Source organism: Oncorhynchus keta, unplaced genomic scaffold (assembly GCF_023373465.1).
Source record: "Oncorhynchus keta strain PuntledgeMale-10-30-2019 unplaced genomic scaffold, Oket_V2 Un_contig_11514_pilon_pilon, whole genome shotgun sequence".
NCBI lineage: Eukaryota > Metazoa > Chordata > Actinopteri > Salmoniformes > Salmonidae > Oncorhynchus > Oncorhynchus keta.
The window spans coordinates 15,430-87,518 of record NW_026277526.1 but is presented as its reverse complement, the minus strand read 5'-3'; the positions used below and the strand labels follow the sequence as shown (position 1 = coordinate 87,518).

The 72,089-nt window shown below is 46.6% G+C and overlaps 1 protein-coding gene and 1 long non-coding RNA gene across 54 annotated transcripts in view; one reads left to right on the top strand and one right to left on the bottom strand.

The window, feature by feature from the left end:
• Positions 1–11,167, bottom strand: part of LOC127917466 (somatotropin-2-like) — an 11,409-nt gene extending 242 nt beyond the window's left edge. The window contains exons 1-3 of one of the 5 annotated variants that reach the window (XM_052500602.1): positions 2,159–3,057; positions 1,476–1,631; positions 1–560 (exon numbers count right to left, since the gene is read on the bottom strand). The exon at positions 1–560 is cut by the window's left edge and continues 242 nt beyond it. In XM_052500602.1, the coding sequence (XP_052356562.1) occupies positions 450–560; positions 1,476–1,631; positions 2,159–2,227 (336 nt within the window). In that variant the 5' untranslated portion in view covers positions 2,228–3,057 and the 3' untranslated portion in view covers positions 1–449. Of the gene's footprint in view, positions 561–1,475; positions 1,632–2,158; positions 3,058–4,248; positions 9,037–9,321 lie in introns of those variants that run through there. The other 4 variants (XM_052500601.1, XR_008097450.1, XR_008097449.1 and 1 more) reach the window with 4 other exon arrangements.
• A 3,544-nt stretch (positions 11,168–14,711) lies between these two features.
• Positions 14,712–56,414, top strand: LOC127917464 (uncharacterized). 49 transcript variants are annotated; one of them, XR_008097433.1, is made up of 20 exons: positions 15,124–15,287; positions 15,513–15,622; positions 16,170–16,346; positions 17,688–17,895; positions 18,006–18,132; positions 19,531–19,628; positions 21,336–21,390; positions 21,616–21,730; positions 22,066–22,297; positions 22,463–22,517; positions 22,897–23,054; positions 23,445–23,674; positions 25,279–25,503; positions 26,858–27,482; positions 27,877–28,101; positions 30,936–31,050; positions 33,841–34,229; positions 34,398–34,519; positions 40,743–40,857; positions 56,318–56,414. It is a non-coding gene; the product is annotated as an uncharacterized LOC127917464 (long non-coding RNA). The 49 variants fall into 49 exon arrangements; XR_008097422.1 differs by lacking the exons at positions 18,006–18,132; positions 19,531–19,628 and adding exons at positions 17,363–17,460; positions 18,347–18,461; positions 18,625–18,801 and having other exon boundaries at positions 17,786–17,895; positions 21,348–21,730; XR_008097405.1 differs by adding an exon at positions 17,363–17,460 and having other exon boundaries at positions 17,786–17,895; positions 19,531–19,695; positions 21,348–21,730.
• Positions 56,415–72,089: the final 15,675 nt, after the last annotated feature.

The window sequence follows — 72,089 nt, the reverse complement described above, 5'->3', positions numbered from 1 at the left end:
TCTAAAATGCCCATGGATCAATGGTAGCTCTGAGGAACAGAGTGAATATTATAGAAAGGGCTGTTGTTGATTTCAGAGAAGAAAATGCAAATGCTTGAAAACCCCTGGAGTCAGGCTCTACCAGATCCAAAGTAAATCTACTATAGACTAAAAGGCATGCCTAATGGAGAATCTCAATTGAAAATGCTCTTCAGTGCAGAGCAAGGTGTAATCTGTATCTGGGAAACCGAACCCTGGAGACAGGCTCTTGCTGGCTGCCACTCCAGCGCACGTTTACGTTGGCCTTCAGCGACATCCTGCACATAGCGAAGGTCAGGTAGATCTCAACCTTGGGGGAAAAAAAGAAGAATAGGTTATAGTTGACACATTTTAATGTGAATGTTCTAAGTCACTAGGACTTTCTCGAGACCAGTCTTGATCAATGAACAATAATAGTAATCATATATGGATTAAAGACCCAAAGATACGTCCAGGTTCCCCCAGGTTCTGGTATTAGTTCCCGCAGGGGGCAGATGCTGAGAGTCATTGTCATCCAGGCTCAGTATCCCATCCTGGCTCCCCTGTGGGAGACAGAGAGAGATGCATGGTGGGGTGGATGTGTGCATATCAATACATATCCCCGACTCATACTTCTTCTTCCTCCAAACACGGCAAGTGGAGTTTAGACCAAAAAGCTCTATTTTTGTCTCATCAGACCACATGACCTTCTCCCATTCCTCCTCTGGATCATCCAGATGGTCATTGGAAAACTTCAGACGGGCCTGGACATGGCTGGCTTGAGCAGGGGGACCTTGCGTGCACTGCAGGATTTTAATCCATGACGGCGTAGTGTTTTACTAATGGTTTTCTTTGAGACTGTGGTCCCAGCTCTCTTCAGGTCATTGACCAGGTCCTGCCATGTAGTTCTGGGCTGATCCCTCACCTTCCACATGATCATTGATGCCCCACGAGGTGAGATCATGCATGGAGCCCCAGACTGAGGGTGATTGACCGTCATCTTGAACTTCTTCCATTTTCTAATAATTGTGCCAACAGTTGTTGCCTTCTCACCAAGCTGCTTGCCTATTTTCCTGTAGCCCATCCCAGCCTTGTACAGGTCTACATTTGTATCCCTGATGCCCTTACACAGCCCTCTGGCCTTGGCCATTGTGGAGAGGTTGGAGTCTGTTTGATTGTGTGTGTGGACAGGTGTCTTGTATACAGGTAACGAGTTCAAACAGGTGTACATGTAAAAACACAGATATTAAAAACAATTCAAAAAATCTACCTGTAGTAGAGCATGCTGGGTAAAAAGTTAATTTGTTCTAACTTTAAAAACTTGCATTGATGTGACTCATTTAGATGTGAGCCAGTAGCACATAGACATTTTAATAATGACTTTTCATTGACTGAGTTCAACTTACTAGAAGTATTTGAGTTATAAATGCACAAAGTGCGGCACCACGAATGGTCATTGTTCTCCCTCCTTTCTTTACCTTGATGAGCAGGTTGATGCCCACTTTGTGGTCACGAAGCTTCGCCAAGATCTGGTTGGAGTTTCTGACCATTAGGCTGTTTGAGATGGTCAGGGTCTGGCTAGAGTACTCCCAGGATACATTCAGGTGGAAAGAGATATGACGCAGCTTCAGGACCTGTGTGTAGAGATTATTAGAAAATGAATTTGCATTGTATTGTACAGCTTGAGATGACATATCATTTACATGATACCTGGCTGGAGAATGTAGACGTAGAGAAACCGCCGATTAGAGAGTGATGAGTTTTACTTACAAGGACTATGGTGTGTGGTTGTTTTAACTACCTTAATTGAAGGCACTGAGGTATAACAACATTTTACTGCCAATTTAAGTGTACAATTTAAAACTCCCTATCATGGCTAGATTTAATTTCCACCATGCATGATGCTGGTTCTGCTTTTCTACAGTATATATTTACCCATGGAGTTGAAAAAAAAAAAAAAAAAATATTATTTTTTGTTATATTTAAAATTATAAAATATTAAAAATCTAAATAGGAAAATATCCTAAATCCTAAAATCACACAGACGGGAGAGAGAATTTTTGCCGCTAGGTTTGTGTGAAGAGGACACTGTTTTCAAGAAGAGGAACCACCTGTGAAACATGATCTGCTATGTCAAAAGAAGATTCAAAAGATGTCTTACAAAAGCGTTGGACATTTTCTGAGCCAATAGGTGGAACCGTTGACCAATGTGGAGTTGTTGGTTTTCCATCACTTCAACTTGACCCAGAAAAAAACTGAACTATATCAGCAGAAACATTAAGACAGATGTTATAAATTAAAATAATCAATGTATAAAAACCTGCAAGTCAAATTATGTTGCAACATGTTAGTAAGATATTCTCCGCCATTTGTACATCAATAGCCTAGCGATTAAGACCTGATGTGTACTGGTTTGAATCCCTGAGCTGACTAGGTGAGAAATCTGTTGATGTGCCCTTGCGCAAGGCACTTAACCCTAATTGCTCCTGTAAGTCACTCTGGATAAGACTGTCTGCTAAATAACTAAAATGTAAATCTAATAGATCACATAGTAAGGTTGTTAAATTTAAATGGTATTAAATGGTACACTGACTTCTCACTTAAAAAATAAAATAAAAGCTGGTTTACCATGTCCCAGTTCTTCTCTTAATTGCCAAGGATCAATACTTACCCCAACAGGATTGGTTTTGGATTGGTTTGGTTTTCTGTCCTGCATAAGCGGCCACTGCTTTTATAGACGGGAAACACATGTTTTAATGTATCAACAGGAGTAAACATGAGATTTTCGCCACCTGTCGCTGATGTAACCTGCCATCATGGATAATAATACGTCAATCCAATCATCAGGCATTATTTGACAAATATATTATATTGCTTCTTTATTAGCACCAATATTTTATTGTTTAATGTCAATTAAATGTCCTATGGTGTTAGCACAGACCTCAAAGTAGACACACAGAGAAGGAACTATCAAGGACTTGAGACCTGACGAAGACCAATAAAGGTATCTGTTGGAGCAAGTGTGTAGGCCATACTTCATTGATTGATTGATTTTGGGGTAAAAATTTGCCTGGGAAAACATGTGAATCTGTTAACCTTGCAGTTAGGAGCATGCGCTTGACTACACAATGCTACCTTGTTGAAGCCTTCTTGACTTGGTGTACTGTGTCTTGACAAAAGTTATTTTTCAAATGAAATCAAATGAGTTCAATTATTAACAGACAGATTATTTAACTTATAATTCCAGTGGGTTAGAAGTTTACATACACCAAATTGAAACTGTGCCTTTAAACAGCTTTTGAAAAATGCCAGAAAATTATGTCATGGTTTTAAAAGCTTCTGAAAGGCTAATTGACATCATTTCAGTATTTTTCCATTTATCTCAAAGTGCTTCAGAAACCCAGGCAGAAACCCACGGTGGCTAAAAACTGCCACAAATGATTTATCATCGAATAGATATGTGAAAAACACCTTGAGGATTGATTCTAAACAACGTTTGCCATGTTTCTGTCGGTAGGACATGTTTCTGTGCAACTGGTGATTGAAAATAGGCACCTGGGAACCCAAAAATTAAAACACGGTCCTAAATGCATGGTTTTACCGGGCACCCTACTACGGCCCTCTATCCATGGGCGCCCCTCATACATCTGTGCATCTGGTGATTGAAAATAGGCACCTGGGAACCCAAAAATTAAAATACTCTCCAAAATGCACTTTTCGGTCATTCTGATATTAATTCAGAGTTCAGAGCTTCTGCTCTTTTCTATAACTTATAGGGAACATAATATATGACCTATACTTGGCATGTAGGGTCCTCACTTGTCACAAATTGGGATATGGGGAGGGGAATGGGTAGGGTAATTGCAAATGAAATACTGTAGTATTTTTAAAGTAAACAATTAACAAGTCAATAACACAGTAGGAAAAAAATAAAAGGGGAGTCTATATACATTGTGTGCAAAAGGCATGAGGAGGTAGGCGAATAATTACAATTTTGCAGATTAACACTGGAGTGATAAATGATCAGATGGTCATGTACAGGTAGAGATATTTTTTTCTACTGTGTTATTGACTTGTTAATTGTTTACTCCATGTGTAACTCTGTGTTATTGACTTGTTAATTGTTTACTCCATGTGTAACTCTTGTGTTGTCTGTTCACACTGCTGTGCTTTATCTTGGCCAGGTCGCAGTTGCAAATTAGAACTTGTTCTCAACTAGCCTACCTGGTTAAATAAAGGTGAAATAAAAATATATATATTTTTTTTATCACCAAGCGATCCAAAAATTATGACAACATAATCCTGCCCACCATCTCTGCACATCTGATAATGTTGCCATATCGTAACATAAAGAACATATTCTCAGAAGGCCTGGAGCGTTCTGCATTGACACTTGCTCCTGAAAAGACACTCTCCTCTCTGTGTGTGTGTGTGTGTGTGTGTGTGTGTGTGTGTGTGTGTGTGTGTGTGTGTGTGTGTGTGTGTGTGTGTGTGTGTGTGTGTGTGTGTGCGCTGACTCTCTGCCTCTCTCTGATTGAACAAAGCTGCTGCGGGCATCATGTTCCGAAGAGTAACCATCTGGCGTCGTGTTGGATACATGTCCAGGACCCCAGGAGCCAAACAGAGGCTGAGTCTCAAATAGGCACACTATTCCCTACATAGTGAACCAAAAGTAGTGCACTATATAGGGAATAGGGTGCCATTTGGGACTCACAGAGAGCGTAAACTTGTTCACCCCAACCCTGCAACCCGGATAAACAGATGGCTGAATGTCTCACACTCCATCAAACAACCTTTAAAGAGAGCAGAGAGCGGAGATTGGCTTTGTCCCAACATCATGCAATGAGATGAAATCATTTATGAATATTGGCAGAATGGGCCACGAATGGAACAAATTCCATATTGAGTGTAGTACCCCTTGCGACTGCAATTGTTTTCAAAGATAACCAAGCAAACGAACAAATAAACACAGCCAGCTGTATTTCATAGACTTACATTGATCAGATACACCCCAGACTGGTCACATTTTGCCTCCTCCACCTCTTTTACCAACACGTTTTTATATAGGCCTGGTCTGTGGCCATATATGGATGTAAAGTAGGCACACAGGTACCCATAAAACCGGTACTGATTACTCTGTGTCCTTGTTTCTTCCAATGTTTCTGTGAACATGAAAATAAAAAAGGCAGTTTCATAATCCCACTCCATAATGCAGCTTCATAATCCCACTCCATAATGCATTTTAAATGGCCCCTATGATCAGACCAAGTGAGCTACATGAGATTACTTTTTTGCACGGTCCTGTGGTCAGACCGGTCTGAGTGAGCTACATGACACTACTTTTTTGCATGGTCCCTGCGGACCGGTGACCGAGTGAGCTACATGAGATTACTTTTACGCAGACAAAGCCTGCTACATGAGACTACTTTTTGCATGGTCACTGTGGTCAGACCGAGCGAGCTACGGTCAAGCGGGAGATCTTGTTGAAAGGCCTAGAGTTTGTGTTTATGCCATTAACTGCTCTCTGTGTCTTTCAGCACTGCACCTTTTCACACCATTCTTGCTGTGTGTGTGTGAGAGAGCTTTTCTTTGACATCTGTTGGGAAAAATGACTGACTTACAGTTTATGGGGGTTGCCTAATTAACCTGTTCTTACTGATTTTCACTCCATACCACCCTGAACAGGGTATGGGACGGGAAGGAAAGTTCAGAGGTCACTTCAACACTCTGCCTCTGCTCCGTTCCGTCAATCACCCTGGTCAGGTGAGGGAAGGTTAGGAGGGTTTGCGTTTCCCAAAAGGAGTCCGTTCCTATGTCAACTTTGTGAGGGTATGACCGGGTCTCTGGCTCCCCTGGTATGGTTGGGGTGGGCTGCTTTCTTGGGGGGTTTTCTTGTCTTTGGTTCTAGTAGGTCTTGGGTTGGTGAGCTCGGGTTGTCCTATGTGGTCGGAGTGGGTGGGGGCCTATTATGCCATTCGTAGAAGCCTAAAAAAGGGGACTCTGTGTGAGGTGAAGTCGGCGTTCCTATGATGAGACTAGGCTACCGGTCAAAACTTTTTCTGCTGGCCCCTCTGTGCATGTCTTCTTTAAAATGATTTGAGAGGTTTGGTGTCTAGGGGTCCCGGAAACCCATGGGGTGGGATTAGCTGTGGGTATAGTTGCCAGCTGAGGGGATTCATCCAGTGGTCCTGTTCAGCAATCCTATGTTAGGTGGTGTTGGCTGGGAAGAGTATGTGGAGATAGATGGTTGTGGAGTTGTAACCTGTTCCTGCTGGTTTTCATTCCATCCCACCCAGGTCTGGGTATGGGATGGAGATAAAAAATCAGAGGCCACCTTAACACTCTGCCTCTGTTACGTTCCCTCAATCACCCTGGTAAGGGTATGATGTGGGGAAGTTTAGGAGGCTTTGCGTTGTCCAAAAGGAGCCCGTTCCTATGTCAACCTTATGAGGGTATGACCAGGTCTCTGGGTCCCCTGGTATGGTGGGGGTAAGCTGTTTTCTTTGAGGGGTTTCTTTGTCTTTGGTTCTTAGTTGATCTTGGGTTGGTGAGACCGGGTTGTCCTGTGTGGTCGGAGTAGGTAGGAGCCTGTTGTGCCATTCGATGAAGCCTGAAAAACAGAGAGTCTTATGTAAGGTGAATGCGACGATCCTATGATGAGACAAGGTTGCCGGTTTAAACTCTTTTTCGGCCGGACCCTCTGTGCGTCTCTTTCAAAATGTGTAGAGGGTCTATGTAGATAACTATGCCCCGTCGAAATTGTTTGGGCTTGTATTGTGGTGAAGTAGGGGGTCTGAGTAGCCATCAGAGTGCCCAGGGTCATCGCTGTCCTGTAGATCTTCCGTGTGTGTCCCTGTGTACAACTGAAAGTAAGGGTAAGAAAAAAGTACAAATGACAATAGGTAGCCAAGAGGAGGTACCCCGAAGTCTGTGTGGAATCTGCCTTCCACGACGCGTTTCTGCCTTACTCGGCTTCATCAGGTAGCAGGGAGGAGAAAAAAGGTGCAAAAAAGCGCACTCGGTCATAATGTGGTAAAAAGCTGTATTATGGACCGGAAAAATTAGGATGTGTGTGTGGGTGTATGTGTGGTTGAGGCTCGATGGTCTGGAAGGTCTATGAAGGTCCGTTGTGGGAGTATCTATATGTAGGGAGGGAATAGTAGGGGTTAGGGTACAGCTTGAAGTAATCCGGATTCACGGTGTACCATAAAGATGTAGGCTTTTTCCTCCGGGAGGAGAATGGGTCGGGGATGAGAGGTGTGTGGTGGGGGGGGCAGGGTACCAGCTGGTGTCTTGATCCCGGTGAGGTGTTTTTAGGGAGTAGCTATAGCTGGAGCCCAGGGGGTATGAAGCCCCAACTTAATGTCTGGATCCCGGCGAAGTGTCTTTTAGGGAGTAGCATATAGCTAGAGTACAAGGGGTGTGTGTGTGTGTGTGTGAAGCCCCTGCTTGATGTCTAGATCCTGGTGAGATGTCTTTGAGGTAGTAGCATGTAGCTGGAGCCCAAGGGGTGTGTGAAGCCCCAGCTTGAAGTCCTGATCCCGGTGAGGTGTCTTTTAGGGGTAAGCATATAGCTAGAGCCCAGTAGATCCGTTGAGGAAGAGGTTGTCCTTGTAGAGTTCCATCTTGAGTCTTTGTCCAGTTTAAGGCTCTTTGGGGTCCGTTGACCCTAATGATGCTGAGACTGAGGGATGCTCCTCTATTTATGGGGAATAATGGGGGTGTGGTTAAGCAAAAGATCAAATCCTATAGGTGTACACAGTGTGAGAGAGATAGAGGATACGGCATGTGTCAAAATGATTGATTGCTGACCTTATGTCCTGATGACGTGTACATGTCTGAATATGGGCCTCCGGCCCGCCCCCCTCCCCTGTTAGAGGGTGTGTGTTATTTTATAGCTTTATGTTATGCTTTGAAGTAGGCCTGTTGTTTGATGTCTAGGGGGCTGGTTGAACTGGGGAGGGTGGTGTTTGAGTGTTTGAACTTTTGGGACAGGGTATGCCCCCCACCCCCAGTTTTATCTCCCTTATGGTTGTTATCTATGAAGCAGGAATGTCCTGGGTTATGGATCTGGGGCATAGGCATTATAAATGTCCAGAACAAGCCATCTTTAAGACCTGAATATGTGTGTGTGTGTGTGTGTTGTGTGTGTGTGTATGTGTGTGTGTGTGTGTGTGTGTGTGTGTGTGTGTGTGTGTGTGTGTGTGTGTGTGTGTGTGTGTGTGTGTGTGTGTATCTGTTAGAAACAAGGTCCCTTGGCATTGTGTCCATTTCAAGCTTTGAACAACAATTAAACAGCCATCTAACTAATGTTTCTCAGCCTAGTTTCCTATTTAGTTATCTTTATATGTACAGGCACAGAGCTTCCAGATGGCTCCAGCCTATGGATGTTCAGTGCATGTACACCTGGGGAGATTAGAACCCCAAAGAAAAGATCCTAAAGGTACTTTCAGATTCAGGTTTATCATGACAGCCGCTTTATGAAAGGCCTTTACTTATGGCTAAACAGCTTCTACACAGTTTATTAATTAATGCTGTGGGATGAAATTAGGTGTTTCTAGGAGGTCTTAAACAGATCTACAGTGAAACAAACATGTACACTTTCCACACATATTTATTGACTTTTAAAAGACCACAGTAACATGACAGAATTTGTGCAAAGGCAACGAAATCTGCTAGGGGATATTAGATGTACAACAGTAGTATTCTGTAACAAGCAATACGTGTTAAACATGAGGCACATGCAATCATGACAGCCTCTTTATGAAAGGCCTTTAACTATGGCTAAACAGTTTTCTACACATCTTATTCATTAATGATGTGGGCATACCCAGGATTTACAGGCAGGACGTTTGATCTAGACAGGGAGGGAAAACTTACGGAGTTATGATGGAGCGGGCAAGCGTCTTTGAGTTGGTGAATTCGAAACGGATAAGGGTCTTGTAGCTCCCTTCAGTAACCACGAGCACAACCGTTCCTTGATTTTAACTGGCGGCTTTATTCTGTAGTTTCAGTGAGAATTATCCCCTTCCGTGAGAACTATAAAGTAAATGAAAAATACAGTTAAGCACACTCTTACAACCTTATCTTACGAGTGACTTATTAGCTTGGTATAACTCTGAAGTGCTTACATACATAACAGTTTAACCGGCTTTATAACGGGTTCAGATTAAACACATGAATAAAGGAAAAAATACCTAATTGGCTGCTGTAGAGGACTGCTAATTCTTATGTAGGTGACATTACACTACTATAGCTGGGACAACGTATTTTCATAGTAAAACAGGTTGGGCCCCATACAGGATATCTCTCACACACACTCACTTTGATCATCCAGAACACTGTCACAACAGGATACTCCTAGCCACAGGTGCTAGCCGGCAGTTCGGCCACAACTCCCCTGAAGATAGGGACGCACACACATTACACACGGACTCTTGAGGACAGGACAGGGACGCATACGCTCTTACACACTGACCCCAGAAGACAGGGACGACGCACATACAGTACACACATAGCTGCCGAGGACACACAGATAAAACACCCACACATTGGCAGAAAGCCTAGACGTAGAGACAAACAAGCACACACACATATAATCTCCTCCCAGCCGAACATTGTGTGACTGAAGATAGCGCACACACCAGATCCGATCTCCTAGAAATCAACCTATTTTCTGTTGTGTATATGAAGCTTGTACTCACTGTTAGCAAGGCTCCTTTCTGCTAGTCTCTGATGAGCTAACAGAGGGGCCCGTATATACGCTGTACCAGATATCTTCACTCTGAATAAACCTGTCGCTTGTCGTACAATCTACCACCTTGTCTGCATCGATCCTTGACCGACTCACCCTTTATCATATCCCATTATCAACACTGCTTATTCCAGAAGGGAGGAAATCAAACTTCACACTTATTATTCCTGGCATGAATTCACACTTCATCCTAACATACACGCTTCAACCTTTATGAACTACACCCGATGACATGAAAACTTAGCTAACGCAGCGCAGGATTGCCTTCCCTCCAAAAGTGTGTTGCTACAATAAGGATCCCCGTTACAACAGTATTAGCTACATAGTTCCGCTTGTATTATCATTTCCCCCGCACAGCGGACACATAAACAATTCAAACAAAAGACAACGACATAACCTGTAAGTCTAACTGTCAGTTACAGGTCGGGGGCTAACAGGACCCTTTATCTGTAAGAAATAGTAAACATTTTGGAATGTGTTAAAATGTAGGTACTAAATCTTTTGAATTAAATAACTGGTTTTAAAAATGTATCTCACGCTTTATAGATAGGGGCAGAGGTAATTTCATATATCGGTTTAGGGGTTATTAACTTTATGGAAAACAATATTCACTCAAACAACACCACTTAGAGCAGCTTGGAGATTATTAGCCATGTAAGTGGGGAGCAAAAGAGCGGATTTAACCAACTCTGTACAAACCCCGACACGGGGTATGATAACTCTGACGCGTACGTCTAATGATTATTGTAGATGTTTACAACTGAGGGAGTTGACAGTAGGTCAATGAGATGTATAAAGGCAAATAATATAATAATATATGCCATTTAGCAGACGCTTTTATCCAAAGCGACTTACAGTCATGTGTGCATACATTCTACGTATGGGTGGTCCCGGGGATCGAACCCACTACCCTGGCGTTACAAGCGCCATGCTCTACCAACTGAGCTACAGAAGGACCACAAATTGACATAACGGACCTCAAAAGACCAACAGCCTACTTAATAATATTGTAGCGACCCGCACAGACAGCTAGCTAGCTGTGTGTTATGTGTTAGGCTAGGAGGTGGTTGTGTTGTACTGACCAGTACCCGGTGTTCGCGGGGTCCGACATGTCAATCAACCTGCTATCTGCCAATCACGGGAATGCCTGGAATGTTCTGATGCCGGGCATCCTGGTGGTTGGCGGAGTGGCGTGGAGGGGGGTGGAGCATTGGAAGTTAAGACCAGGTTCAGCCTTTGTTCTCTCTCTCTTACGTCTGGGCTTCACAAGAGAAGGTCACGATTGGCTTGTGGGTTATCTGTCATCTATTCGGCGTGTGCTACGGCCCAAACAGTAGCCTGTGTAAAGTTGGTGTAATAAACCGTCAATTCGTAAACTCAAGCCTCTGTCTGGACAATTGTTCATTTATGATCAAGTCAGGTCATTACAATATAGAATGCAGGGGTGTGTAATGAACATGTAACCATTATAAAACAAAAAAATGTCTCGAAACACCCCCTAGTTAGGGACAGAACGTGGAGCATATACTTTAACACTATGTTACCACAGCTTTAGTGCAAACCCACAGCCCCGAATATTTAGCTGCCAGGACAGATTAAAAAAGAGATGTGAATAAGTGAATCCCTCCTAATAGATATTTCTGAAGGCTACTGGACATAGGTGATTGGGAAGCGACTGTTAGACGTAGATTCTCAGTAGCAATTTATAGTCTTTCCTACAATGGTATGTTATAAAGTTTGTAATAATGTACAACTGTAGGTCTCAATGTTTTTACATAAAACACTAATGATGTTTGTTTAAATAGTAGTACAATTTGGTCATTAATTCTAACACGTCTTTAAAACGTATGTACTAAATATTTTGGAATTAAATCACTGGTTTTAAAAATGTATCTCACCCTTTAACGATAGGAAAATGTCCTTTCCTGACATCACCCCGGTAGGTCACGAAGAAAACGACACGGAAAATCAGGGTGCGTGCATGAGTGTGCGTGTGACGGAGCAGCGGCAGGAGTGTGTGTGTGTTTGTTTCAAAAACAAAGGGTGTGGGTGTGTGTTCAACAGGGGCCCAATCATGTAGCCCAATTCTATCTGTAGAGAATCGTTTGAAACCAAGGTGTGCACTATCATGCATAAGGCATGTCGAGATATCAACCGAACAGCGGGGTTAAACATAGATATCTCTAATCTGCGCCCCCCACACCCCGTTTGCAGACAGAATGTCTCGACATCCCCTCCTGTTGTTTGAATTCACAGCCTGTGTTCTCTAAACCAAATATCCTGTATGCAACACATTGTATATCTCCCGAAACTCATTCCGGACTTTCGATAGTTAGGGACAGAACGTGGAGCATATACTTTAACACTATGTTACCACAGCTTTAGCGCAAACCCACAGCCCCGAATATTTAGCTGCCAGGACAGATTAAAAAAGAGATGGGAATAAGTGAATCCCGCCTAATAGATATTTCTGAAGGCTACTGGACATAGGGGATTGGGAAGCGACTGTACCCGAGTTATTTGTGTTTTAAACAGGGGGGACAACGTTTTATTTTTATTTTTATTTTTTTAGGTATGATGGACAACGGACACAACGGATGACTTGGATGCATTAGGCACTCTGAACGACATCGGAGGAACCGATGAAACACTGACACAACGGGTGACTTGGATGCATTAGGGACTCGACATCGGAGGAACCGATGAAACAGACAGTATTAGGTCTTTTTGTATGAAAGGTCTACGAACGTTGGAACATCTACAACTATTGAAGATGCAAAAAGGGGTTTTCAGAAATACATTTGGTTTGCAGATATGTATTATTATAAAAATAATATAACATTATTATCATAATCTAAAACACTTTAAAGGAGCTCTAATTCAAACATGCAAGGATATATATATATATATATATATATATATATATATATATATATATATGATACGATTACCCACTTTAAAACTGTTGCTGCAAAATCACTTCTCAATGTGTGTACATGTCAAGCGTTCAACAACAATAAACCAACCAGCTCAATAATGTTTCTCAGACTTACACACTGTTGAGTTTTCCTAGTTAGTAAAGAAACAACCACTAAGCCAAAACACAAAAAGTTGTAATATAATATGTATACAAGTCATTCTAAACGGAAAACAGGTACATTTTGATTGATCAAGAATACCCAATAGGTTTGTGTCACGCCCGGACCATAGTTTGCTATGTATGTTTATAGGTTTTGTTGGGTATGGGGGTGATCTGAGTGGGCATTCTATGCTGTATGTATAGTTTGTCTTTTTCTGTGTCTGGCCGGATAGGGTTTTCAATCAGAGGCCGGTGTTAGTCGTTGTCTCTGATTGGGAAACATATTTAGGTAGCCTTTGTTGTCATTGTTGGGTGACTGTCTATGTTAGGTGCTTGTGTCAGCACATTTGGTATATAGCGTCACGGTAGTTGTTCATTTAGTGGCTTGTTCACTTTACTTTGTGTTTGCGTCATCCATTAAAACGATGCATTCACACCACGCGGCGCTTTGGTCCGCTTCTTATTACCCATGAAGATCGTGACAGCTTGATCTGATCCTCAACACTATTACGACAGCATATAATGCACAGTCATATGCAAAACCATAAAACTCTGACAAGAAAAAAATGAAAACTTTAACACGACTACACGCATTGCCATTATTTTAGTTAACAGACACCCATGGGTGAATTTGGTACTTTTGACAACCGTAATGAGAAATATAGTCTAATAAAACAAATGTCTGCATAATGAAAGACATGAAAACTGTAGCCAACAATGTATTTTGAGCTGTTTTAAACGGGGATATTGTCAGTAAGGTCACAGACTAACAATAGACAATCGTTATTGTGGGCGGTTTAGGGTTAAAATATATGGGAAGGATCAGGAATGTTAGAGATTTGGTCACTGGGGCAAAAGAGGGAGATTAGAACCACAAAGTAATAGGGTGGTAAGAGATCCTAAAGGTAATTTCATATTTCGGTTTAGGTGTTATTAACTTTATGGAAAACAATATTCCCACTATGTGGATTATAAACATGTACGTACATAGAGAGCCAACACATCAATATATAACAGGGATGAGTGGAGATTCATAGTACAACAAGAGGCTTCTGTAACCTGCAATACGTGTTAAATATGTTTTACATACATCCATGACTGAATGGTTTCACAAACTACCTTTAAAGATTTTGTAAGAAAGTTGTAACAGGCCTCATTCACCAGTCTAGAGATGAACCCAGAGACACCAAAAACATCAACGTTTAGAGCAGCTTGGAGATTATTACCCATGTAAGGGGGAGCAAAGAGCTGATTTACCTCTACGGTCAAATGCATCAATAGTTTTTAATGAAGGGGTTGCTGCATTCATTTAGATTATTTCAACATAGTCTAGAACCAGTAAGAACATAGATTGAATGATCGGCTTTGTGCTATTGAGCAAGAGGCCTGACCCATTTCTATGTAAGAAGCCATACTTTTATATTCAGCTTCTGAATTAACTAAATCATAAATATGTTTTTAAGTCAGCTTAATAGCTTGATACACTTCAATCATTAGAATAATTTGCATAATGTAGTTCAGATAGAGCACGAGCAGCAGGGCGGGCGATAGAGTACACAACTGTATCAACGGCTTGAATTTCTGACAAAATAATATTATCAATGTATACAATATATCGGTTTATTAGACCTACCAACATAGAACACAATAGTGTATATCATGGGTAACTCCCGTTTTCAGGGTTAATTGATAGGTGTTCAATTCTGTGGACTGAGAATCCAAAATACTTTGCACAACATATACATTGGACAGCGGTGGATTAGTGAGGAATTTGGGACGAGGTCAGGTCAGGTCACTGATAATGTTGGACAGCTGTGGATTAGAGAGGAATGTCAGACAAGGTCAGGTCACTGATAATGTTGGACAGCTGTGGATTAGTGAGGAATGTCAGACAAGGTCAGGTCACTGATAATGTTGGACAGCTGTGGATTAGAGAGGAATGTCAGACAAGGTCAGGTCACTGATAATGTTGGACAGCTGTGGATTAGAGAGGAATGTCAGGGTCACTGATAATGTTGGACAGCTGTGGATTAGTGAGGAATGTGGGACAAGGTCAGGTCACTGATAATGTTGGACAGCTGTGGATTAGAGAGGAATGTGGGACAAGGTCAGGTCACTGATAATGTTGGACAGCTGTGGATTAGAGAGGAATGTCAGACAAGGTCAGGTCACTGATAATGTTGGACAGCTGTGGATTAGTGAGGAATGTGGGACAAGGTCAGGTCAGGTCACTGATAATGTTGGACAGCTGTGGATTAGAGAGGAATGTGGGACAAGGTCAGGTCAGGTCACTGATAATGTTGGACAGCTGTGGATTAGTGAGGAATGTGGGACAAGGTCAGGTCACTGATAATGTTGGACAGCTGTGGATTAGAGAGGAATGTCAGACAAGGTCAGGTCACTGATAATGTTGGACAGCTGTGGATTAGTGAGGAATCTGGGACAAGGTCAGGTCAGGTCACTGATAAAGTTGAACAGCTGTGGATTAGTGAGGAATCTGGGACAAGGTCAGGTCAGGTCACTGATAATGTTGGACAGCTGTGGATTAGAGAGGAATGTCAGACAAGGTCAGGTCACTGATAATGTTGGACAGCTGTGGATTAGAGAGGAATGTGGGACAAGGTCAGGTCACTGATAAGGTTGGACAGCTGTGGATTAGTGAGGAATGTGGGACAAGGTCAGGTCACTGATAATGTTGGACAGCTGTGGATTAGAGAGGAATGTCAGACAAGGTCAGGTGACTGATAATGTTGGACAGCTGTGGATTAGTGAGGAATGTGGGACAAGGTCAGGTCACTGATAATGTTGGACAGCTGTGGATTAGTGAGGAATGTGGGACAAGGTCAGGTCACTGATAATGTTGGACAGCTGTGGATTAGAGAGGAATGTCAGACAAGGTCAGGTCACTGATAATGTTGGACAGCTGTGGATTAGAGAGGAATGTGGGACAAGGTCAGGTCAGGTCACTGATAATGTTGGACAGCTGTGGATTAGTGAGGAATGTGGGACAAGGTCAGGTCACTGATAATGTTGGACAGCTGTGGATTAGTGAGGAATTTGGGACAAGGTCAGGTCAGGTCACTGATAATGTTGGACAGCTGTGGATTAGAGAGGAATGTCAGACAAGGTCAGGTCACAGATAATGTTGGACAGCTGTGGATTAGGTCAGGTCAGGTCACTGATAATGTTGGACAGCTGTGGATTAGTGAGGAATGTGGGACAAGGTCAGGTCACTGATAAGGTTGGACAGCTGTGGATTAGAGAGGAATGTCAGACAAGGTCAGGTCACTGATAAGGTTGGACAGCTGTGGATTAGTGAGGAATGTGGGACAAGGTCAGGTCACTGATAATGTTGGACAGCTGTGGATTAGAGAGGAATGTGGGACAAGGTCAGGTCACTGATAATGTTGGACAGCTGTGGATTAGTGAGGAATGTGGGACAAGGTCAGGTCACTGATAAGGTTGGACAGCTGTGGATTAGAGAGGAATGTCAGACAAGGTCAGGTCACTGATAAGGTTGGACAGCTGTGGATTAGTGAGGAATTTGGGACAAGGTCAGGTCAGGTCACTGATAATGTTGGACAGCTGTGGATTAGTGAGGAATGGGGGATGAGGTCAGGTCACTGATAATGTTGATTCCTGTGGATTAGTGAGAAATGTGGGACAAGGTCAGGTCACTGATAATGTTGGACAGCTGTGGATTAGTGAGGAATGTCAGACAAGGTCAGGTCACTGATAATGTTGGACAGCTGTGGATTAGTGAGGAATGTCAGACAGGTCAGGTCAGGTCACTGATAAGGTTGGACAGCTGTGGATTAGAGAGGAATGTGGGACAAGGTCAGGTCACTGATAATGTTGGACAGCTGTGGATTAGTGAGGAATGTGGGACAAGGTCAGGTCACTGATAATGTTGGACAGCTGTGGATTAGTGAGGAATGTGGGACAAGGTCAGGTCAGGTCACTGATAATGTTGGACAGCTGTGGATTAGTGAGGAATGTGGGACAAGGTCAGGTCACTGATAATGTTGGACAGCTGTGGATTAGAGAGGAATGTCAGACAAGGTCAGGTCACTGATAATGTTGGACAGCTGTGGATTAGTGAGGAATGTGGGACAAGGTCAGGTCAGGTCACTGATAATGTTGGACAGCTGTGGATTAGAGAGGAATGTCAGACAAGGTCAGGTCACTGATAAGGTTGGACAGCTGTGGATTAGTGAGGAATGTGGGACAAGGTCAGGTCAGGTCACTGATAATGTTGGACAGCTGTGGATTAGAGAGGAATGTGGGACAAGGTCAGGTCACTGATAATGTTGGACAGCTGTGGATTAGTGAGGAATGGGACAAGGTCAGGTCAGGTCACTGATAATGTTGGACAGCTGTGGATTAGAGAGGAATGTCAGACAAGGTCAGGTCACTGATAATGTTGGACAGCTGTGGATTAGTGAGGAATGTGGGACAAGGTCAGGTCACTGATAATGTTGGACAGCTGTGGATTAGAGAGGAATGTCAGACAAGGTCAGGTCACTGATAAGGTTGGACAGCTGTGGATTAGTGAGGAATGTGGGACAAGGTCAGGTCACTGATAATGTTGGACAGCTGTGGATTAGAGAGGAATGTCAGACAAGGTCAGGTCACTGATAATGTTGGACAGCTGTGGATTAGTGAGGAATGTCAGACAAGGTCAGGTCACTGATAATGTTGGACAGCTGTGGATTAGTGAGGAATTGGACAGCTCAGTCACACTGATTTGGACAGCTGTGGATTAGGAGGAATGTCACAAGGTCAGGTCACTGATAAGGTTGGACAGCTGTGGATTAGGAGGAATGTGGGACAAGGTCAGGTCAGGTCACTGATAAGGTTGGACAGCTGTGGATTAGTGAGGAATGTGGGACAAGGTCAGGTCACTGATAATGTTGGACAGCTGTGGATTAGAGAGGAATGTCAGACAAGGTCAGGTCACTGATAAGGTTGGACAGCTGTGGATTAGTGAGGAATGTGGGACAAGGTCAGGTCACTGATAATGTTGGACAGCTGTGGATTAGAGAGGAATGTCAGACAAGGTCAGGTCACTGATAATGTTGGACAGCTGTGGATTAGTGAGGAATGTGGGACAAGGTCAGGTCACTGATAATGTTGGACAGCTGTGGATTAGAGAGGAATGTCAGACAAGGTCAGGTCACTGATAAGGTTGGACAGCTGTGGATTAGTGAGGAATTTGGGACAAGGTCAGGTCAGGTCACTGATAATGTTGGACAGCTGTGGATTAGTGAGGAATGGGGGATGAGGTCAGGTCACTGATAAGGTTGATTCAGCTGTGGATTAGTGAGAAATGTGGGACAAGGTCAGGTCACTGATAATGTTGGACAGCTGTGGATTAGTGAGGAATGTGGGACAAGGTCAGGTCACTGATAATGTTGGACAGCTGTGGATTAGTGAGGAATGTCAGACAAGGTCAGGTCACTGATAATGTTGGACAGCTGTGGATTAGTGAGGAATGTGGGACAAGGTCAGGTCAGGTCACTGATAATGTTGGACAGCTGTGGATTAGTGAGGAATCTGGGACAAGGTCAGGTCAGGTCACTGATAATGTTGGACAGCTGTGGATTAGAGAGGAATGTCAGACAAGGTCAGGTCACTGATAAGGTTGGACAGCTGTGGATTAGTGAGGAATGTGGGACAAGGTCAGGTCACTGATAAGGTTGGACAGCTGTGGATTAGTGAGGAATGGGGACAAGGTCAGGTCACTGATAATGTTGGACAGCTGTGGATTAGAGAGAATGTCAGACAAGGTCAGGTCACTGATAATGTTGGACAGCTGTGGATTAGTGAGGAATGTGGGACAAGGTCAGGTCACTGATAATGTTGGACAGCTGTGGATTAGAGAGGAATGTGGGACAAGGTCAGGTCACTGATAATGTTGGACAGCTGTGGATTAGAGAGGAATGTCAGACAAGGTCAGGTCACTGATAAGGTTGGACAGCTGTGGATTAGTGAGGAATGTGGGACAAGGTCAGGTCAGGTCACTGATAATGTTGGACAGCTGTGGATTAGAGAGGAATGTGGGTCAAGGTCAGGTCACTGATAAGGTTGGACAGCTGTGGATTAGTGAGGAATTTGGGACAAGGTCAGGTCAGGTCACTGATAATGTTGGACAGCTGTGGATTAGAGAGGAATGTCAGACAAGGTCAGGTCACTGATAATGTTGGACAGCTGTGGATTAGTGAGGAATGTGGGACAAGGTCAGGTCACTGATAATGTTGGACAGCTGTGGATTAGTGAGGAATGTGGGACAAGGTCAGGTCACTGATAAGGTTGGACAGCTGTGGATTAGAGAGGAATGTCAGACAAGGTCAGGTCACTGATAAGGTTGGACAGCTGTGGATTAGTGAGGAATGTGGGACAAGGTCAGGTCACTGATAATGTTGGACAGCTGTGGATTAGTGAGGAATGTCAGACAAGGTCAGGTCACTGATAAGGTTGGACAGCTGTGGATTAGTGAGGAATGTGGGACAAGGTCAGGTCACTGATAAGGTTGGACAGCTGTGGATTAGTGAGGAATGTCAGACAAGGTCAGGTCACTGATAAGGTTGGACAGCTGTGGATTAGTGAGGAATTTGGGACAAGGTCAGGTCAGGTCACTGATAATGTTGGACAGCTGTGGATTAGTGAGGAATGGGGATGAGGTCAGGTCACTGATAAGGTTCGATTCCTGTGGATTAGTGAGAAATGTGGGACAAGGTCAGGTCACTGATAATGTTGGACAGCTGTGGATTAGGGAGGAATGTCAGACAAGGTCAGGTCACTGATAATGTTGGACAGCTGTGGATTAGTGAGGAATGTCAGACAAGGTCAGGTCACTGATAAGGTTGGACAGCTGTGGATTAGAGAGGAATGTGGGACAGGTCAGGTCACTGATAATGTTGGACAGCTGTGGATTAGTGAGGAATGTGGGACAAGGTCAGGTCACTGATAATGTTGGACAGCTGTGGATTAGTGAGGAATGTCAGACAAGGTCAGGTCAGGTCACTGATAAGGTTGGACAGCTGTGGATTAGTGAGGAATGTGGGACAAGGTCAGGTCACTGATAATGTTGGACAGCTGTGGATTAGTGAGGAATGTCAGACAAGGTCAGGTCACTGATAATGTTGGACAGCTGTGGATTAGTGAGGAATGTGGGACAAGGTCAGGTCAGGTCACTGATAATGTTGGACAGCTGTGGATTAGTGAGAGAATGTCAGACAAGGTCAGGTCACTGATAAGGTTGGACAGCTGTGGATTAGTGAGGAATGTGGGACAAGGTCAGGTCAGGTCACTGATAATGTTGGACAGCTGTGGATTAGTGAGGAATGTGGGACAAGGTCAGGTCACTGATAAAGTTGGACAGCTGTGGATTAGTGAGAATTTGGGACAAGGTCAGGTCAGGTCACTGATAATGTTGGACAGCTGTGGATTAGTGAGGAATGGACAAGGTCAGGTCACTGATAAGGTTGGACAGCTGTGGATTAGAGGTCAAGGTCAGGTCACTGATAAGGTTGGACAGCTGTGGATTAGAGAGGAATGTGGGACAAGGTCAGGTCACTGATAAGGTTGGACAGCTGTGGATTAGTGAGGAATGTGGGACAAGGTCAGGTCACTGATAAGGTTGGACAGCTGTGGATTAGAGGAATGTCAGACAAGGTCAGGTCACTGATAATGTTGGACAGCTGTGGATTAGAGAGGAATGTCAGACAAGGTCAGGTCACTGATAATGTTGGACAGCTGTGGATTAGTGAGGAATGTGGGACAAGGTCAGGTCACTGATAAGGTTGGACAGCTGTGGATTAGTGAGGAATGTCAACAAGGTCAGGTCACTGATAATGTTGGACAGCTGTGGATTAGTGAGGAATGTGGGACAAGGTCAGGTCACTGATAAGGTTGGACAGCTGTGGATTAGTGAGGAATGTGGGACAAGGTCAGGTCACTGATAAGGTTGGACAGCTGTGGATTAGAGGAATGTCAGACAAGGTCAGGTCACTGATAAGGTTGGACAGCTGTGGATTAGTGAGGAATGTGGGACAAGGTCAGGTCACTGATAATGTTGGACAGCTGTGGATTAGGAGGAATGGGACAAGGTCAGGTCACTGATAAGGTTGGACAGCTGTGGATTAGTGAGGAATGTGGGACAAGGTCAGGTCACTGATAAGGTTGGACAGCTGTGGATTAGAGAGGAATGTCAGACAAGGTCAGGTCACTGATAAGGTTGGACAGCTGTGGATTAGTGAGGAATTTGGGACAAGGTCAGGTCAGGTCACTGATAATGTTGGACAGCTGTGGATTAGTGAGGAATGGGGATGAGGTCAGGTCACTGATAAGGTTGGACAGCTGTGGATTAGTGAGAAATGTGGGACAAGGTCAGGTCACTGATAATGTTGGACAGCTGTGGATTAGGGAGGAATGTCAGACAAGGTCAGGTCACTGATAATGTTGGACAGCTGTGGATTAGTGAGGAATGTGGGACAAGGTCAGGTCACTGATAAGGTTGGACAGCTGTGGATTAGAGAGGAATGTGGGACAAGGTCAGGTCACTGATAATGTTGGACAGCTGTGGATTAGTGAGGAATGTGGGACAAGGTCAGGTCAGGTCACTGATAATGTTGGACAGCTGTGGATTAGAGAGGAATGTCAGACAAGGTCAGGTCACTGATAAAGTTGGACAGCTGTGGATTAGTGAGGAATCTGGGACAAGGTCAGGTCACTGATAATGTTGGACAGCTGTGGATTAGAGAGGAATGTCAGACAAGGTCAGGTCACTGATAATGTTGGACAGCTGTGGATTAGTGAGGAATCTGGGACAAGGTCAGGTCAGGTCACTGATAATGTTGGACAGCTGTGGATTAGAGAGGAATGTCAGACAAGGTCAGGTCACTGATAATGTTGGACAGCTGTGGATTAGTGAGGAATGTGGGACAAGGTCAGGTCACTGATAATGTTGGACAGCTGTGGATTAGAGAGGAATGTGGGACAAGGTCAGGTCACTGATAATGTTGGACAGCTGTGGATTAGAGAGGAATGTCAGACAAGGTCAGGTCACTGATAAGGTTGGACAGCTGTGGATTAGTGAGGAATGTGGGACAAGGTCAGGTCAGGTCACTGATAATGTTGGACAGCTGTGGATTAGTGAGGAATGTGGGACAAGGTCAGGTCACTGATAATGTTGGACAGCTGTGGATTAGAGAGGAATGTCAGACAAGGTCAGGTCACTGATAAGGTTGGACAGCTGTGGATTAGAGAGGAATGTGGGACAAGGTCAGGTCACTGATAAGGTTGGACAGCTGTGGATTAGAGAGGAATGTCAGACAAGGTCAGGTCACTGATAATGTTGGACAGCTGTGGATTAGAGAGGAATGTCAGACAAGGTCAGGTCACTGATAAGGTTGGACAGCTGTGGATTAGTGAGGAATGTGGGACAAGGTCAGGTCACTGATAAGGTTGGACAGCTGTGGATTAGAGAAATGTCAGACAAGGTCAGGTCACTGATAATGTTGGACAGCTGTGGATTAGTGAGGAATGTGGGACAAGGTCAGGTCACACTGATAAGGTTGGACAGCTGTGGATTAGTGAGGAATGTGGGACAAGGTCAGGTCACTGATAAGGTTGGACAGCTGTGGATTAGAGAGGAATGTCAGACAAGGTCAGGTCACTGATAAGGTTGGACAGCTGTGGATTAGTGAGGAATGTGGGACAGGTCAGGTCACTGATAATGTTGGACAGCTGTGGATTAGAGAGGAATGTCAGACAAGGTCAGGTCACTGATAAGGTTGGACAGCTGTGGATTAGGAGGAATGTGGGACAAGGTCAGGTCACTGATAATGTTGGACAGCTGTGGATTAGTGAGGAATGTGGGACAAGGTCAGGTCACTGATAAGTTGACTGTGGATTAGTGAGAAATGTGGGACAAGGTCAGGTCACTGATAATGTTGGACAGCTGTGGATTAGTGAGGAATGTCAGACAAGGTCAGGTCACTGATAATGTTGGACAGCTGTGGATTAGTGAGGAATGTCAGGACAAGGTCAGGTCACTGATAAGGTTGGACAGCTGTGGATTAGTGAGGAATGTGGGACAAGGTCAGGTCACTGATAATGTTGGACAGCTGTGGATTAGTGAGGAATGTGGGACAAGGTCAGGTCAGGTCACTGATAATGTTGGACAGCTGTGGATTAGAGAGGAATGTCAGACAAGGTCAGGTCACTGATAATGTTGGACAGCTGTGGATTAGTGAGGAATGTCAGACAAGGTCAGGTCACTGATAAGTTGGACAGCTGTGGATTAGAGAGGAATGTGGGACAAGGTCAGGTCACTGATAATGTTGGACAGCTGTGGATTAGAGAGGAATGTGGGACAAGGTCAGGTCACTGATAATGTTGGACAGCTGTGGATTAGTGAGGAATGTGGGACAAGGTCAGGTCAGGTCACTGATAATGTTGGACAGCTGTGGATTAGAGAGGAATGTCAGACAAGGTCAGGTCACACTGATAAAGTTGGACAGCTGTGGATTAGTGAGGAATGGGGACAAGGTCAGGTCACTGATAATGTTGGACAGCTGTGGATTAGAGAGGAATGTCAGACAAGGTCAGGTCAGGTCACTGATAATGTTGGACAGCTGTGGATTAGTGAGGAATCTGGGACAAGGTCAGGTCAGGTCACTGATAATGTTGGACAGCTGTGGATTAGAGAGGAATGTCAGACAAGGTCAGGTCACTGATAATGTTGGACAGCTGTGGATTAGTGAGGAATGTGGGACAAGGTCAGGTCACTGATAATGTTGGACAGCTGTGGATTAGAGAGGAATGTGGGACAAGGTCAGGTCACTGATAATGTTGGACAGCTGTGGATTAGTGAGGAATGTCAGACAAGGTCAGGTCACTGATAATGTTGGACAGCTGTGGATTAGAGAGGAATGTCAGACAAGGTCAGGTCACTGATAATGTTGGACAGCTGTGGATTAGTGAGGAATGTGGGACAAGGTCAGGTCAGGTCACTGATAATGTTGGACAGCTGTGGATTAGAGAGGAATGTCAGGGACAAGGTCAGGTCACTGATAATGTTGGACAGCTGTGGATTAGTGAGGAATGGGACAGGTCAGGTCAGGTCACTGATAATGTTGGACAGCTGTGGATTAGATGAGGAATGTCAGACAAGGTCAGGTCACTGATAATGTTGGACAGCTGTGGATTAGAGAGGAATGTCAGACAAGGTCAGGTCACTGATAATGTTGGACAGCTGTGGATTAGTGAGGAATGTGGGACAAGGTCAGGTCAGGTCACTGATAATGTTGGACAGCTGTGGATTAGAGAGGAATGTCAGACAAGGTCAGGTCACTGATAATGTTGGACAGCTGTGGATTAGTGAGGAATCTGGGACAAGGTCAGGTCACTGATAATGTTGGACAGCTGTGGATTAGGTCACAAGGTCAGGTCACTGATAATGTTGGACAGCTGTGGATTAGTGAGGAATGTGGGACAAGGTCAGGTCAGGTCACTGATAATGTTGGACAGCTGTGGATTAGTGAGGAATGTGGGACAAGGTCAGGTCACTGATAATGTTGGACAGCTGTGGATTAGTGAGGAATGTGGGACAAGGTCAGGTCACTGATAATGTTGGACAGCTGTGGAGGAGGAATCAGGTCAGGTCACTGATAAGGTTGGACAGCTGTGGATTAGTGAGAAATGTCAGACAAGGTCAGGTCAGGTCACTGATAATGTTGGACAGCTGTGGATTAGTGAGGAATGTGGGACAAGGTCAGGTCACTGATAATGTTGGACAGCTGTGGATTAGAGAGGAATGTCAAGGTCAGGTCACTGATAATGTTGGACAGCTGTGGATTAGTGAGGAATGTGGGACAAGGTCAGGTCACTGATAATGTTGGACAGCTGTGGATTAGAGAGGAATGTCAGACAAGGTCAGGTCACTGATAATGTTGGACAGCTGTGGATTAGTGAGGAATGTGGGACAAGGTCAGGTCACTGATAATGTTGGACAGCTGTGGATTAGAGAGGAATGTGGGACAAGGTCAGGTCACTGATAATGTTGGACAGCTGTGGATTAGAGAGGAATGTCAGACAAGGTCAGGTCACTGATAAGGTTGGACAGCTGTGGATTAGAGAGGAATGTGGGACAAGGTCAGGTCAGGTCACTGATAATGTTGGACAGCTGTGGATTAGAGAGGAATGTGGGACAAGGTCAGGTCACTGATAATGTTGGACAGCTGTGGATTAGTGAGGAATTTGGGACAAGGTCAGGTCAGGTCACTGATAATGTTGGACAGCTGTGGATTAGAGAGGAATGTCAGACAAGGTCAGGTCACTGATAAGGTTGGACAGCTGTGGATTAGAGAGGAATGTGGGACAAGGTCAGGTCACTGATAAGGTTGGACAGCTGTGGATTAGAGAGGAATGTGGACAAGGTCAGGTCACTGATAATGTTGGACAGCTGTGGATTAGAGAGGAATGTCAGACAAGGTCAGGTCACTGATAAGGTTGGACAGCTGTGGATTAGAGAGGAATGTGGGACAAGGTCAGGTCACTGATAATGTTGGACAGCTGTGGATTAGTGAGGAATGTGGGACAAGGTCAGGTCAGGTCACTGATAATGTTGGACAGCTGTGGATTAGAGAGGAATGTCAGACAAGGTCAGGTCACACTGATAAAGTTGGACAGCTGTGGATTAGTGAGGAATGTGGGACAAGGTCAGGTCACTGATAATGTTGGACAGCTGTGGATTAGAGAGGAATGTCAGACAAGGTCAGGTCAGGTCACTGATAAGGTTGGACAGCTGTGGATTAGTGAGGAATGTGGGACAAGGTCAGGTCACTGATAATGTTGGACAGCTGTGGATTAGAGAGGAATGTCAGACAAGGTCAGGTCACTGATAAGGTTGGACAGCTGTGGATTAGTGAGGAATGTGGGACAAGGTCAGGTCACTGATAATGTTGGACAGCTGTGGATTAGGAGGAATGTCAGGACAGGTCAGGTCACTGATAATGTTGGACAGCTGTGGATTAGAGAGGAATGTCAGACAAGGTCAGGTCACTGATAAATGTTGGACAGCTGTGGATTAGAGAGGAATGTCAGACAAGGTCAGGTCACTGATAATGTTGGACAGCTGTGGATTAGTGAGGAATGTGGGACAAGGTCAGGTCAGGTCACTGATAATGTTGGACAGCTGTGGATTAGAGAGGAATGTCAGACAAGGTCAGGTCACTGATAATGTTGGACAGCTGTGGATTAGTGAGGAATGTGGGACAAGGTCAGGTCACTGATAATGTTGGACAGCTGTGGATTAGAGAGGAATGTCAGACAAGGTCAGGTCACTGATAATGTTGGACAGCTGTGGATTAGTGAGGAATGTGGGACAAGGTCAGGTCAGGTCACTGATAATGTTGGACAGCTGTGGATTAGTGAGGAATGTCAGACAAGGTCAGGTCACTGATAATGTTGGACAGCTGTGGATTAGTGAGGAATGTGGGACAAGGTCAGGTCACTGATAATGTTGGACAGCTGTGGATTAGAGAGGAATGGGGACAAGGTCAGGTCACTGATAATGTTGGACAGCTGTGGATTAGTGAGGAATGTGGGACAAGGTCAGGTCACACTGATAATGTTGGACAGCTGTGGATTAGAGAGGAATGTCAGACAAGGTCAGGTCACTGATAATGTTGGACAGCTGTGGATTAGTGAGGAATGTGGGACAAGGTCAGGTCACTGATAATGTTGGACAGCTGTGGATTAGAGAGGAATGTCAGACAAGGTCAGGTCACTGATAATGTTGGACAGCTGTGGATTAGTGAGGAATGTGGGACAAGGTCAGGTCACTGATAATGTTGGACAGCTGTGGATTAGAGAGGAATGTTGGACAAGGGTCAGGTCACTGATAAGGTTGGACAGCTGTGGATTAGTGAGGAATGTCAGGGTCAGGTCAAGGTCAGGTCACAAGGTCAGGTCACTGATAATGTTGGACAGCTGTGGATTAGAGAGGAATGTCAGACAAGGTCAGGTCACTGATAATGTTGGACAGCTGTGGATTAGTGAGGAATCTGGGACAAGGTCAGGTCAGGTCACTGATAATGTTGGACAGCTGTGGATTAGAGAGGAATGTCAGACAAGGTCAGGTCACTGATAATGTTGGACAGCTGTGGATTAGTGAGGAATGTGGGACAAGGTCAGGTCACTGATAATGTTGGACAGCTGTGGATTAGAGAGGAATGTGGGACAAGGTCAGGTCACTGATAATGTTGGACAGCTGTGGATTAGAGAGGAATGTGGGACAAGGTCAGGTCACTGATAATGTTGGACAGCTGTGGATTAGAGAGGAATGTCAGACAAGGTCAGGTCACTGATAAGGTTGGACAGCTGTGGATTAGAGAGGAATGTGGGACAAGGTCAGGTCAGGTCACTGATAATGTTGGACAGCTGTGGATTAGAGAGGAATGTGGGACAAGGTCAGGTCACTGATAATGTTGGACAGCTGTGGATTAGTGAGGAATTTGGGACAAGGTCAGGTCAGGTCACTGATAATGTTGGACAGCTGTGGATTAGAGAGGAATGTCAGACAAGGTCAGGTCACTGATAAGGTTGGACAGCTGTGGATTAGAGAGGAATGTGGGACAAGGTCAGGTCACTGATAATGTTGGACAGCTGTGGATTAGAGAGGAATGTGGGACAAGGTCAGGTCACTGATAAGGTTGGACAGCTGTGGATTAGAGAGGAATGTCAGACAAGGTCAGGTCACTGATAATGTTGGACAGCTGTGGATTAGAGAGGAATGTGGGACAAGGTCAGGTCACTGATAAGGTTGGACAGCTGTGGATTAGTGAGGAATGTGGGACAAGGTCAGTCAGGTCACTGATAATGTTGGACAGCTGTGGATTAGAGAGGAATGTCAGACAAGGTCAGGTCAGGTCACTGATAAGGTTGGACAGCTGTGGATTAGTGAGGAATCTGGGACAAGGTCAGGTCACTGATAATGTTGGACAGCTGTGGATTAGAGAGGAATGTCAGACAAGGTCAGGTCACTGATAATGTTGGACAGCTGTGGATTAGTGAGGAATCTGGGACAAGGTCAGGTCAGGTCACTGATAATGTTGGACAGCTGTGGATTAGAGAGGAATGTCAGACAAGGTCAGGTCACTGATAATGTTGGACAGCTGTGGATTAGTGAGGAATGTGGGACAAGGTCAGGTCACTGATAATGTTGGACAGCTGTGGATTAGAGAGGAATGTCAGACAAGGTCAGGTCACTGATAATGTTGGACAGCTGTGGATTAGTGAGGAATGTGGGACAAGGTCAGGTCACTGATAATGTTGGACAGCTGTGGATTAGTGAGGAATGTGGGACAAGGTCAGGTCAGGTCACTGATAATGTTGGACAGCTGTGGATTAGAGAGGAATGGGACAAGACAAGGTCAGGTCACTGATAATGTTGGACAGCTGTGGATTAGAGAGGAATGTCAGACAAGGTCAGGTCACTGATAATGTTGGACAGCTGTGGATTAGTGAGGAATGTGGGACAAGGTCAGGTCAGGTCACTGATAATGTTGGACAGCTGTGGATTAGAGAGGAATGTCAGACAAGGTCAGGTCACTGATAATGTTGGACAGCTGTGGATTAGTGAGAAAGGAGTGGGACAAGGTCAGGTCACTGATAATGTTGGACAGCTGTGGATTAGAGAGGAATGTGGGACAAGGTCAGGTCACTGATAATGTTGGACAGCTGTGGATTAGTGAGGAATGTGGGACAAGGTCAGGTCACTGATAATGTTGGACAGCTGTGGATTAGTGAGGAATGTCACAAGACAGGTCAGGTCACTGATAATGTTGGACAGCTGTGGATTAGAGAGGAATGTCAGACAAGGTCAGGTCAGGTCACTGATAATGTTGGACAGCTGTGGATTAGTGAGGAATGTGGGACAAGGTCAGGTCACTGATAATGTTGGACAGCTGTGGATTAGAGAGGAATGTCAGACAAGGTCAGGTCACTGATAATGTTGGACAGCTGTGGATTAGTGAGGAATGGGACAAGGTCAGGTCAGGTCACTGATAATGTTGGACAGCTGTGGATTAGAGAGGAATGTCAGACAAGGTCAGGTCACTGATAATGTTGGACAGCTGTGGATTAGTGAGGAATGTGGGACAAGGTCAGGTCACTGATAATGTTGGACAGCTGTGGATTAGAGAGGAATGTGGGACAAGGTCAGGTCACTGATAATGTTGGACAGCTGTGGATTAGTGAGGTCAACTGATAATGTTGGACAGCTGTGGATTAGAGGACAAGGTCAGGTCACTGATAATGTTGGACAGCTGTGGATTAGTGAGGAATGTGGGACAAGGTCAGGTCAGGTCACTGATAATGTTGGACAGCTGTGGATTAGAGAGGAATGTGGGACAAGGTCAGGTCACTGATAATGTTGGACAGCTGTGGATTAGTGAGGAATGTGGGACAAGGTCAGGTCAGGTCACTGATAATGTTGGACAGCTGTGGATTAGAGAGGAATGTCAGACAAGGTCAGGTCACTGATAAGGTTGGACAGCTGTGGATTAGAGAGGAATGTGGGACAAGGTCAGGTCACTGATAAGGTTGGACAGCTGTGGATTAGTGAGGAATACAAGGTCAGGTCAGGTCACTGATAATGTTGGACAGCTGTGGATTAGAGAGGAATGTGGGACAAGGTCAGGTCACTGATAAGGTTGGACAGCTGTGGATTAGTGAGGAATGTCAGACAAGGTCAGGTCACTGATAATGTTGGACAGCTGTGGATTAGAGAGGAATGTGGGACAAGGTCAGGTCACTGATAATGTTGGACAGCTGTGGATTAGTGAGGAATGTGGGACAAGGTCAGGTCAGGTCACTGATAATGTTGGACAGCTGTGGATTAGAGAGGAATGTCAGACAAGGTCAGGTCAGGTCACTGATAATGTTGGACAGCTGTGGATTAGTGAGGAATGTGGGACAAGGTCAGGTCACTGATAATGTTGGACAGCTGTGGATTAGAGAGGAATGTCAGACAAGGTCAGGTCACTGATAATGTTGGACAGCTGTGGATTAGTGAGGAATGTGGGACAAGGTCAGGTCAGGTCACTGATAATGTTGGACAGCTGTGGATTAGAGAGGAATGTCAGACAAGGTCAGGTCACTGATAATGTTGGACAGCTGTGGATTAGTGAGGAATGTGGGACAAGGTCAGGTCACTGATAATGTTGGACAGCTGTGGATTAGAGAGGAATGTCAGACAAGGTCAGGTCACTGATAATGTTGGACAGCTGTGGATTAGTGAGGAATGTGGGACAAGGTCAGGTCAGGTCACTGATAATGTTGGACAGCTGTGGATTAGAGAGGAATGTCAGACAAGGTCAGGTCACTGATAATGTTGGACAGCTGTGGATTAGTGAGGAATGTGGGACAAGGTCAGGTCACTGATAATGTTGGACAGCTGTGGATTAGAGAGGAATGTGGGACAAGGTCAGGTCACTGATAATGTTGGACAGCTGTGGATTAGAGAGGAATGTGGGACAAGGTCAGGTCACTGATAATGTTGGACAGCTGTGGATTAGTGAGGAATGTCAGACAAGGTCAGGTCACTGATAAGGTTGGACAGCTGTGGATTAGAGAGGAATGTCAGACAAGGTCAGGTCAGGTCACTGATAAAGTTGGACAGCTGTGGATTAGTGAGGAATCAAGGTCAGGTCACTGATAATGTTGGACAGCTGTGGATTAGAGAGGAATGTCAGACAAGGTCAGGTCACTGATAATGTTGGACAGCTGTGGATTAGTGAGGAATGTGGGACAAGGTCAGGTCAGGTCACTGATAATGTTGGACAGCTGTGGATTAGAGAGGAATGTCAGACAAGGTCAGGTCACTGATAATGTTGGACAGCTGTGGATTAGTGAGGAATGTGGACAAGGTCAGGTCACTGATAATGTTGGACAGCTGTGGATTAGTGAGGAATGTGGGACAAGGTCAGGTCACTGATAATGTTGGACAGCTGTGGATTAGAGAGGAATGTGGGACAAGGTCAGGTCACTGATAATGTTGGACAGCTGTGGATTAGAGAGGAATGTCAGACAAGTCAGGTCACTGATAAGGTTGGACAGCTGTGGATTAGAGAGGAATGTGGGACAAGGTCAGGTCAGGTCACTGATAATGTTGGACAGCTGTGGATTAGAGAGGAATGTGGGACAAGGTCAGGTCACAATAAGGTTGGACAGCTGTGGATTAGTGAGGAATGTGGGACAAGGTCAGGTCAGGTCACTGATAATGTTGGACAGCTGTGGATTAGAGAGGAATGTCAGACAAGGTCAGGTCACTGATAAGGTTGGACAGCTGTGGATTAGAGAGGAATGTGGGACAAGGTCAGGTCACTGATAAGGTTGGACAGCTGTGGATTAGTGAGGAATGTGGGACAAGGTCAGGTCACTGATAATGTTGGACAGCTGTGGATTAGAGAGGAATGTGGGACAAGGTCAGGTCACTGATAATGTTGGACAGCTGTGGATTAGAGAGGAATGTGGGACAAGGTCAGGTCACTGATAAGGTTGGACAGCTGTGGATTAGTGAGGAATGTGGGACAAGGTCAGGTCAGGTCACTGATAATGTTGGACAGCTGTGGATTAGTGAGGAATGTCAGACAAGGTCAGGTCACTGATAAGGTTGGACAGCTGTGGATTAGTGAGGAATGTGGGACAACAAGGTCAGGTCACTGATAATGTTGGACAGCTGTGGATTAGAGAGGAATGTCACAAGGTCAGGTCAGGTCACTGATAATGTTGGACAGCTGTGGATTAGTGAGGAATGGGACAAGGTCAGGTCAGGTCACTGATAATGTTGGACAGCTGTGGATTAGAGAGGAATGTCAGACAAGGTCAGGTCAGGTCACTGATTAGGTTGGACAGCTGTCACTGATTAGTTGGAATGTGGATTAGGAGGAATCAGGTCAGGTCACTGATAATGTTGGACAGCTGTGGATTAGTGAGGAATGTGGGACAAGGTCAGGTCACTGATAATGTTGGACAGCTGTGGATTAGTGAGGAATGTGGGACAAGGTCAGGTCAGGTCACTGATAATGTTGGACAGCTGTGGATTAGAGAGGAATGTCAGACAAGGTCAGGTCACTGATAATGTTGGACAGCTGTGGATTAGTGAGGAATGTGGGACAAGGTCAGGTCAGGTCACTGATAATGTTGGACAGCTGTGGATTAGAGAGGAATGTCAGACAAGGTCAGGTCACTGATAATGTTGGACAGCTGTGGATTAGTGAGGAATGTGGACAAGGTCAGGTCACTGATAATGTTGGACAGCTGTGGATTAGAGAGGAATGTGGGACAAGGTCAGGTCACTGATAATGTTGGACAGCTGTGGATTAGAGAGGAATGTGGGACAAGGTCAGGTCACTGATAATGTTGGACAGCTGTGGATTAGTGAGGAATGTCAGCTGTGGATTAGAGAGGAATGTCAGACAAGGTCAGGTCAGGTCACTGATAAAGTTGGACAGCTGTGGATTAGTGAGGAATGTGGGACAAGGTCAGGTCACTGATAATGTTGGACAGCTGTGGATTAGAGAGGAATGTCAGACAAGGTCAGGTCACTGATAATGTTGGACAGCTGTGGATTAGTGAGGAATGTGGGACAAGGTCAGGTCAGGTCACTGATAATGTTGGACAGCTGTGGATTAGAGAGGAATGTCAGACAAGGTCAGGTCACTGATAATGTTGGACAGCTGTGGATTAGTGAGGAATGTGGGACAAGGTCAGGTCACTGATAATGTTGGACAGCTGTGGATTAGGAGGAATTACAAGGTCAGGTCACTGATAATGTTGGAAGCTGTGGATTAGACAAGGTCAGGTCACTGATAATGTTGGACAGCTGTGGATTAGAGAGGAATGTCAGACAAGGTCAGGTCACTGGTCATTAGAGAGGAATGTGGACAAGGTCAGGTCAGGTCACTGATAATGTTGGACAGCTGTGGATTAAGAGAGGAATGTGGGACAAGGTCAGGTCACTGATAAGTTGGACAGCTGTGGATTAGTGAGGAATTTGGGACAAGGTCAGGTCAGGTCACTGATAATGTTGGACAGCTGTGGATTAGAGAGGAATGTCAGACAAGGTCAGGTCACTGATAAGGTTGGACAGCTGTGGATTAGTGAGGAATGTGGGACAAGGTCAGGTCACTGATAAGGTTGGACAGCTGTGGATTAGAGAGGAATGTCAGACAAGGTCAGGTCACTGATAATGTTGGACAGCTGTGGATTAGAGAGGAATGTCAGACAAGGTCAGGTCACTGATAAGTTGGACAGCTGTGGATTAAGGGAATGGACAGCTGTGGTCATTAGAGAGGAATGTGGGACAAGGTCAGGTCACTGATAATGTTGGACAGCTGTGGATTAGTGAGGAATGTGGGACAAGGTCAGGTCAGGTCACTGATAATGTTGGACAGCTGTGGATTAGAGAGGAATGTCAGACAAGGTCAGGTCAGGTCACTGATAAAGTTGGACAGCTGTGGATTAGTGAGGAATCTGGGACAAGGTCAGGTCACTGATAATGTTGGACAGCTGTGGATTAGAGAGGAATGTCAGACAAGGTCAGGTCACTGATAATGTTGGACAGCTGTGGATTAGTGAGGAATGTGGGACAAGGTCAGGTCAGGTCACTGATAATGTTGGACAGCTGTGGATTAGAGAGGAATGTCAGACAAGGTCAGGTCACTGATAATGTTGGACAGCTGTGGATTAGTGAGAATGTGGGACAAGGTCAGGTCACTGATAATGTTGGACAGCTGTGGATTAGAGAGGAATGTGGGACAAGGTCAGGTCACTGATAATGTTGGACAGCTGTGGATTAGAGAGGAATGTCAGACAAGGTCAGGTCACTGATAAGGTTGGACAGCTGTGGATTAGAGAGGAATGTGGGACAAGGTCAGGTCAGGTCACACTGATAATGTTGGACAGCTGTGGATTAGAGAGGAATGTGGGACAAGGTCAGGTCACAATAAAGTTGGACAGCTGTGGATTAGTGAGGAATTTGGGACAAGGTCAGGTCAGGTCACTGATAATGTTGGACAGCTGTGGATTAGAGAGGAATGTCAGACAAGGTCAGGTCACTGATAAGGTTGGACAGCTGTGGATTAGAGAGGAATGTGGGACAAGGTCAGGTCACTGATAAGGTTGGACAGCTGTGGATTAGAGAGGAATGTCAGACAAGGTCAGGTCACTGATAATGTTGGACAGCTGTGGATTAGAGAGGAATGTCAGACAAGGTCAGGTCACAGATAAGGTTGGACAGCTGTGGATTAGTGAGGAATGTGGGACAAGGTCAGGTCACTGATAAGGTTGGACAGCTGTGGATTAGAGAGGAATGTCAGACAAGGTCAGGTCACTGATAATGTTGGACAGCTGTGGATTAGTGAGGAATGTGGGACAAGGTCAGGTCAGGTCACTGATAGGTTGGACAGCTGTGGATTAGTGAGGAATGGGGACAAGGTCAGGTCACTGATAAGGTTGGACAGCTGTGGATTAGAGAGGAATGTCAGACAAGGTCAGGTCACTGATAAGGTTGGACAGCTGTGGATTAGTGAGGAATGTGGGACAAGGTCAGGTCACTGATAAGGTTGGACAGCTGTGGATTAGAGAGGAATGTCAGACAAGGTCAGGTCACTGATAAGGTTGGACAGCTGTGGATTAGGAGGAATGTGGGACAAGGTCAGGTCACTGATAAGGTTGGACAGCTGTGGATTAGAGAGGAATGTCAGACAAGGTCAGGTCACTGATAATGTTGGACAGCTGTGGATTAGTGAGGAATGGGGACAAGGTCAGGTCACTGATAAGGTTGACATTAGTGAGAAATGTGGACAGGTCAGGTCACTGATAATGTTGGACAGCTGTGGATTAGTGAGGAATGTCAGACAAGGTCAGGTCACTGATAAAGTTGGACAGCTGTGGATTAGTGAGGAATGTCAGACAAGGTCAGGTCACTGATAAGGTTGGACAGCTGTGGATTAGTGAGGAATGTGGGACAAGGTCAGGTCACTGATAATGTTGGACAGCTGTGGATTAGTGAGGAATGTCAGACAAGGTCAGGTCACTGATAATGTTGGACAGCTGTGGATTAGTGAGGAATGTCACAAGGTCAGGTCACTGATAAGGTTGGACAGCTGTGGATTAGAGAGGAATGTCAGGACAAGGTCAGGTCACTGATAATGTTGGACAGCTGTGGATTAGTGAGGAATGTGGGACAAGGTCAGGTCAGGTCACTGATAATGTTGGACAGCTGTGGATTAGTGAGAGGAATGTCAGGACAAGGTCAGGTCACTGATAATGTTGGACAGCTGTGGATTAGTGAGGAATGTGGGACAAGGTCAGGTCACTGATAATGTTGGACAGCTGTGGATTAGAGAGGAATGTCAGACAAGGTCAGGTCACTGATAATGTTGGACAGCTGTGGATTAGAGAGGAATGTCAGACAAGGTCAGGTCACTGATAAGGTTGGACAGCTGTGGATTAGAGAGGAATGTGGGACAAGGTCAGGTCACTGATAATGTTGGACAGCTGTGGATTAGTGAGGAATGTGGGACAAGGTCAGGTCAGGTCACTGATAATGTTGGACAGCTGTGGATTAGAGAGGAATGTCAGACAAGGTCAGGTCAGGTCACTGATAAGTTGGACAGCTGTGGATTAGTGAGGAATGTGGGACAAGGTCAGGTCACTGATAATGTTGGACAGCTGTGGATTAGAGAGGAATGTCAGACAAGGTCAGGTCACTGATAAAGTTGGACAGCTGTGGATTAGTGAGGAATGTGGGACAAGGTCAGGTCAGGTCACTGATAATGTTGGACAGCTGTGGATTAGAGAGGAATGTCAGACAAGGTCAGGTCACTGATAATGTTGGACAGCTGTGGATTAGTGAGGAATGTGGACAAGGTCAGGTCACTGATAATGTTGGACAGCTGTGGATTAGTGAGAATGTGGGACAAGGTCAGGTCACTGATAATGTTGGACAGCTGTGGATTAGTGAGGAATGTGGGACAAGGTCAGGTCACTGATAATGTTGGACAGCTGTGGATTAGAGAGGAATGTCAGACAAGGTCAGGTCACTGATAATGTTGGACAGCTGTGGATTAGTGAGGAATTAGGACAAGGTCAGGTCACTGATAAGTTGGACAGCTGTGGATTAGTGAGGAATGTGGGACAAGGTCAGGTCACTGATAATGTTGGACAGCTGTGGATTAGAGAGGAATGTCAGACAAGGTCAGGTCACTGATAAGGTTGGACAGCTGTGGATTAGTGAGGAATGTGGGACAAGGTCAGGTCACTGATAATGTTGGACAGCTGTGGATTAGTGAGGAATGTGGGACAAGGTCAGGTCACTGATAATGTTGGACAGCTGTGGATTAGAGAGGAATGTCAGACAAGGTCAGGTCAGGTCACTGATAAGGTTGGACAGCTGTGGATTAGTGAGGAATGTGGGACAAGGTCAGGTCACTGATAATGTTGGACAGCTGTGGATTAGTGAGGAATGTGGGACAAGGTCAGGTCAGGTCACTGATAATGTTGGACAGCTGTGGATTAGTGAGGAATGTGGACAAGGTCAGGTCAGGTCACTGATAATGTTGGACAGCTGTGGATTAGTGAGGAATGGGGACAAGGTCAGGTCAGGTCACTGATAATGTTGGACAGCTGTGGATTAGAGAGGAATGTCAGACAAGGTCAGGTCACTGATAATGTTGGACAGCTGTGGATTAGGAGGAATGTCAGGACAAGGTCAGGTCACTGATAATGTTGGACAGCTGTGGATTAGTGAGGAATGTGGGACAAGGTCAGGTCACTGATAATGTTGGACAGCTGTGGATTAGTGAGGAATGTGGGACAAGGTCAGGTCAGGTCACTGATAATGTTGGACAGCTGTGGATTAGAGAGGAATGTCAGACAAGGTCAGGTCAGGTCACTGATAATGTTGGACAGCTGTGGATTAGTGAGGAATGTGGGACAGGTCAGGTCAGGTCACTGATAATGTTGGACAGCTGTGGATTAGAGAGGAATGTCAGACAAGGTCAGGTCACTGATAATGTGTGGATTAGTGAGGAATGTCAGACAAGGTCAGGTCACTGATAAGGTTGGACAGCTGTGGATTAGAGAGGAATGTGGGACAAGGTCAGGTCACTGATAATGTTGGACAGCTGTGGATTAGTGAGGAATGTGGGACAAGGTCAGGTCAGGTCACTGATAATGTTGGACAGCTGTGGATTAGTGAGGAATGTCAGGACAAGGTCAGGTCAGGTCACTGATAAGTTGGACAGCTGTGGATTAGTGAGGAATGTGGGACAAGGTCAGGTCACTGATAATGTTGGACAGCTGTGGATTAGAGAGGAATGTCAGGACAAGACAAGGTCAGGTCACTGATAAGGTTGGACAGCTGTGGATTAGTGAGGAATGTGGGACAAGGTCAGGTCAGGTCACTGATAATGTTGGACAGCTGTGGATTAGAGAGGAATGTCAGACAAGGTCAGGTCACTGATAAGTTGGACAGCTGTGGATTAGTGAGGAATGGGGACAAGGTCAGGTCACTGATAATGTTGGACAGCTGTGGATTAGTGAGGAATGTGGGACAAGGTCAGGTCACTGATAAGGTTGGACAGCTGTGGATTAGTGAGGAATGTGGGACAAGGTCAGGTCACTGATAAGGTTGGACAGCTGTGGATTAGTGAGGAATGTCAGACAAGGTCAGGTCACTGATAATGTTGGACAGCTGTGGATTAGTGAGGAATGGAACTGATAAGTTGGGACAGCTGTGGATTAGGAGGAATCAGGTCAGGTCACTGATAATGTTGGACAGCTGTGGATTAGAGAGGAATGTCAGACAAGGTCAGGTCACTGATAAGGTTGGACAGCTGTGGATTAGTGAGGAATGTGGGACAAGGTCAGGTCACTGATAATGTTGGACAGCTGTGGATTAGAGAGGAATGTCACAAGGTCAGGTCACTGATAAGGTTGGACAGCTGTGGATTAGTGAGGAATGTGGGACAAGGTCAGGTCACTGATAAGGTTGGACAGCTGTGGATTAGTGAGGAATGTCAGACAAGGTCAGGTCACTGATAAGGTTGGACAGCTGTGGATTAGTGAGGAATTTGGGACAAGGTCAGGTCAGGTCACTGATAATGTTGGACAGCTGTGGATTAGTGAGGAATGGGGATGAGGTCAGGTCACTGATAAGGTTCGATTCCTGTGGATTAGTGAGAAATGTGGGACAAGGTCAGGTCACTGATAATGTTGGACAGCTGTGGATTAGTGAGGAATGTCAGACAAGGTCAGGTCACTGATAAAGTTGGACAGCTGTGGATTAGTGAGGAATGTCAGACAAGGTCAGGTCACTGATAAGGTTGGACAGCTGTGGATTAGAGAGGAATGTGGGACAAGGTCAGGTCACTGATAATGTTGGACAGCTGTGGATTAGTGAGGAATGTGGGACAAGGTCAGGTCAGGTCACTGATAATGTTGGACAGCTGTGGATTAGTGAGGAATGTGGGACAAGGTCAGGTCAGGTCACTGATAATGTTGGACAGCTGTGGATTAGTGAGGAATGTGGGACAAGGTCAGGTCAGGTCACTGATAATGTTGGACAGCTGTGGATTAGTGAGGAATGTCAGACAAGGTCAGGTCACTGATAATGTTGGACAGCTGTGGATTAGTGAGGAATGTCACTGATAAGGTTGGACAGCTGTGGATTAGAGAGGAATGTGGGACAAGGTCAGGTCACTGATAATGTTGGACAGCTGTGGATTAGTGAGGAATGTGGGACAAGGTCAGGTCAGGTCACTGATAATGTTGGACAGCTGTGGATTAGTGAGAATGTCAGACAAGGTCAGGTCAGGTCACTGATAAAGTTGGACAGCTGTGGATTAGTGAGGAATGGGGACAAGGTCAGGTCACACTGATAATGTTGGACAGCTGTGGATTAGAGAGGAATGTCAGACAAGGTCAGGTCACTGATAATGTTGGACAGCTGTGGATTAGAGAGGAATGTGGGACAGACAGGTCAGGTCACTGATAAGGTTGGACAGCTGTGGATTAGTGAGGAATGTGGGACAAGGTCAGGTCACTGATAATGTTGGACAGCTGTGGATTAGTGAGGAATGTGGGACAAGGTCAGGTCAGGTCACTGATAATGTTGGACAGCTGTGGATTAGTGAGGAATGTGGGACAAGGTCAGGTCAGGTCACTGATAAAGTTGGACAGCTGTGGATTAGTGAGGAATGTGGGACAAGGTCAGGTCACTGATAATGTTGGACAGCTGTGGATTAGAGAGGAATGTGGGACAAGGTCAGGTCAGGTCACTGATAAAGTTGGACAGCTGTGGATTAGTGAGGAATGTGGGACAAGGTCAGGTCAGGTCACTGATAATGTTGGACAGCTGTGGATTAGTGAGGAATGTCAGACAAGGTCAGGTCACTGATAATGTTGGACAGCTGTGGATTAGTGAGGAATGTGGGACAAGGTCAGGTCACTGATAATGTTGGACAGCTGTGGATTAGTGAGGAATGTGGGACAAGGTCAGGTCACTGATAATGTTGGACAGCTGTGGATTAGTGAGGAATGTGGGACAGGTCAGGTCACTGATAAGGTTGGACAGCTGTGGATTAGTGAGGAATGTGGGACAAGGTCAGGTCAGGTCACTGATAATGTTGGACAGCTGTGGATTAGAGAGGAATGTGGGACAAGGTCAGGTCACTGATAAGGTTGGACAGCTGTGGATTAGTGAGGAATGTGGGACAAGGTCAGGTCAGGTCACTGATAATGTTGGACAGCTGTGGATTAGTGAGGAATGTCAGACAAGGTCAGGTCACTGATAAGGTTGGACAGCTGTGGATTAGTGAGGAATGTGGGACAAGGTCAGGTCACTGATAAGGTTGGACAGCTGTGGATTAGTGAGGAATGTGGGACAAGGTCAGGTCACTGATAATAATGTTGGACAGCTGTGGATTAGTGAGGAATGTGGGACAAGGTCAGGTCACTGATAAAGTTGGACAGCTGTGGATTAGTGAGGAATGTGGGACAAGGTCAGGTCACTGATAATGTTGGACAGCTGTGGATTAGTGAGGAATGTGGGACAAGGTCAGGTCACTGATAAGGTTGGACAGCTGTGGATTAGTGAGGAATGTGGACAAGGTCAGGTCACTGATAAGGTTGGACAGCTGTGGATTAGTGAGTGTGGGACAAGGTCAGGTCACTGATAATGTTGGACAGCTGTGGATTAGTGAGGAATGTGGGACAGGTCAGGTCACTGATAATGTTGGACAGCTGTGGATTAGTGAGGAATGTGGGACAAGGTCAGGTCACTGATAATGTTGGACAGCTGTGGATTAGTGAGGAATGTGGGACAAGGTCAGGTCACACTGATAATGTTGGACAGCTGTGGATTAGTGAGGAATGTGGGACAAGGTCAGGTCACTGATAAGGTTGGACAGCTGTGGATTAGTGAGGTGTGGACAGGTCAGGTCACTATAATGTTGAGCTGAATTAGTGAGGAATGTGGGACAAGGTCAGGTCACTGATAATGTTGGACAGCTGTGGATTAGTGAGGAATGTGGGACAAGGTCAGGTCACTGATAAGGTTGGACAGCTGTGGATTAGTGAGGAATGTGGGACAAGGTCAGGTCACTGATAAGGTTGGACAGCTGTGGATTAGTGAGGAATGTGGGACAAGGTCAGGTCACTGATAAGGTTGGACAGCTGTGGATTAGTGAGGAATGTCAGACAAGGTCAGGTCACTGATAAATGTTGGACAGCTGTGGATTAGTGAGGAATGTGGGACAAGGTCAGGTCACTGATAAGGTTGGATTCAGCTGCTGTGGATTAGTGAGGAATGTGGGACAAGGTCAGGTCACTGATAAGGTTGGACAGCTGTGGATTAGTGAGGAATTTGGGACAAGGTCAGGTCAGGTCACTGATAATGTTGGACAGCTGTGGATTAGTGAGGAATGGGGGATGAGGTCAGGTCACTGATAAGGTTGGATTCCTGTGGATTAGTGAGAAATGTGGGACAAGGTCAGGTCACTGATAATGTTGGACAGCTGTGGATTAGTGAGGAATGGGACAAGACAAGGTCAGGTCACTGATAAGGTTGGACAGCTGTGGATTAGTGAGGAATGTCAGACAAGGTCAGGTCACTGATAAGGTTGGACAGCTGTGGATTAGTGAGGAATGTGGGACAAGGTCAGGTCACTGATAATGTTGGACAGCTGTGGATTAGTGAGGAATGTGGGACAAGGTCAGGTCAGGTCACTGATAATGTTGGACAGCTGTGGATTAGTGAGGAATGTGGGACAAGGTCAGGTCACACTGATAAGTTGGACAGCTGTGGATTAGTGAGGAATGTGGGACAAGGTCAGGTCACTGATAATGTTGGACAGCTGTGGATTAGAGAGGAATGTGGGACAAGGTCAGGTCACTCATAAAGGTTGGACAGCTGTGGATTAGTGAGGAATGTGGGACAAGGTCAGGTCAGGTCACTGATAATGTTGGACAGCTGTGGATTAGTGAGGAATGTGGGACAAGGTCAGGTCACTGATAATGTTGGACAGCTGTGGATTAGTGAGGAATGTGGGACAAGGTCAGGTCACTGATAATGTTGGACAGCTGTGGATTAGAGAGGAATGTGGGACAAGGTCAGGTCACTGATAATGTTGGACAGCTGTGGATTAGTGAGGAATGTGACAAGGTCAGGTCACTGATAAGGTTGGACAGCTGTGGATTAGTGAGGAATGTGGGACAAGGTCAGGTCAGGTCACTGATAAGGTTGGACAGCTGTGGATTAGTGAGGAATGTGGGACAAGGTCAGGTCACTGATAAGTTGGACAGCTGTGGATTAGTGAGGAATGTGGGACAAGGTCAGGTCAGGTCACTGATAATGTTGGACAGCTGTGGATTAGAGAGGAATGTCAGGTCAGGTCAGGTCACTGATAAGGTTGGACAGCTGTGGATTAGTGAGGAATGTGGGACAAGGTCAGGTCACTGATAAGGTTGGACAGCTGTGGATTAGTGAGGAATGTGGGACAAGGTCAGGTCACTGATAATGTTGGACAGCTGTGGATTAGTGAGAAATGTGGGACAAGGTCAGGTCACTGATAAGGTTGGACAGCTGTGGATTAGTGAGGAATGTGGGACAAGGTCAGGTCACTGATAATGGTTGGACAGCTGTGGATTAGTGAGGAATGTCAGACAAGGTCAGGTCACTGATAATGTTGGACAGCTGTGGATTAGTGAGGAATGTGGGACAAGGTCAGGTCACTGATAAGGTTGGACAGCTGTGGATTAGTGAGGAATGTGGGACAAGGTCAGGTCACTGATAAGGTTGGACAGCTGTGGATTAGTGAGGAATGTGGGACAAGGTCAGGTCACTGATAAGGTTGGACAGCTGTGGATTAGTGAGGAATGTGGGACAAGGTCAGGTCACTCACTGATAATGTTGGACAGCTGTGGATTAGTGAGGAATGTGGACAAGGTCAGGTCACTGATAAGGTTGGACAGCTGTGGATTAGTGAGGAATGTGGGACAAGGTCAGGTCACTGATAATGTTGGACAGCTGTGGATTAGTGAGGAATGTGGGACAAGGTCAGGTCACTGATAAGGTTGGACAGCTGTGGATTAGTGAGGAATGTGGGACAAGGTCAGGTCACTGATAAGGTTGGACAGCTGTGGATTAGTGAGAATGTGGGACAAGGTCAGGTCACTGATAAGGTTGGACAGCTGTGGATTAGTGAGGAATGTGGGACAAGGTCAGGTCACTGATAATGTTGGACAGCTGTGGATTAGTGAGGAATGTGGGACAAGGTCAGGTCACTGATAAGGTTGGACAGCTGTGGATTAGTGAGGAATGTGGGACAAGGTCAGGTCAGGTCACTGATAATGTTGGACAGCTGTGGATTAGTGAGGAATGGGGACAGGTCAGGTCACTGATAAGGTTGGACAGCTGTGGATTAGTGAGAAATGTGGGACAAGGTCAGGTCACTGATAATGTTGGACAGCTGTGGATTAGTGAGGAATGTGGGACAAGACAAGTCAGGTCACTGATAAGTTGGACAGCTGTGGATTAGTGAGGAATGTGGGACAAGGTCAGGTCACTGATAAGGTTGGACAGCTGTGGATTAGTGAGAATGTGGGACAAGGTCAGGTCACTGATAATGTTGGACAGCTGTGGATTAGTGAGGAATGTGGGACAAGGTCAGGTCAGGTCACTGATAATGTTGGACAGCTGTGGATTAGTGAGGAATGTGGGACAAGGTCAGGTCAGGTCACTGATAAAGTTGGACAGCTGTGGATTAGTGAGGAATGGGGGAAGGTCAGGTCAGGTCACTGATAATGTTGGACAGCTGTGGATTAGTGAGGAATGTCAGACAAGGTCAGGTCACTGATAAGGTTGGACAGCTGTGGATTAGTGAGGAATGTGGGACAAGGTCAGGTCAGGTCACTGATAAGTTGGACAGCTGTGGATTAGTGAGGAATGTGGGACAAGGTCAGGTCACTGATAAGGTTGGACAGCTGTGGATTAGTGAGGAATGTGGGACAAGGTCAGGTCACTGATAATGTTGGACAGCTGTGGATTAGTGAGGAATGTGGGACAAGGTCAGGTCACTGATAAGGTTGGACAGCTGTGGATTAGTGAGGAATGTGGGACAAGACAAGGTCAGGTCACTGATAAGGTTGGACAGCTGTGGATTAGTGAGGAATGTGGGACAAGGTCAGGTCAGGTCACTGATAAGGTTGGACAGCTGTGGATTAGTGAGGAATGTGGGACAAGGTCAGGTCACTGATAAGGTTGGACAGCTGTGGATTAGTGAGAAATGTGGGACAAGGTCAGGTCACACTGATAATGTTGGACAGCTGTGGATTAGTGAGGAATGAGGTCAACTGATAATGTTGGACAGCTGTGGATTAGAGAGGAATGTCAGGACAAGTCAGGTCACTGATAAGGTTGGACAGCTGTGGATTAGTGAGGAATGTGGGACAAGGTCAGGTCAGGTCACTGATAAGGTTGGACAGCTGTGGATTAGTGAGAATGTGGGACAAGGTCAGGTCACTGATAAGGTTGGACAGCTGTGGATTAGTGAGGAATGTGGGACAAGGTCAGGTCACTGATAATGTTGGACAGCTGTGGATTAGTGAGGAATGGGGACAAGGTCAGGTCACTGATAAGGTTGGACAGCTGTGGATTAGTGAGAAATGTGGGACAAGGTCAGGTCACTGATAAGTTGGACAGCTGTGGATTAGTGAGGAATGGGGACAAGGTCAGGTCAGGTCATAAGGTTGGACAGCTGTGGATTAGTGAGGAATGTGGGACAAGGTCAGGTCACTGATAAGGTTGGACAGCTGTGGATTAGTGAGGAATGTGGGACAAGGTCAGGTCACTGATAAGGTTGGACAGCTGTGGATTAGTGAGGAATGTGGGACAGGTCAGGTCAGGTCACTGATAAGGTTGGACAGCTGTGGATTAGTGAGGAATGGGGAGACAAGTCAGGTCACTGATAAGGTTGGACAGCTGTGGATTAGTGAGGAATGTGGGACAAGGTCAGGTCACTGATAAGGTTGGACAGCTGTGGATTAGTGAGGAATGTGGACAAGGTCAGGTCACTGATAAGGTTGGACAGCTGTGGATTAGTGAGGAATTTGGGACAAGGTCAGGTCAGGTCACTGATAATGTTGGACAGCTGTGGATTAGTGAGGAATGGGGATGAGGTCAGGTCACTGATAAGGTTGATTCCTGTGGATTAGTGAGAAATGTGGGACAAGGTCAGGTCACTGATAATGTTGGACAGCTGTGGATTAGTGAGAATTGGGACAAGGTCAGGTCAGGTCACTGATAAGGTTGGACAGCTGTGGATTAGTGAGGAATGTGGGACAAGGTCAGGTCACTGATAAGGTTGGACAGCTGTGGATTAGTGAGAATGTGGGACAAGGTCAGGTCACTGATAATGTTGGACAGCTGTGGATTAGTGAGGAATGTGGGACAAGGTCAGGTCAGGTCACTGATAAGGTTGGACAGCTGTGGATTAGTGAGGAATGTGGACAAGGTCAGGTCAGGTCACTGATAAGGTTGGACAGCTGTGGATTAGTGAGGAATGTGGGACAAGGTCAGGTCACTGATAAGGTTGGACAGCTGTGGATTAGTGAGGAATGTCAGACAAGGTCAGGTCACTGATAATGTTGGACAGCTGTGGATTAGTGAGGAATGTGGGACAAGGTCAGGTCAGGTCACTGATAAGGTTGGACAGCTGTGGATTAGTGAGGAATGTGGGACAACAAGGTCAGGTCACTGATAAGGTTGGACAGCTGTGGATTAGTGAGAATGTGGGACAAGGTCAGGTCACACTGATAAGGTTGGACAGCTGTGGATTAGTGAGGAATGTGGGACAAGGTCAGGTCACTGATAAGGTTGGACAGCTGTGGATTAGTGAGGAATGTGGGACAAGGTCAGGTCACTGATAAGGTTGGACAGCTGTGGATTAGTGAGGAATGTGGGACAGGTCAGGTCAGGTCACTGATAAGGTTGGACAGCTGTGGATTAGTGAGGAATGTGGGACAAGGTCAGGTCACTGATAAGGTTGGACAGCTGTGGATTAGTGAGGAATGTGGGACAAGGTCAGGTCAGGTCACTGATAAGGTTGGACAGCTGTGGATTAGTGAGGAATGGGGATGAGGTCAGGTCACTGATAAGGTTGGACAGCTGTGGATTAGTGAGAAATGTGGGACAAGGTCAGGTCACTGATAATGTTGGACAGCTGTGGATTAGTGAGGAATGTGGACAAGGTCAGGTCACTGATAAGGTTGGACAGCTGTGGATTAGTGAGGAATGTCAGACAGGTCAGGTCACTGATAAGGTTGGACAGCTGTGGATTAGTGAGGAATGTGGGACAAGGTCAGGTCACTGATAAGGTTGGACAGCTGTGGATTAGTGAGAAATGTGGGACAGGTCAGGTCAGGTCACTGATAAGTTGGACAGCTGTGGATTAGTGAGGAATGTGGGACAAGGTCAGGTCAGGTCACTGATAAGTTGGACAGCTGTGGATTAGTGAGGAATGTGGGACAAGGTCAGGTCACTCACTGATAAGGTTGGACAGCTGTGGATTAGTGAGGAATGTGGGACACAGGTCAGGTCACTGATAAGTTGGACAGCTGTGGATTAGTGAGGAATGTGGGACAAGGTCAGGTCAGGTCACTGATAATGTTGGACAGCTGTGGATTAGTGAGGAATGTGGGACAAGGTCAGGTCACTGATAAGGTTGGACAGCTGTGGATTAGTGAGAAATGTGGGACAAGGTCAGGTCACTGATAAATGTGGACAGCTGTGGATTAGTGAGGAATGTGGGACAAGGTCAGGTCACTCACTGATAATGTTGGACAGCTGTGGATTAGTGAGGAATGTGGGACAAGGTCAGGTCACTGATAAGGTTGGACAGCTGTGGATTAGTGAGGAATGTGGGACAAGGTCAGGTCAGGTCACTGATAATGTTGGACAGCTGTGGATTAGTGAGGAATGTGGGACAAGGTCAGGTCACTGATAAGGTTGGACAGCTGTGGATTAGTGAGGAATGTGGGACAAGGTCAGGTCAGGTCACTGATAATGTTGGACAGCTGTGGATTAGTGAGGAATGTGGGACAAGGTCAGGTCACTGATAAGGTTGGACAGCTGTGGATTAGTGAGGAATGTGGGACAATGAGACAGGTCAGGTCACTGATAAGGTTGGACAGCTGTGGATTAGTGAGGAATGTGGGACAAGGTCAGGTCACTGATAATGTTGGACAGCTGTGGATTAGTGAGGAATGTGGACAAGGTCAGGTCACTGATAAGGTTGGACAGCTGTGGATTAGTGAGGAATGTGGGACAAGGTCAGGTCACTGATAAGGTTGGACAGCTGTGGATTAGTGAGGAATGTGGGACAAGGTCAGGTCACACTGATAATGTTGGACAGCTGTGGATTAGTGAGGAATGTGGGACAAGGTCAGGTCACTGATAAGGTTGGACAGCTGTGGATTAGTGAGGAATGTGGGACAAGGTCAGGTCACTGATAAGGTTGGACAGCTGTGGATTAGTGAGGAATGTGGGACAAGGTCAGGTCACTGATAAGGTTGGACAGCTGTGGATTAGTGAGGAATGTGGGGACAGGTCAGGTCACTGATAATGTTGGACAGCTGTGGATTAGTGAGGAATGTGGGACAAGGTCAGGTCACTGATAAGGTTGGACAGCTGTGGATTAGTGAGGAATGTGGGACAAGGTCAGGTCACTGATAAGGTTGGACAGCTGTGGATTAGTGAGGAATGGGGACAAGGTCAGGTCACTGATAAGGTTGGACAGCTGTGGATTAGTGAGGAATGTGGGACAAGGTCAGGTCAGGTCACTGATAAGGTTGGACAGCTGTGGATTAGTGAGGAATGGGGATGAGGTCAGGTCACTGATAAGGTTGATTCCTGTGGATTAGTGAGAAATGTGGGACAAGGTCAGGTCACTGATAATGTTGGACAGCTGTGGATTAGTGAGGAATGTGACAAGGTCAGGTCACTCATAAGTTGGACAGCTGTGGATTAGTGAGGAATGTGGGACAAGGTCAGGTCACTGATAAGGTTGGACAGCTGTGGATTAGTGAGGAATGTGGGACAAGGTCAGGTCACTGATAAGTTGGACAGCTGTGGATTAGTGAGGAATGTGGGACAAGGTCAGGTCAGGTCACTGATAATGTTGGACAGCTGTGGATTAGTGAGGAATGTGGGACAAGGTCAGGTCAGGTCACTGATAAAGTTGGACAGCTGTGGATTAGTGAGGAATGTGGGACAAGGTCAGGTCACTGATAATGTTGGACAGCTGTGGATTAGTGAGAATGGGGTCAGACAAGGTCAGGTCACTGATAAGGTTGGACAGCTGTGGATTAGTGAGGAATGTGGGACAAGGTCAGGTCACTGATAAGGTTGGACAGCTGTGGATTAGTGAGAATGTGGGACAAGGTCAGGTCACTGATAAGGTGGACAGCTGTGGATTAGTGAGGAATGTGGGACAAGGTCAGGTCAGGTCACTGATAAGGTTGGACAGCTGTGGATTAGTGAGGAATGTGGGACAAGTCAGGTCACTGATAAGGTTGGACAGCTGTGGATTAGTGAGGAATGTGGGACAAGGTCAGGTCACTGATAAGGTTGGACAGCTGTGGATTAGTGAGGAATGTGGGACAAGGTCAGGTCAGGTCTGATAATGTTGGACAGCTGTGGATTAGTGAGGAATGTCAGGTCAGGTCACTGATAAGGTTGGACAGCTGTGGATTAGTGAGAATGTGGGACAAGAGTCAGGTCAGGTCACTGATAAGGTTGGACAGCTGTGGATTAGTGAGAATGTGGGACAAGGTCAGGTCACTGATAAGGTTGGACAGCTGTGGATTAGTGAGGAATTTGGGACAGGTCAGGTCAGGTCACTGATAAGTTTGGACAGCTGTGGATTAGTGAGGAATGGGGGACAGGTCAGGTCACTGATAAGGTTGATTCCTGTGGATTAGTGAGAAATGTGGGACAAGGTCAGGTCACTGATAATGTTGGACAGCTGTGGATTAGTGAGGAATGTGGGACAAGGTCAGGTCAGGTCACTGATAAGGTTGGACAGCTGTGGATTAGTGAGAAATGTGGGACAAGGTCAGGTCACTGATAAGGTTGGACAGCTGTGGATTAGTGAGAATGTGGGACAAGGTCAGGTCACTGATAAGGTTGGACAGCTGTGGATTAGTGAGGAATGTGGGACAAGGTCAGGTCAGGTCACTGATAAGGTTGGACAGCTGTGGATTAGTGAGGAATGTGGGACAAGGTCAGGTCAGGTCACTGATAAGGTTGGACAGCTGTGGATTAGTGAGGAATGGGGGACAAGGTCAGGTCACTGATAATGTTGGACAGCTGTGGATTAGTGAGAAATGTGGGACAAGGTCAGGTCACTGATAATGTTGGACAGCTGTGGATTAGTGAGGAATGGGACAAGGTCAGGTCAGGTCACTGATAAGGTTGGACAGCTGTGGATTAGTGAGGAATGTGGGACAAGGTCAGGTCACTGATAAGGTTGGACAGCTGTGGATTAGTGAGAAATGTGGGACAAGGTCAGGTCACTGATAATGTTGGACAGCTGTGGATTAGTGAGGAATGTGGGACAAGGGTCAGGTCACTGATAAGGTTGGACAGCTGTGGATTAGTGAGGAATGTGGGACAAGGTCAGGTCACACTGATAAGGTTGGACAGCTGTGGATTAGTGAGGAATGGGGACAAGGTCAGGTCAGGTCACTGATAAGGTTGGACAGCTGTGGATTAGTGAGAAATGTGGGACAAGGTCAGGTCACTGATAAAGTTGGACAGCTGTGGATTAGTGAGAATTGGGACAGGTCAGGTCAGGTCACTGATAATGTTGGACAGCTGTGGATTAGTGAGGAATCAGACAAGGTCAGGTCACTGATAAGGTTGGACAGCTGTGGATTAGTGAGGAATGGGGACAAGGTCAGGTCACTGATAAGGTTGGACAGCTGTGGATTAGTGAGGAATGTGGGACAAGGTCAGGTCACTGATAAGTTGGACAGCTGTGGATTAGTGAGGAATGTGGGACAGACAGGTCAGGTCACTGATAAGGTTGGACAGCTGTGGATTAGTGAGAATGTGGGACAAGGTCAGGTCACTGATAAGGTTGGACAGCTGTGGATTAGTGAGGAATGTGGGACAGGTCAGGTCACTGATAATGTTGGACAGCTGTGGATTAGTGAGGAATGTGGGACAGGTCAGGTCACACTGATAAGGTTGGACAGCTGTGGATTAGTGAGGATGTGGGACAAGGTCAGGTCAGGTCACTGATAAGGTTGGACAGCTGTGGATTAGTGAGAATGTGGGACAAGGTCAGGTCACTGATAAGGTTGGACAGCTGTGGATTAGTGAGGAATGTGGGACAAGGTCAGGTCACACTGATAAGGTTGGACAGCTGTGGATTAGTGAGGAATGTGGGAGGTCAGGTCAGGTCACTGATAAGGTTGGACAGCTGTGGATTAGTGAGGAATGTGGGACAAGGTCAGGTCACTGATAAGGTTGGACAGCTGTGGATTAGTGAGGAATGGGACAGATCAGGTCAGGTCACTGATAAGGTTGGACAGCTGTGGATTAGTGAGGAATGTTGGGACAAGGTCAGGTCAGGTCACTGATAAGGTTGGACAGCTGTGGATTAGTGAGAATGGGGATGAGGTCAGGTCACTGATAAGGTTGACAGCTGTGGATTAGTGAGAAATGTGGGACAAGGTCAGGTCACTGATAATGTTGGACAGCTGTGGATTAGTGAGGAATGTGGGACAAGGTCAGGTCACTGATAAGGTTGGACAGCTGTGGATTAGTGAGGAATGTGGGACAGGTCAGGTCACTGATAAGGTTGGACAGCTGTGGATTAGTGAGGAATGTGGGACAGGGTCAGGTCACTGATAAGGTTGGACAGCTGTGGATTAGTGAGGAATGTGGGACAAGGTCAGGTCACTGATAAGGTTGGACAGCTGTGGATTAGTGAGGAATGTGGGACAAGGTCAGGTCAGGTCACTGATAAGGTTGGACAGCTGTGGATTAGTGAGGAATGTGGGACAAGGTCAGGTCACTGATAAGGTTGGACAGCTGTGGATTAGTGAGAAATGTGGGACAAGGTCAGGTCACTGATAATGTTGGACAGCTGTGGATTAGTGAGAATGTGGGACAAGGTCAGGTCACTGATAAGGTTGGACAGCTGTGGATTAGTGAGAAATGGGACAAGGTCAGGTCAGGTCACTGATAAGGTTGGACAGCTGTGGATTAGTGAGGAATGTGGGACAAGGTCAGGTCACTGATAAGTTGGACAGCTGTGGATTAGTGAGGAATGTGGGACAAGGTCAGGTCAGGTCACTGATAAGGTTGGACAGCTGTGGATTAGTGAGGAATGTGGGACAAGGTCAGGTCAGGTCACTGATAAGGTTGGACAGCTGTGGATTAGTGAGAAATGTGGGACAGGTCAGGTCACTGATAAGGTTGGACAGCTGTGGATTAGTGAGGAATGTGGGACAAGGTCAGGTCACACTGATAAGGTTGGACAGCTGTGGATTAGTGAGGAATGTGGGACAAGGTCAGGTCAGGTCACTGATAAGGTTGGACAGCTGTGGATTAGTGAGAAATGTGGGACAAGGTCAGGTCACTGATAATGTTGGACAGCTGTGGATTAGTGAGGAATGTGGGACAGGTCAGGTCAGGTCACTGATAAGGTTGGACAGCTGTGGATTAGTGAGGAATGGGGACAAGGTCAGGTCACTGATAAGGTTGGACAGCTGTGGATTAGTGAGAAATGTGGGACAAGGTCAGGTCACACTGATAAGGTTGGACAGCTGTGGATTAGTGAGGAATGTGGGACAAGGTCAGGTCACTGATAAGGTTGGACAGCTGTGGATTAGTGAGGAATGTGGGACAAGGTCAGGTCACTGATAAGGTTGGACAGCTGTGGATTAGTGAGGAATGTGGGACAAGGTCAGGTCAGGTCACTGATAAGGTTGGACAGCTGTGGATTAGTGAGAAATGTGGGACAAGGTCAGGTCACTGATAAGGTTGGACAGCTGTGGATTAGTGAGGAATTTGGGACAAGGTCAGGTCAGGTCACTGATAAGGTTGGACAGCTGTGGATTAGTGAGGAATGGGGATGAGGTCAGGTCACTGATAAGGTTGGACAGCTGTGGATTAGTGAGAAATGTGGGACAAGGTCAGGTCACTGATAATGTTGGACAGCTGTGGATTAGTGAGGAATGTGGAGACAAGGTCAGGTCACTGATAAGTTGGACAGCTGTGGATTAGTGAGAAATGTGGGACAGGTCAGGTCAGGATAATAAAGTTGGACAGCTGTGGATTAGTGAGGAATGTGGGACAAGGTCAGGTCAGGTCACTGATAAAGTTGGACAGCTGTGGATTAGTGAGAAATGTGGGACAAGGTCAGGTCAGGTCACTGATAAGGTTGGACAGCTGTGGATTAGTGAGGAATGTGGGACAAGGTCAGGTCAGGTCACTGATAAGGTTGGACAGCTGTGGATTAGTGAGGAATGTGGGACAAGGTCAGGTCACTGATAAGGTTGGACAGCTGTGGATTAGTGAGGAATGTGGGACAGGTCAGGTCAGGTCACTGATAAGGTTGGACAGCTGTGGATTAGTGAGGAATGTGGGACAAGGTCAGGTCACTGATAAGGTTGGACAGCTGTGGATTAGTGAGAAATGTGGGACAAGGTCAGGTCACTGATAAGGTTGGACAGCTGTGGATTAGTGAGGAATGTGGGACAAGGTCAGGTCACTGATATAATGTTGGACAGCTGTGGATTAGTGAGGAATGTGGGACAAGGTCAGGTCACTGATAAGGTTGGACAGCTGTGGATTAGTGAGGAATGGGGACAAGGTCAGGTCAGGTCACTGATAAGGTTGGACAGCTGTGGATTAGTGAGGAATGTGGGACAAGGTCAGGTCACTGATAAGGTTGGACAGCTGTGGATTAGTGAGAATGTGGGACAAGGTCAGGTCAGGTCACTGATAAGGTTGGACAGCTGTGGATTAGTGAGGAATGTGGGACAAGGTCAGGTCACACTGAAAGTTGGACAGCTGTGGATTAGTGAGGAATGTGGGACAAGGTCAGGTCACTGATAAGGTTGGACAGCTGTGGATTAGTGAGAATGTGGGACAAGGTCAGGTCACTGATAATGTTGGACAGCTGTGGATTAGTGAGGAATGTCAGACAAGGTCAGGTCACTGATAAGGTTGGACAGCTGTGGATTAGTGAGGAATGGGGACAAGGTCAGGTCACTGATAAGGTTGGACAGCTGTGGATTAGTGAGGAATGTGGGACAAGGTCAGGTCAGGTCACTGATAAGGTTGGACAGCTGTGGATTAGTGAGGAATGTGGGACAAGGTCAGGTCACAGATAAGGTTGGACAGCTGTGGATTAGTGAGAATGTGGGACAAGGTCAGGTCACTGATAAGGTTGGACAGCTGTGGATTAGTGAGAATGTGGGACAAGGTCAGGTCACTGATAAGGTTGGACAGCTGTGGATTAGTGAGGAATGTGGGACAAGGTCAGGTCACTGATAATGTTGGACAGCTGTGGATTAGTGAGGAATGTGGGACAGACAGGTCAGGTCACTGATAAGGTTGGACAGCTGTGGATTAGTGAGAATGTGGGACAAGGTCAGGTCACTGATAAGGTTGGACAGCTGTGGATTAGTGAGAATGTGGGACAGGTCAGGTCACTGATAAGGTTGGACAGCTGTGGATTAGTGAGGAATTTGGGACAAGGTCAGGTCAGGTCACGATAAGGTTGGACAGCTGTGGATTAGTGAGGAATGGGGATGAGGTCAGGTCACTGATAAGGTTGATTCCTGTGGATTAGTGAGAAATGTGGGACAAGGTCAGGTCACTGATAATGTTGGACAGCTGTGGATTAGTGAGGAATGTGGGACAGACAGGTCAGGTCACTGATAAGGTTGGACAGCTGTGGATTAGTGAGGAATGTGGGACAAGGTCAGGTCACTGATAAGGTTGGACAGCTGTGGATTAGTGAGAGGAATGTGGGACAAGGTCAGGTCACTGATAAGGTTGGACAGCTGTGGATTAGTGAGGAATGGGGACAGGACAAGGTCAGGTCACTGATAAGGTTGGACAGCTGTGGATTAGTGAGGAATGTGGGACAAGGTCAGGTCAGGTCACTGATAAGGTTGGACAGCTGTGGATTAGTGAGGAATGTGGGACAAGGTCAGGTCAGGTCACTGATAAGGTTGGACAGCTGTGGATTAGTGAGGAATGTGGGACAAGGTCAGGTCACTGATAAAGTTGGACAGCTGTGGATTAGTGAGAAATGTGGGACAAGGTCAGGTCAGGTCACTGATAAGGTTGGACAGCTGTGGATTAGTGAGAATGTGGGACAAGGTCAGGTCAGGTCACTGATAAGGTTGGACAGCTGTGGATTAGTGAGGAATGTGGGACAAGAGGTCAGGTCACTGATAAGGTTGGACAGCTGTGGATTAGTGAGGAATGTGGGACAAGGTCAGGTCACTGATAAGGTTGGACAGCTGTGGATTAGTGAGGAATGTGGGACAAGGTCAGGTCACTGATAAGGTTGGACAGCTGTGGATTAGTGAGGAATGTGGGACAAGGTCAGGTCAGGTCACTGATAAGGTTGGACAGCTGTGGATTAGTGAGGAATGTGGGACAAGGTCAGGGTCACTGATAAGGTTGGACAGCTGTGGATTAGTGAGGAATGTGGGACAAGGTCAGGTCACTCACTGATAAGGTTGGACAGCTGTGGATTAGTGAGAATGTGGGACAAGGTCAGGTCACTGATAAGGTTGGACAGCTGTGGATTAGTGAGGAATGTGGGACAGGTCAGGTCAGGTCACTGATAAGTTGGACAGCTGTGGATTAGTGAGGAATGGGGACAAGGTCAGGTCACACTGATAAGGTTGGACAGCTGTGGATTAGTGAGAAATGTGGGACAAGGTCAGGTCACTGATAATGTTGGACAGCTGTGGATTAGTGAGGAATGTGGGACAAGGTCAGGTCACTGATAAAGTTGGACAGCTGTGGATTAGTGAGAAATGTGGGACAAGGTCAGGTCACTGATAAGGTTGGACAGCTGTGGATTAGTGAGGAATGTGGGACAAGGTCAGGTCACTGATAATGTTGGACAGCTGTGGATTAGTGAGGAATGTGGGACAAGGTCAGGTCAGGTCACTGATAATGTTGGACAGCTGTGGATTAGTGAGGAATGTGGGACAGGTCAGGTCAGGTCACTGATAAGGTTGGACAGCTGTGGATTAGTGAGGAATTGGGACAAGAGGTCAGGTCAGGTCACTGATAAGGTTGGACAGCTGTGGATTAGTGAGGAATGTGGACAAGGTCAGGTCACTGATAAGGTTGGACAGCTGTGGATTAGTGAGGAATGTGGGACAAGGTCAGGTCACTGATAAGGTTGGACAGCTGTGGATTAGTGAGGAATGTGGGACAAGGTCAGGTCACTGATAAAGTTGGACAGCTGTGGATTAGTGAGAATGTGGGACAAGGTCAGGTCAGGTCACTGATAAGGTTGGACAGCTGTGGATTAGTGAGGAATGTGGGACAAGGTCAGGTCACTGATAAGGTTGGACAGCTGTGGATTAGTGAGGAATGTGGGACAAGGTCAGGTCAGGTCACTGATAAGGTTGGACAGCTGTGGATTAGTGAGGAATGTGGGACAAGGTCAGGTCAGGTCACTGATAATGTTGGACAGCTGTGGATTAGTGAGGAATGTGGGACAAGGTCAGGTCACTGATAAGGTTGGACAGCTGTGGATTAGTGAGAATGTGGGACAAGGTCAGGTCACTGATAATGTTGGACAGCTGTGGATTAGTGAGAATGTGGGACAGGTCAGGTCAGGTCACTGATAAGGTTGGACAGCTGTGGATTAGTGAGGAATGTGGGACAAGGTCAGGTCACTGATAAGGTTGGACAGCTGTGGATTAGTGAGGAATGTGGGACAAGGTCAGGTCACTGATAAGGTTGGACAGCTGTGGATTAGTGAGGAATGTGGGACAAGGTCAGGTCACTGATAAGGTTGGACAGCTGTGGATTAGTGAGGAATGTGGGACAAGGTCAGGTCAGGTCACTGATAAGGTTGGACAGCTGTGGATTAGTGAGGAATGTGGGACAAGGTCAGGTCACTGATAAAGTTGGACAGCTGTGGATTAGTGAGAAATGTGGGACAAGGTCAGGTCAGGTCACTGATAAGGTTGGACAGCTGTGGATTAGTGAGGAATGTGGGACAGGTCAGGTCACTGATAAGGTTGGACAGTGTGTGGATTAGTGAGAAATGTGGGACAAGGTCAGGTCACTGATAAGGTTGGACAGCTGTGGATTAGTGAGGAATGTGACAAGGTCAGGTCACTGATAAGGTTGGACAGCTGTGGATTAGTGAGGAATGGGGACAGGTCAGGTCAGGTCACTGATAAGGTTGGACAGCTGTGGATTAGTGAGAATGTGGGACAGGTCAGGTCACACTGATAAGGTTGGACAGCTGTGGATTAGTGAGGAATGTGGGACAAGGTCAGGTCACTGATAAGGTTGGACAGCTGTGGATTAGTGAGGAATGTGGGACAGGTCAGGTCAGGTCACTGATAAGGTTGGACAGCTGTGGATTAGTGAGAGAAATGTGGGACAAGGTCAGGTCACTGATAAGGTTGGACAGCTGTGGATTAGTGAGGAATGTGGGACAAGGTCAGGTCACTGATAAGGTTGGACAGCTGTGGATTAGTGAGAAATGTGGGACAAGGTCAGGTCACTGATAAGGTTGGACAGCTGTGGATTAGTGAGGAATTTGGGACGAGGTCAGGTCAGGTCACTGATAAGGTTGGACAGCTGTGGATTAGTGAGGAATGGGGGATGAGGTCAGGTCACTGATAAGGTTCGATTCCTGTGGATTAGTGAGAAATGTGGGACAAGGTCAGGTCACTGATAATGTTGGACAGCTGTGGATTAGTGAGGAATGTGGGACAAGGTCAGGTCAGGTCACTGATAAAGTTGGACAGCTGTGGATTAGTGAGAAATGTGGGACAGGTCAGGTCAGGTCACTGATAAGGTTGGACAGCTGTGGATTAGTGAGGAATGTGGGACAGGTCAGGTCACTGATAAGGTTGGACAGCTGTGGATTAGTGAGAAATGTGGGACAAGGTCAGGTCACTGATAAGGTTGGACAGCTGTGGATTAGTGAGGAATGTGGGACAAGGTCAGGTCAGGTCACTGATAAGGTTGGACAGCTGTGGATTAGTGAGGAATGTGGGACGAGGTCAGGTCAGGTCATAAGGTTGGACAGCTGTGGATTAGTGAGGAATGTGGGACAGGTCAGGTCACTGATAAGGTTGGACAGCTGTGGATTAGTGAGAAATGTGGGACAAGGTCAGGTCAGGTCACTGATAAGGTTGGACAGCTGTGGATTAGTGAGGAATGTGGGACAAGGTCAGGTCACACTGATAATGTTGGACAGCTGTGGATTAGTGAGGAATGTGGGACAAGGTCAGGTCAGGTCACTGATAAGGTTGGACAGCTGTGGATTAGTGAGGAATGTGGGACAAGGTCAGGTCAGGTCACTGATAAGGTTGGACAGCTGTGGATTAGTGAGGAATGGGGACAAGGTCAGGTCACTGATAAGGTTGGACAGCTGTGGATTAGTGAGAAATGTGGGACAAGGTCAGGTCACTGATAATGTTGGACAGCTGTGGATTAGTGAGGAATGTGGGACAGGTCAGGTCACTGATAAGTTGGACAGCTGTGGATTAGTGAGGAATGTGGGACAAGGGTCAGGTCATGATAAGGTTGGACAGCTGTGGATTAGTGAGGAATGTGGGACAAGGTCAGGTCACTGATAAGGTTGGACAGCTGTGGATTAGTGAGGAATGTGGGACAAGGTCAGGTCACACTGATAATGTTGGACAGCTGTGGATTAGTGAGGAATGTGGGACAAGGTCAGGTCAGGTCACTGATAAGGTTGGACAGCTGTGGATTAGTGAGGAATGTGGGACGAGGTCAGGTCAGGTCACTGATAAGGTTGGACAGCTGTGGATTAGTGAGGAATGTGGGACAAGGTCAGGTCACTGATAAGGTTGGACAGCTGTGGATTAGTGAGGAATGTGGGACAGGTCAGGTCACTGATAAGGTTGGACAGCTGTGGATTAGTGAGGAATGTGGGACAAGGTCAGGTCACTGATAAAGGTTGGACAGCTGTGGATTAGTGAGGAATGTGGGACGAGGTCAGGTCAGGTCACTGATAAGGTTGGACAGCTGTGGATTAGTGAGGAATGGATGAGGTCAGGTCACTGATAAGGTTGGACAGCTGTGGATTAGTGAGAAATGTGGGACAAGGTCAGGTCACTGATAATGTTGGACAGCTGTGGATTAGTGAGGAATGTGGGACAAGGTCAGGTCAGGTCACTGATAAGGTTGGACAGCTGTGGATTAGTGAGGAATGTGGGACAAGGTCAGGTCACTGATAAGGTTGGACAGCTGTGGATTAGTGAGGAATGTGGGACAAGGTCAGGTCACTGATAAGGTTGGACAGCTGTGGATTAGTGAGAATGTGGGACAAGGTCAGGTCACTGATAAGGTTGGACAGCTGTGGATTAGTGAGAATGTGGGACAAGGTCAGGTCAGGTCACTGATAAGGTTGGACAGCTGTGGATTAGTGAGGAATGTGGGACAGGGTCAGGTCACTGATAAGGTTGGACAGCTGTGGATTAGTGAGGAATGTCACAAGGTCAGGTCACTGATAATGTTGGACAGCTGTGGATTAGTGAGGAAGTGGGACAGGTCAGGTCAGGTCACTGATAAGGTTGGACAGCTGTGGATTAGTGAGGAATGTGGGACAAGGTCAGGTCACTGATAATGTTGGACAGCTGTGGATTAGTGAGAAATGTGGGACAAGGTCAGGTCAGGTCACTGATAAGGTTGGACAGCTGTGGATTAGTGAGGAATGTGGACAAGGTCAGGTCAGGTCACTGATAAGGTTGGACAGCTGTGGATTAGTGAGAAATGTGGGACAAGGTCAGGTCACTGATAATGTTGGACAGCTGTGGATTAGTGAGGAATGTGGGACAAGGTCAGGTCAGGTCACTGATAATGTTGGACAGCTGTGGATTAGTGAGGAATGTGGGACAAGGTCAGGTCAGGTCACTGATAAGGTGGACAGCTGTGGATTAGTGAGGAATGTGGACAAGGTCAGGTCACTGATAAAGTTGGACAGCTGTGGATTAGTGAGAAATGTGGGACAAGGTCAGGTCACTGATAATGTTGGACAGCTGTGGATTAGTGAGGAATGTGGGACAAGGTCAGGTCACTGATAATGTTGGACAGCTGTGGATTAGTGAGAGAATGTGGGACAAGGTCAGGTCACTGATAAGGTTGGACAGCTGTGGATTAGTGAGGAATGTGGGACAAGGTCAGGTCAGGTCACTGATAATGTTGGACAGCTGTGGATTAGTGAGGAATGTGGGACAAGGTCAGGTCACTGATAATGTTGGACAGCTGTGGATTAGTGAGGAATGGGACAAGGTCAGGTCAGGTCACTGATAAGGTTGGACAGCTGTGGATTAGTGAGGAATGTGGGACAAGGTCAGGTCACTGATAAGGTTGGACAGCTGTGGATTAGTGAGAATGTGGGACAAGGTCAGGTCACTGATAAAGTTGGACAGCTGTGGATTAGTGAGAATGTGGGACAAGGTCAGGTCACAGATAAGGTTGGACAGCTGTGGATTAGTGAGGAATGTGGGACAAGGTCAGGTCACTGATAAGGTTGGACAGCTGTGGATTAGTGAGGAATGTGGGACAAGGTCAGGTCACTGATAAGGTTGGACAGCTGTGGATTAGTGAGGAATGTGGGACAGGTCAGGTCAGGTCACTGATAAGGTTGGACAGCTGTGGATTAGTGAGGAATGTGGGACAAGGTCAGGTCACTGATAAGGTTGGACAGCTGTGGATTAGTGAGGAATGTGGGAAGGTCAGGTCACTGATAAGGTTGGACAGCTGTGGATTAGTGAGGAATGTGGGACAAGGTCAGGTCACTGATAATGTTGGACAGCTGTGGATTAGTGAGGAATGTGGGACAAGGTCAGGTCACTGATAAGGTTGGACAGCTGTGGATTAGTGAGGAATGTGGGACAAGGTCAGGTCACTGATAAGGTTGGACAGCTGTGGATTAGTGAGGAATGTGGGACAAGGTCAGGTCACTGATAAGGTTGGACAGCTGTGGATTAGTGAGGAATTTGGGACAAGGTCAGGTCAGGTCACTGATAATGTTGGACAGCTGTGGATTAGTGAGGAATGGGGGATGAGGTCAGGTCACTGATAAGGTTGGATTCAGCTGTGGATTAGTGAGAAATGTGGGACAAGGTCAGGTCACTGATAATGTTGGACAGCTGTGGATTAGTGAGGAATGGGACAAGGTCAGGTCACTGATAAGTTGGACAGCTGTGGATTAGTGAGGAATGTGGGACAAGGTCAGGTCACTGATAAAGGTTGGACAGCTGTGGATTAGTGAGGAATGTGGGACAAGGTCAGGTCACTGATAAGGTTGGACAGCTGTGGATTAGTGAGGAATGTGGACAAGGTCAGGTCAGGTCACTGATAAGGTTGGACAGCTGTGGATTAGTGAGGAATGTGGGACAAGGTCAGGTCAGGTCACTATAAGTTGGACAGCTGTGGATTAGTGAGGAATGTGGGACAAGGTCAGGTCACTGATAATGTTGGACAGCTGTGGATTAGTGAGGAATGTGGGACAAGGTCAGGTCAGGTCACTGATAAGGTTGGACAGCTGTGGATTAGTGAGGAATGTGGGACAAGGTCAGGTCACTGATAAGGTTGGACAGCTGTGGATTAGTGAGAAATGTGGACAAGGTCAGGTCACTGATAAGGTTGGACAGCTGTGGATTAGTGAGGAATGTGGGACAAGGTCAGGTCACTGATAAGGTTGGACAGCTGTGGATTAGTGAGGAATGTGGGACAAGGTCAGGTCACTGATAAGGTTGGACAGCTGTGGATTAGTGAGGAATTTGGGACAAGGTCAGGTCAGGTCACTGATAAGGTTGGACAGCTGTGGATTAGTGAGGAATGGGGATGAGGTCAGGTCACTGATAAGGTTGATTCCTGTGGATTAGTGAGAAATGTGGGACAAGGTCAGGTCACTGATAATGTTGGACAGCTGTGGATTAGCTGTGGACAAGGTCAGGTCACTGATAAGTTGGACAGCTGTGGATTAGTGAGAATGTGGACAAGGTCAGGTCACTGATAAGGTTGGACAGCTGTGGATTAGTGAGGAATGTGGGACAAGGTCAGGTCACTGATAATGTTGGACAGCTGTGGATTAGTGAGAAATGTGGGACAAGGTCAGGTCAGGTCACTGATAAGGTTGGACAGCTGTGGATTAGTGAGGAATGTGGGACAGGTCAGGTCAGGTCACTGATAAGTTGGACAGCTGTGGATTAGTGAGGAATGTGGGACAAGGTCAGGTCAGGTCACTGATAAGGTTGGACAGCTGTGGATTAGTGAGGAATGTGGGACAAGGTCAGGTCAGGTCACTGATAAAGTTGGACAGCTGTGGATTAGTGAGGAATGTGGGACAGGTCAGGTCAGGTCACTGATAATGTTGGACAGCTGTGGATTAGTGAGGAATGTCAGACAAGGTCAGGTCAGGTCACTGATAAGGTTGGACAGCTGTGGATTAGTGAGGAATGTGGGACAAGGTCAGGTCAGGTCACTGATAAGGTTGGACAGCTGTGGATTAGTGAGGAATGTCAGGGACAAGGTCAGGTCACTGATAATGTTGGACAGCTGTGGATTAGTGAGGAATGTGGGACAAGGTCAGGTCACACTGATAAGGTTGGACAGCTGTGGATTAGTGAGGAATGTGGGACAAGGTCAGGTCACTGATAATGTTGGACAGCTGTGGATTAGTGAGGAATGTGGGACAAGGTCAGGTCAGGTCACTGATAAGTTGGACAGCTGTGGATTAGTGAGAATGTGGGACAAGGTCAGGTCAGGTCACTGATAAGGTTGGACAGCTGTGGATTAGTGAGGAATGTGGGACAAGGTCAGGTCACTGATAATGTTGGACAGCTGTGGATTAGTGAGGAATGTCAGACAAGGTCAGGTCACTGATAAGGTTGGACAGCTGTGGATTAGTGAGGAATGTGGGACAAGGTCAGGTCAGGTCACTGATAATGTTGGACAGCTGTGGATTAGTGAGGAATGTGGGACAAGGTCAGGTCACTGATAATGTTGGACAGCTGTGGATTAGTGAGGAATGGGGACAAGGTCAGGTCACTGATAATGTTGGACAGCTGTGGATTAGTGAGGAATGTGGGACAAGGTCAGGTCACACTGATAATGTTGGACAGCTGTGGATTAGAGAGGAATGTGGGACAAGGTCAGGTCAGGTCACTGATAATGTTGGACAGCTGTGGATTAGTGAGGAATGTGGGACAAGGTCAGGTCACTGATAAAGTTGGACAGCTGTGGATTAGTGAGAAATGTGGGACAAGGTCAGGTCAGGTCACTGATAATGTTGGACAGCTGTGGATTAGTGAGAAATGTGGGACAAGGTCAGGTCACTGATAAGGTTGGACAGCTGTGGATTAGTGAGGAATGTGGGACAAGGTCAGGTCACTGATAAGGTTGGACAGCTGTGGATTAGAGAGGAATGTCAGACAAGGTCAGGTCACTGATAATGTTGGACAGCTGTGGATTAGAGAGGAATGTCAGGTCAGGTCACTCACTGATAAAGTTGGACAGCTGTGGATTAGTGAGGAATGTGGGACAAGGTCAGGTCACTGATAAGGTTGGACAGCTGTGGATTAGTGAGGAATGTCAGACAAGGTCAGGTCACTGATAATGTTGGACAGCTGTGGATTAGTGAGGAATGTGGGACAAGGTCAGGTCACTGATAAGGTTGGACAGCTGTGGATTAGTGAGAATGTGGGACAAGGTCAGGTCACTGATAAGGTTTGGACAGCTGTGGATTAGTGAGGAATGTGGGACAAGGTCAGGTCACTGATAAGGTTGGACAGCTGTGGATTAGTGAGGAATGTGGGACAAGGTCAGGTCACTGATAAGGTTGGACAGCTGTGGATTAGAGAGAATGTCAGACAAGGTCAGGTCAGGTCACTGATAAGGTTGGACAGCTGTGGATTAGTGAGGAATGTGGGACAAGGTCAGGTCAGGTCACTGATAATGTTGGACAGCTGTGGATTAGTGAGGAATGGGGACAAGGTCAGGTCACTGATAATGTTGGACAGCTGTGGATTAGTGAGAATGTGGGACAAGGTCAGGTCACTGATAAGGTTGGACAGCTGTGGATTAGTGAGGAATGTGGGACAAGGTCAGGTCACACTGATAATGTTGGACAGCTGTGGATTAGTGAGAATGTGGACAGGTCAGGTCACTGATAAGGTTGGACAGCTGTGGATTAGTGAGAATGTGGGACAAGGTCAGGTCACTGATAATGTTGGACAGCTGTGGATTAGTGAGAATTTGAATGTGGGACAAGGTCAGGTCAGGTCACTGATAAGGTTGGACAGCTGTGGATTAGTGAGGAATGTGGGACAAGGTCAGGTCACACTGATAAGGTTGGACAGCTGTGGATTAGTGAGGAATGTGGGACAGGTCAGGTCAGGTCACTGATAATGTTGGACAGCTGTGGATTAGTGAGGAATGTGGACAAGGTCAGGTCACTGATAATGTTGGACAGCTGTGGATTAGTGAGAATGTGGGACAAGGTCAGGTCACTGATAAAGTTGGACAGCTGTGGATTAGTGAGGAATGTGGGACAAGGTCAGGTCACTGATAATGTTGGACAGCTGTGGATTAGTGAGGAATGTGGGACAAGGTCAGGTCACTGATAAGGTTGGACAGCTGTGGATTAGTGAGGAATGTGGGACAAGGTCAGGTCAGGTCACTGATAAGGTTGGACAGCTGTGGATTAGTGAGGAATGTGGGACAAGGTCAGGTCACTGATAATGTTGGACAGCTGTGGATTAGTGAGGAATGTGGGACAAGGTCAGGTCAGGTCACTGATAATGTTGGACAGCTGTGGATTAGTGAGGAATGTGGGACAAGGTCAGGTCACTGATAAGGTTGGACAGCTGTGGATTAGTGAGGAATGTGGGACAAGGTCAGGTCACTGATAATGTTGGACAGCTGTGGATTAGTGAGGAATGTGGACAAGGTCAGGTCACTGATAAGGTTGGACAGCTGTGGATTAGTGAGGAATGGGGACAAGGTCAGGTCAGGTCACTGATAAGGTTGGACAGCTGTGGATTAGTGAGAAATGTCAGGACAAGGTCAGGTCACTGATAATGTTGGACAGCTGTGGATTAGTGAGGAATGTGGGACAAGGTCAGGTCACTGATAAAGTTGGACAGCTGTGGATTAGTGAGAAATGTGGGACAAGGTCAGGTCACTGATAATGTTGGACAGCTGTGGATTAGTGAGGAATGTGGGACAGGTCAGGTCACTGATAAGGTTGGACAGCTGTGGATTAGTGAGAATGTGGGACAAGGTCAGGTCACTGATAATGTTGGACAGCTGTGGATTAGTGAGGAATGTCAGGACAAGGTCAGGTCACTGATAAGGTTGGACAGCTGTGGATTAGTGAGGAATGTGGGACAAGGTCAGGTCACTGATAAGGTTGGACAGCTGTGGATTAGTGAGGAATGTGGGACAAGGTCAGGTCACTGATAAGGTTGGACAGCTGTGGATTAGTGAGGAATTTGGGACAAGGTCAGGTCAGGTCACTGATAATGTTGGACAGCTGTGGATTAGTGAGGAATGGGGGATGAGGTCAGGTCACTGATAAGGTTGATTCCTGTGGATTAGTGAGAAATGTGGGACAAGGTCAGGTCACTGATAATGTTGGACAGCTGTGGATTAGTGAGGAATGTGGGACAAGGTCAGGTCAGGTCACTAAAGTTGGACAGCTGTGGATTAGTGAGGAATGTGACAAGGTCAGGTCACTGATAAGGTTGGACAGCTGTGGATTAGTGAGGAATCAAGGTCAGGTCACTGATAATGTTGGACAGCTGTGGATTAGTGAGGAATGTGGACAAGGTCAGGTCAGGTCACTGATAAGGTTGGACAGCTGTGGATTAGTGAGGAATGTGGGACAAGGTCAGGTCAGGTCACTGATAATGTTGGACAGCTGTGGATTAGAGAGGAATGTCAGGACAAGGTCAGGTCACTGATAATGTTGGACAGCTGTGGATTAGTGAGGAATGTGGACAAGGTCAGGTCACTGATAAGGTTGGACAGCTGTGGATTAGTGAGGAATGTGGGACAAGGTCAGGTCACTGATAAGGTTGGACAGCTGTGGATTAGTGAGAAATGTGGGACAAGGTCAGGTCACTGATAATGTTGGACAGCTGTGGATTAGTGAGGAATGTCAGACAAGGTCAGGTCAGGTCACTGATAAGGTTGGACAGCTGTGGATTAGTGAGGAATCAAGGTCAGGTCACTGATAATGTTGGACAGCTGTGGATTAGTGAGGAATGTCAGACAAGGTCAGGTCAGGTCACTGATAAGGTTGGACAGCTGTGGATTAGTGAGGAATGTGGGACAAGGTCAGGTCAGGTCACTGATAATGTTGGACAGCTGTGGATTAGTGAGGAATGTCAGACAAGGTCAGGTCACTGATAATGTTGGACAGCTGTGGATTAGTGAGAAATGTGGGACAAGGTCAGGTCACTGATAATGTTGGACAGCTGTGGATTAGTGAGGAATGTGGGACAAGGTCAGGTCACTGATAATGTTGACAGCTGTGGATTAGAGAGAATGTGGGACAAGGTCAGGTCACTGATAATGTTGGACAGCTGTGGATTAGTGAGGAATGTGGGACAAGGTCAGGTCAGGTCACTGATAATGTTGGACAGCTGTGGATTAGAGAGGAATGTGGGACAAGGTCAGGTCACTGATAATGTTGGACAGCTGTGGATTAGTGAGGAATTTGGGACAAGGTCAGGTCAGGTCACTGATAATGTTGGACAGCTGTGGATTAGTGAGGAATGTCAGAGACAAGGTCAGGTCACTGATAAGGTTGGACAGCTGTGGATTAGTGAGGAATGTGGGACAAGGTCAGGTCACTGATAAGGTTGGACAGCTGTGGATTAGTGAGGAATGTGGGACAAGGTCAGGTCACTGATAATGTTGGACAGCTGTGGATTAGTGAGGAATGTGGGACAAGGTCAGGTCACACTGATAAGGTTGGACAGCTGTGGATTAGTGAGGAATGGGGACAAGGTCAGGTCACTGATAAGGTTGGACAGCTGTGGATTAGTGAGGAATGTGGGACAAGGTCAGGTCACTGATAATGTTGGACAGCTGTGGATTAGTGAGGAATGTGGGACAAGGTCAGGTCACTGATAAGGTTGGACAGCTGTGGATTAGTGAGGAATGTGGGACAAGGTCAGGTCACTGATAAAGTTGGACAGCTGTGGATTAGTGAGGAATGTGGGACAAGGTCAGGTCACTGATAAGGTTGGACAGCTGTGGATTAGTGAGGAATGTGGGACAAGGTCAGGTCACTGATAATGTTGGACAGCTGTGGATTAGTGAGGAATGTCAGACAAGGTCAGGTCAGGTCACTGATAAGGTTGGACAGCTGTGGATTAGTGAGGAATCTGGGACAAGAGTCAGGTCAGGTCACTGATAATGTTGGACAGCTGTGGATTAGTGAGGAATGTCACAAGGTCAGGTCACTGATAATGTTGGACAGCTGTGGATTAGTGAGGAATGTGGGACAAGGTCAGGTCACTGATAATGTTGGACAGCTGTGGATTAGTGAGGAATGTGGGACAAGGTCAGGTCACTGATAATGTTGGACAGCTGTGGATTAGTGAGGAATGTCAGGACAAGGTCAGGTCACTGATAAGGTTGGACAGCTGTGGATTAGTGAGGAATGTGGGACAAGGTCAGGTCAGGTCACTGATAAGGTTGGACAGCTGTGGATTAGTGAGGAATGTGGGACAAGGTCAGGTCACTGATAAGGTTGGACAGCTGTGGATTAGTGAGGAATGTGGGACAAGGTCAGGTCAGGTCACTGATAATGTTGGACAGCTGTGGATTAGTGAGGAATGTCAGGACAAGGTCAGGTCACTGATAAGGTTGGACAGCTGTGGATTAGTGAGGAATGTGGGACAAGGTCAGGTCACTGATAATGTTGGACAGCTGTGGATTAGTGAGGAATGTGGACAAGGTCAGGTCACTGATAATGTTGGACAGCTGTGGATTAGTGAGGAATGTGGGACAAGAGGTCAGGTCACTGATAAGGTTGGACAGCTGTGGATTAGAGAGGAATGTCAGACAGGTCAGGTCACTGATAATGTTGGACAGCTGTGGATTAGTGAGGAATGTGGGACAAGGTCAGGTCACTGATAAGGTTGGACAGCTGTGGATTAGTGAGGAATGTGGGACAAGGTCAGGTCACTGATAAGGTTGGACAGCTGTGGATTAGTGAGGAATGTGGGACAAGGTCAGGTCACTGATAAGGTTGGACAGCTGTGGATTAGTGAGGAATGTGGGACAAGGTCAGGTCACTGATAATGTTGGACAGCTGTGGATTAGTGAGGAATGTGGGACAAGGTCAGGTCACTGATAAGTTGGACAGCTGTGGATTAGTGAGGAATGTGGGACAAGGTCAGGTCACTGATAAGGTTGGACAGCTGTGGATTAGAGAGAATGTCAGACAAGGTCAGGTCACTGATAAGGTTGGACAGCTGTGGATTAGTGAGGAATTTGGGACAAGGTCAGGTCAGGTCACTGATAATGTTGGACAGCTGTGGATTAGTGAGGAATGGGGGATGAGGTCAGGTCACTGATAAGGTTGGATTCCTGTGGATTAGTGAGAAATGTGGGACAAGGTCAGGTCACTGATAATGTTGGACAGCTGTGGATTAGTGAGAATGTCAGACAAGGTCAGGTCACTGATAAAGTTGGACAGCTGTGGATTAGTGAGAATGTCAGGTCAGGTCAGGTCACTGATAAGGTTGGACAGCTGTGGATTAGTGAGGAATGTGGGACAAGGTCAGGTCACTGATAATGTTGGACAGCTGTGGATTAGTGAGGAATGTGGACAAGGTCAGGTCAGGTCACTGATAAGGTTGGACAGCTGTGGATTAGTGAGGAATGTGGGACAGGTCAGGTCAGGTCACTGATAATGTTGGACAGCTGTGGATTAGTGAGGAATGTCAGACAAGGTCAGGTCACTGATAATGTTGGACAGCTGTGGATTAGAGAGGAATGTCAGACAAGGTCAGGTCAGGTCACTGATAAAGTTGGACAGCTGTGGATTAGTGAGGAATGTGGGACAAGGTCAGGTCAGGTCACTGATAATGTTGGACAGCTGTGGATTAGTGAGGAATGTGGGACAAGGTCAGGTCAGGTCACTGATAAGTTGGACAGCTGTGGATTAGTGAGAATGTGGGACGAGGTCAGGTCAGGTCACTGATAATGTTGGACAGCTGTGGATTAGTGAGGAATGTCAGACAAGGTCAGGTCACTGATAATGTTGGACAGCTGTGGATTAGAGAGGAATGTGGGACAAGGTCAGGTCACTGATAAGGTTGGACAGCTGTGGATTAGGAGGAATGTGGGACAAGGTCAGGTCACTGATAATGTTGGACAGCTGTGGATTAGTGAGGAATGTGGGACAAGGTCAGGTCAGGTCACTGATAATGTTGGACAGCTGTGGATTAGAGAGGAATGTCAGACAAGGTCAGGTCAGGTCACTGATAAAGTTGGACAGCTGTGGATTAGTGAGGAATGTGGGACAAGGTCAGGTCACTGATAATGTTGGACAGCTGTGGATTAGTGAGAATGTGGGACAAGGTCAGGTCAGGTCACTGATAAAGTTGGACAGCTGTGGATTAGTGAGGAATGTGGGACAAGGTCAGGTCAGGTCACTGATAATGTTGGACAGCTGTGGATTAGTGAGGAATGTCAGACAAGGTCAGGTCACTGATAATGTTGGACAGCTGTGGATTAGTGAGGAATGTGGGAAAGGTCAGGTCACTGATAATGTTGGACAGCTGTGGATTAGTGAGGAATGTGGGACAAGGTCAGGTCACTGATAATGTTGGACAGCTGTGGATTAGTGAGGAATGTGGGACAAGGTCAGGTCAGGTCACTGATAATGTTGGACAGCTGTGGATTAGTGAGGAATGTGGGACAAGGTCAGGTCACTGATAAGGTTGGACAGCTGTGGATTAGTGAGGAATGTGGACAAGGTCAGGTCAGGTCACTGATAATGTTGGACAGCTGTGGATTAGAGAGGAATGTGGGACAAGTCAGGTCACTGATAAGTTGGACAGCTGTGGATTAGTGAGGAATGTGGGACAAGGTCAGGTCACACTGATAAGGTTGGACAGCTGTGGATTAGTGAGGAATGTGGGGAGGTCAAGGTCAGGTCACTGATAAGGTTGGACAGCTGTGGATTAGTGAGAATGTGGGACAAGGTCAGGTCACTGATAAGGTTGGACAGCTGTGGATTAGTGAGGAATGTGGGACAAGGTCAGGTCACTGATAAGGTTGGACAGCTGTGGATTAGTGAGGAATGTGGGACAACAAGGTCAGGTCACTGATAATGTTGGACAGCTGTGGATTAGTGAGGAATGTGGGGACAAGGTCAGGTCACTGATAAGGTTGGACAGCTGTGGATTAGTGAGAAATGTGGGACAAGGTCAGGTCACTGATAAAGGTTGGACAGCTGTGGATTAGAGAGGAATGTCAGACAAGGTCAGGTCACTGATAATGTTGGACAGCTGTGGATTAGTGAGGAATGTGGGACAAGGTCAGGTCACTGATAATGTTGGACAGCTGTGGATTAGAGAGGAATGTCAGACAAGGTCAGGTCACTGATAAAGTTGGACAGCTGTGGATTAGTGAGGAATGTGGGACAAGGTCAGGTCACTGATAATGTTGGACAGCTGTGGATTAGAGAGGAATGTGGGACAAGGTCAGGTCACTGATAATGTTGGACAGCTGTGGATTAGTGAGGAATGTGGACAAGGTCAGGTCACTGATAAGGTTGGACAGCTGTGGATTAGTGAGGAATGTGGGACAAGGTCAGGTCAGGTCACTGATAATGTTGGACAGCTGTGGATTAGTGAGGAATGTGGGACAAGGTCAGGTCACTGATAAAGTTGGACAGCTGTGGATTAGTGAGGAATTTGGGACAAGGTCAGGTCAGGTCACTGATAATGTTGGACAGCTGTGGATTAGAGAGGAATGTCAGACAGGTCAGGTCACTGATAAGGTTGGACAGCTGTGGATTAGTGAGGAATGTGGGACAAGGTCAGGTCACTGATAAGGTTGGACAGCTGTGGATTAGTGAGGAATGTCAGACAAGGTCAGGTCACTGATAATGTTGGACAGCTGTGGATTAGTGAGGAATGTCAGACAAGGTCAGGTCACTGATAAGGTTGGACAGCTGTGGATTAGTGAGGAATGTGGGACAAGTCAGGTCACTGATAAGGTTGGACAGCTGTGGATTAGTGAGGAATGTGGGACAAGGTCAGGTCACTGATAATGTTGGACAGCTGTGGATTAGTGAGGAATGTGGGACAAGGTCAGGTCACTGATAAGGTTGGACAGCTGTGGATTAGTGAGAATGTGGGACAAGGTCAGGTCACTGATAAGTTGGACAGCTGTGGATTAGTGAGGAATGTGGGACAAGGTCAGGTCACTGATAAGGTTGGACAGCTGTGGATTAGTGAGAATGTGGGACAAGGTCAGGTCACTGATAAGGTTGGACAGCTGTGGATTAGTGAGGAATGTGGGACAAGGTCAGGTCACTGATAAGGTTGGACAGCTGTGGATTAGTGAGAATGTCAGACAAGGTCAGGTCACTGATAAGGTTGGACAGCTGTGGATTAGTGAGGAATTTGGGACAAGGTCAGGTCAGGTCACTGATAATGTTGGACAGCTGTGGATTAGTGAGGAATGGGGGATGAGGTCAGGTCACTGATAAGGTTGATTCCTGTGGATTAGTGAGAAATGTGGGACAAGGTCAGGTCACTGATAATGTTGGACAGCTGTGGATTAGGAGGAATGTCAGACAAGGTCAGGTCACTGATAAAGTTGGACAGCTGTGGATTAGTGAGAAATGTGGGACGAGGTCAGGTCAGGTCATTGATAAGGTTGGACAGCTGTGGATTAGTGAGGAATGTGGGACAAGGTCAGGTCACTGATAAGGTTGGACAGCTGTGGATTAGTGAGAATGTGGGACAGGTCAGGTCACTGATAAGGTTGGACAGCTGTGGATTAGTGAGAAATGGGACAAGGTCAGGTCAGGTCACTGATAAGGTTGGACAGCTGTGGATTAGTGAGAATGTGGGACAGGTCAGGTCAGGTCACTGATAAGGTTGGACAGCTGTGGATTAGTGAGGAATGTGGGACAAGGTCAGGTCACTGATAAGGTTGGACAGCTGTGGATTAGTGAGGAATTTGGGACAAGGTCAGGTCAGGTCACTGATAATGTTGGACAGCTGTGGATTAGTGAGGAATGTCAGACAAGGTCAGGTCACTGATAATGTTGGACAGCTGTGGATTAGAGAGGAATGTCAGACAAGGTCAGGTCACTGATAAGGTTGGACAGCTGTGGATTAGTGAGGAATTTGGGACAAGGTCAGGTCAGGTCACTGATAATGTTGGACAGCTGTGGATTAGTGAGGAATGTGGGACAGGTCAGGTCACTGATAAGGTTGGATTCCTGTGGATTAGTGAGAAATGTGGGACAAGGTCAGGTCACTGATAATGTTGGACAGCTGTGGATTAGGAGGAATGTGGACAAGGTCAGGTCACTGATAAGTTGGACAGCTGTGGATTAGTGAGAAATGTGGGACAAGGTCAGGTCAGGTCACTGATAAAGTTGGACAGCTGTGGATTAGTGAGAGGAATGAGGGACAAGATCAGGTCAGTGATAAGGTTGGACAGCTGTGAATTAGTGAGAATGTCAGGTCAGGTCAGGTCACTGATAAAGTTGGACAGCTGTGGATTAGTGAGGAATGGGACAAGAGTCAGGTCAGGTCACTGATAATGTTGGACAGCTGTGGATTAGTGAGAAATGTGGGACAAGGTCAGGTCACTGATAATGTTGGACAGCTGTGGATTAGTGAGGAATGTGGGACGAGGTCAGGTCAGGTCACTGATAAGGTTGGACAGCTGTGGATTAGTGAGAATGTGGGACGAGGGACAGTCAGGTCACTGATAAGGTTGGACAGCTGTGGATTAGTGAGGAATGTGGGACAAGGTCAGGTCAGGTCACTGATAAGGTTGGACAGCTGTGGATTAGTGAGGAATGTGGGACAAGGTCAGGTCACTGATAAGGTTGGACAGCTGTGGATTAGTGAGGAATGTGGGACAAGGTCAGGTCACTGATAAGGTTGGACAGCTGTGGATTAGTGAGGAATGTGGGACAAGGTCAGGTCACTGATAAGGTTGGACAGCTGTGGATTAGTGAGGAATGTGGGACAAGGTCAGGTCAGGTCACTGATAAGGTTGGACAGCTGTGGATTAGTGAGAGAATGTGGGACAAGGTCAGGTCACTGATAAGGTTGGACAGCTGTGGATTAGTGAGGAATGTGGGACAGGTCAGGTCAGGTCACTGATAAGGTTGGACAGCTGTGGATTAGTGAGGAATGGAG